Raw genomic sequence first — 72,089 nt, 5'->3', positions numbered from 1 at the left:
GGAGACCATCAACTGGTTCTGCTCCACAGGCCGACTGAAGCTCTGTGGAGCGCTAGCCATCAGTTTGGTGATGATGCGCTTGTTGAGGTTCAAGCTCTGAAAGTAAGAAATATTATTCCTCTGGTTGTCATGGTGATTGGAGGAGGTAAAGAAGGAAGCCGGGAATTTCTCAATGATCCCAATCAATTCTCTCTGGTTCGGACACACAGACATCCACAGCTCCATCTGAGTCTGCATCTGCTCTGGATTACACAGGATGGCTTCAGGATGGACAGCTAGAACGTGAGCGATGATGGAGCCCGAGGCACCCATGTCCTCCAGCAGAGCAGCTACTTCCTTAGTGTAGGCTGGAAACTGATGTAGCACCCAGCCCTTAAGTTTCCGAACCTTTTGGATGTCCACAGAAAGCTCATAAAAAGCCTCCACAGTCTGCTGGTTCTCTCTAGGACTGAGGGTCCCCCATGCCCTGACATTTAAACGCAGAGTTGTTGCATGATGGCATTGAAGGCACAGGGATGTTGCAATCACACGCAACATGAATGCACAGTCCTGCAGCTTCTCAGACCCTGTGTGAGGTGACATGAAAAATAAAATGTATAATAATCATTTATCAGCCATCTTTATCTCCATCCTAGCTGGTTTTCAATTCAAGCTAAATTAATTATTGCTCTGATATGGGAGATCTTACATTTTCCTCTGCAAAAATCTCCAAACTCTCATCAGAATTAAATTTAATGAAACTAACTAGAAACACACCGAAAACCAGTTTTAAACTGTATTTTTATTTGTCTATAAAAACAGTGTCACAACAAATGAAAATGTAAACAAAACAGACACATCTGGAGGAAAACTGCCATCCAGGGCCGATTTTGAGCCAATATTTGAAGGAACAAGATTGTGGTTACACCACAAAAGTTGACCTAAAGTTACCTCTCTATTTGTCTTGCTGAATATTGTTTACCTGAGGCCAGTACAACACACGACACCAAGCACTGCTGCAAATCTAAGCACATAATAAAGTAGTACTGCAATTCTGCTTTATTTTGCCCGATGTATGCCACGGATGTTCAAAAACCATATAAACCATTTAAAGGAGAAAAGTATAAGTACTTCAGCTCAGGATTACTAAACATGTTATCACGAGCTGATTATTTTCTGTTTTTGTTTTAGTAGAATACATTAAATAAACAATAATCATTCAATTATGACGTTGTGCAATTCAAACTGCCAAAACATGCCCGGATTTCCTTCACAGTCTGCTTTAACAGAATAATGAATAAAATTCACTTAATGCACCATTTATTGTTCACTATGAACTCAGCACACCATGCAGGCACCTGCCCCTACCGCCCACTAGCTGTTAAACCTGTAGCGATTAGATCTTCCGAGTAAACGTCTTCCAGCAATCAGCCATCAACTTTTTAATCGATCATCTCAGGTTTAAACTCGTGAAATAAATCCCATAAAACGACACAAAGGGTAATCTTTCTGTCAAAACTGTCAAAAAGAAAAGCAGGCGCTAGCTTGATGTTTAAATGCTGTTTGTGTAATAACATGGAAAGCACCATTTTGTTATGAATCCACTCCGCATACAACGGCCTAAAAAAGAAGAACAAATAGTCGAATACAACTTCCAATGACTCCGAAAGCTGAGTTAAAACATGCTACATATTTAGCTTCGAAGCTAACAGCTAGAAAACACACAAAATAGCTCCAAAACACCGCTGACAGTAGTCCAGCTGGAGCCCTATCTACGGGAAACAACATTTAGATCTGTCATAGATGTTTAAATGTGTATAAATCAAATTGTAATTGGATGTAAAGTAGAAATTTTAATAATTACCTTTAGATAAAGTCACCGGATGTGGCGTTTTGTTATGAAAAAATGCGCTACAGTTTACGACAGCGACGCAAGGCGGTGACAAGAGTTACTGCAAGGAGCTGCAAAGCAGAATTAAAAAAGTAACGAAGAATGAATAAAGTTTGAAGGAGAAATGTAATAGTTTTGTTAAATCCTATAAAAATACATTGGTTGAAACGATTTAAATACTGTTTTGAATGAGAAGCTAACTATGACACAAAAAGCCCAGACCACATTTTGTCTCATTCATTTATAAGTTGAAGCTGTAATAAAGCAGTTTATTATTTACATTGCATTTTAATTAATCAAATACTGTTCTCTAAAGTTCCCAGCTTAATTTTTGCTATTAAGACTTTATTTCCCACAGTTAAACTTTATTCCCATAATAAATGTATCTAATACAGGATAAATAAAAAAATCCATATTCCTTCCTGTTTCCTCAGCACCACTCCCCTTATCATAATGCTGCTTTATTTCCACCCATATGTCCAGTAATCAAATAATTTCGTGGAAGAACCGGTACCTCAAACAGCAGTTGGTGCAGCTCCAAACCCTGCAGCATAAGGGGCCCTGATGAGAGTAATCAGCGCCAGCCTGAATTGGACTGAACACATGGAGAGTCTTTCGCAGTTGGTGCTTAATCATGATGCTTGATCACCGGCTCTGCAAGCTGTTCCCTCAGCAGCACAGGGTCTGCTGCAGCTGACTGACTTTCGGGGTTCATTATAGTTTGTGTACTAGTAAACAGATTATTCCCCTCAAAGGAAAACAGGTTGGTGTTTGTATTTTAATATCCAGTATGTTGAAGAGGAAGGATCTGGACATTTTACTGTTATAATAGTTTGTCCCTTTCCGATAAATGCTGTACGCCGTAACAAAAGGAGACAGTTTTTCTTTTTTCTTTTCTTTGCCGTTTCGAGTTGCATGACTTTCATGGGAAATAATCTTTTGTTTTCTTTAGGGAAATCACAGCAGCACATCTCAAGAATCAACAATGTCATTCCACCGTCTTACATTTCCAGTCAACCTGTTACCTGTTTCAGTAGCCTGTAATGACAAATGTTTATCGAGGAATCTGAAATCTAAACACATTTTAAAAAAGAGCGAGCCAAAGTAAATATACTGTAACAACCATTTTGTGCTGACAGGAATATTTTTGTTCGTGTCAAGCTGCTTTGGCGAGTGAATGGTTGGAGTGTGACTTATCTAAACAAAAGTACATTTCCTCATACTTGCAGGGACTTTATCTATAAACAAAATCTTTTCCAACAACACTTTTGTTACAACATGGCAACCGGCTAATAAAACAGAAGCCAATTAATCTAGACCAAAGCAAAAGATTTTGCTCTGCTATTTGGTCTAGCCACGCTATCCTCAGCAGGTCTACCAGTGACTTGCTCTGTTTTATGTCTGGCCAATCACAGCACTCTACACACCAGAGCTGTGGTGGAGAAAAACTATAAAGATGGCATCCACAGGGACACTTAAAATACATTTGGCATCAGCTTCAACAATTTAGACTTGAGCCTTTCTTTTAATTTATTTGGGGTAAGGGTGTATTTGCTGTTTCTTTGACGATGTATGACGGACTGTCCCGTTGACTGAGAATGTCACGTTGTTCGTTGCTCCGATTGGTTCTATTGCTGTCGACTGACTTGAGGAGGCAGTTTGAAAGACAGCCAAACATTACGCTCCATGACTGGGTGCACACTCATAAATTAAAATACAGAATTGCACCTTTAGGGGTACAATGTTTTGTCACTGAGGTGGTACCCTCAAAAGTACCATTTCGTACCATCAACTCTGGGTCCAAATTTGTACCTTTTTACATGCCAAACCCATTAGCCTGGCCTGCCAGACTCCTCCTCAGTTTAATTCTGCACAGAGAAAGAGTCTGGTAACTCACAGGCAGAGAGGTACTTGAGGGGCGGGACTAGGCAGCTCAAAGTAACCAATCAGAAAAAAGATGGAAATCCCGACTGTACCGCACAACGCTGTAGTTTTCTAGCTGTAGTAAAACAAAATAGCGTCTGGCAACAGCGCAAACACCTTTTTTTTTTTTTAGAAGAAATGCTTTTAGTGCTTCTACTTGTGGTTTTAACGACATTTGAGTCGTTTAGAACAGAGGAAAGAGCCGCAGTGAACTCCGCCGCTGTTTTCGCTGTTTATGAGAAAGTGAGCATCGCCGTGTGTGACGTCCGCAGCGCTGTAGTTTTTTAGCTGTAGTCAAAAATGGAGTCTGGCAACAGCGCAAACATCTTTCTTTAGAAAAAAGGCTTTTAGTGCTTCTACTTGTTGTGTCCAAGTTATTTAGACCAGAGGAAAGAGCCGCAGCGAACGCCGCTTCAGTCGCCATGTTCGACAAACTCGGTGTTGTACAGTGGCGTGTCCAGATCTTTTAAAATGGGGTGGCCCAGGTGAGGCACAACTTTGTGCATGGGTGGCACCAATGGTTATGCTTTTTTGTTTTACCCCCAAGCCTTTTGTGGACAATGAAAAGCCTATTTAAAGGTAAATTAGTGTGTTGGTACCTGGGGTGGCCAATCAGATTCCAAGGGTGGCATGTGCTACCCCAGGCCACTCCCTGGACACGCCCCTGGCATTGTGGTGTGTGACGTACGATACTCAGCGCTGATTGGCTCGGTTAGAAATCTCACAGGGAGGAGTTATTTGAAGAGGAGAGTTACCAGACTCATTCTCTGTGCAGAATTAAACAGAGGACGAGTCTGGCAGGCCAGGCTACAAACCCATACCTTCGGTAACTAATTTGTATCTTTAATTTAAAGTACAAAAATGGAGGACATGCAGAGAGAATGTAAACATGGGACTTCCTACTTACAAGTCAACTGCACTGACCATTACACCACAATGGAACTGTGTGTGGATGGTAATTATTTCAGGGTTACAAATATATCAGAATGCAGATACAAATTCAAAAGCATTTTCTACAATTATTTACTTTTCAAATACAATGCCGACTTGTTAAACATATCAAGAGTCCTTGTCAGAGGCCATCAAATGCTGTTAGAATAACGTTTGTTATTCCAATTTGTATGCTTTCAAAACAAAATTGATCCACACTGTCTCTTTTCAGAAATAATGAGTTAGTTAACACATTTTTGAAATTTATTGTTAGTTTTTTAAATCCAACAAATTATTTTTCAACTATCTTTCAGTGCTTACAAAATGGTGAACAGTGAAACTGTGAAATCTATCTTGAGAAGTATGCAAATCGATGTATTTTGAGTGAAAGAGATCATAACCAGAAGAATTGGTACAGATGTGTACCTTTTACTACTAAGGAACATATATGTACCTTTCAGACAACAAAAAAGTACAGATAGATACTCAGATTACATATTGTCATGGTCTGGGGTGAGTCCTCCTCTCAGTGCTAAACCTTCGTCTGAGTTTCTCCTGCAGGTGGGCGTGTCAAGAAGTGGACCAGCTGCAGTCCGTCTGCTCATCAGTTGGCCAGGGACATATAAGCTGCTGGGAGACATCTTCATTTGCTGGATGATCAGCTCAACTGGGTATCTTTTACTCCAAGCCTGTTTCTGAGTAATCTGAATAGATATCATCCAGGTTGTACTTCTAGCCAGATTGCTAGTTCCTGTGCGTTTTTCCGAGCGTGCATGATTTTTGTAACCTGCCTCTTCTCCAGATTTCTACCACCACCTTTCACCCCATCCCGCAACCTACCGGACCAGTCCCACTGTCTCCCAGCCGGTCCCTGGCTGTCCACTCCTTGTTGACCACCCACCTTACCGGATTCTACTCTCCCCCCATCTCTAGATACTCCCCCCGGAGCCCCAGCTGAATTTTCCTGCTGCACTTTTAGTTCACATTTTATAATTAAACCTTTTTTTTTAAACCGTACTCAGACTATGTGAATGATTCTGCATGCCGTGGGTCAGACACCTTCCCCCAACATGACCCATATTCACCTCAGTGGACAGTCTGACCATGAACATGAAATATGTTGGCTTGACTTAGTCCAAGGTGGGGGTGGGGCTCAAATGCAATAAAGTACTCAACAGCTGTGCTTAATAGCAAAAAATAAAAATAAGTAAACATAACAATTTTGAGGAGCTGTCCACTGTAGTGACCATTATGCCTGAAAGAGTGAAGACCAAATTCACAAATTTCTTAACACTTTTGCAGCGGTCTCTGGTATAAAAGTCTATCTTGTGAGTTGATCCTGTGGGGGGAAAAAGCTATGGCACTCCAGTTTCAGGAACTAGAAGTGAGCCAGTGGAGATGTCAGCTGAAAATTTAGAGTCTTTTTTTCCGGATATTACATCTGATATCGCATCGGGACAGACCCAGTTGGACACATCATGGACTCCTGGAAACAGTGGAACTTGATCTGTCTTTCTCAGCTGTCGGTGGAGGACTCTGAAGACGTGTGGATATTTGTGGTGTTGGTGTCAGGTTTCCTGCTCATTGGCCTTGGAGGCTACCTGGCTTACCGGAAAATTAACAAGCTGTCGAGGAATATTGGTCTGATCCCGGAGCTCAGAGATGGTTTGCACCGCGCTGTGAAATCACAGACTCAAATAATTGTCGAGATGAATCGTAAGCTTGGGACTTTGGTGGAGATTCATTCTTTGGCACAAAAGATGGATACCATCAAGGAGAGAGTGGACGAATCAGCACGGATTGGGATAGATTAATGTCCATTATTGGGATTTTGAGAAGTTGAGGACCAACAAACTGTAAGACAGAGAGGAAATGATCTCTGTCTATCTCCAAAACAATTTCTAATCAGAATCTGGCATCCTTGAGCCTGCAAGGCTCCAACGAAAACTCCCCCCTCAGAAGATATGTGGAATGTGCCGTCGCTATGGCAACTCAACTGTGTCTCCTTTCCCAGCCTGGGCGGGACAGCGGGAAGGCCGCTGAAGCATCCAGGGTCACTGCAACCCTCCAACCCTCAATGCTCCTCCCCCTATCCACACTGAGGTGACATGCGCTGCTTCATCGTGGCTGCAGGAACTGAAGTGGGGATAGTCCCAACCCACCACCCCACCTAGTGGACACTTATGTTGTGTTGTCTGAAGTCTGTTGCATATCTCTGTCTGAGGTGGTTTTTTGCAGAGCAAAGCTGCCCTCCTGGTGGGAGGGTGACTCTGAAGTCCCTCTATTTTTTCCCTCCACCTGAACCAATCCTCATGTAAACCCTCTTATCTCTATTAGGGTAGCGCGACTCAGGGTTGCGAATGGCAGTCACCAATTCTTGTCATGTGTCTTGCCCATGTATGTCTGATCTCTGAATTGTGTGTATTGAAACTCTAATTTCCCTCTGGGATTAATAAAGTATCTTTGATTTGATTTGATTTGATTTGATTTGATTGATGGATTAACAGCAACGTGACCTTTTAAGCCAAATTACTGAAATAAATGAACTTTTGCACCATATTCCAATTTTTCAAGTGTCACCTGTATGTCTCCTTCCCAGGTCTTTACTAAAAGTTCCCCAAATATCTAGGTGTGTATCTGTATTTGCCTGAACTTTGTCCAACTTAGCAAAGTAAACTTAGCATAAAAAAGTCCCAAAATAAACCAGTATAACTGCACTTGGACACATGTGGGTATTTTCAGCCAAGGACTTGCCATCCACCACCTGCATGCTGTCGAAGGAAAATTAAATAAAAGATAAAGAGAATCTCAAACTCAAAGAAAATAAATGAGCAAGTATTGCTTTAAAGGATCACTTCTTTCTATTAAGATGTTGAGTAAAACAATATGAAATATATTACTGAATAAGAGGTGTTCCTTTATTTTTAAAACAGATGGAACACCACACGATCTGATCAGGTGATTCAGAGATGGATAAAGACAGTGGGAACTCTGTCCCACAGTTTATCTGATAAAGAAGCTTTGGCATGGGCTAATACATTTATTCTTAACTAGAAAAAGAAGGAATTCTCCCACAAAGTTGGGAGTGAAGTGGAGAAGTTCAAATATCTTCTTTGGTTCGTAGTTGACGAGTCTTGCTCTGGTCTATAGTGATGAAGAAGGAGATGAGATGACCATGTCCATTCTAACCCTCAACAATGAACTCCATATTTGTATCATGACAGATGAGCAAAATCCAAATGAGCTCCTTCCTTCGGGTGGTCGAGTTCAGCCTTAGACATATGGTGAGGAGCATCGTCATCTGAGGGAAACTCAGAATCGAATTGTTGCTCTTTTACATAAAATTCAGTAAGTCTGGGTTTAAGATCAGGTTTTCCAGGCACGTCCTACCAGAAAACAAGACTACAGGCAAGATTTGGAGCTTTTTAGAGCAAATAGTCTATCCTCTACTGCCTGGGGACCCGTTGGGATCTCCTGGGAGGAGCTGGAAAGTGGCATTGGGTTCCTTCTTGAAGCTGGTACACCCACAACCTGACCTGACCTTCACTACACGGCACATTTGTATTCAGTAAACGCTTTTTTCTAAAGAAGCTAACAACCCATGACACATTCTAGACTATTGTAGGCTAGAATGTCATACTTAAATATAGCGCTATGAAAGTGAAGACCTGAATCAACCCTCAGACAGAAAGATCTTCTGGATGCATGAGTTTGTGAACCAGTTTACACTGATAAGCTCATTTTATGAGTAATAAAATGGGTTAAACATGAACTAAAGCTGTTACTCAGTAAGAGCCTAACATGCCGCAAAACCAATCAACTAAAACGCTCTGAAAGCCAGGATTAAGACCTTTAGACGTTCTGTTTACATCCTAACAAACGTCACCTCAGAAGTCTTTGTTTTCTTTTATTCATGCTGGGGTTTTTTGCGCTTCCAGTGCAGTCTGGCTTCCTGGTAGAAAAGTACAAGGAAGTAATGACGCAAGACTTTTGAGCAGCACTGTAAATCTGTTCCATCACTCAGCCACACGTTTTCATTCGAAAGCTTCCTTTTGTAAATTATTTCCTACTTTTTTAAGAAAATGAAACGAATACGACTGAGGACCAACAAAAGAAATTAACTGAGCGCTGAAAGGTGAAGGACAGGTTACACCCAGCGTTACCTGATACCTCTAGATTTTGTTAAGATGATCCCACTCCCTAAATGAAAGCGTGACGGGAACATTAGCAGACGTGCAGCCAAGCTCTCATCCAAGAAATTCCTGCGAATGTTTACTTTCACAAACACAGAAAGCTCTCAGATGACCTGCAGTGACTGACCACGCCTGAGGAGGAGCTGCGAGCTGGTTCCTATTGGTTGACTCAGTCAAGAATTAACAAGGGATATCATATGAGCCGGCATTCCCTCTCATCAAGCTTGCATGACAAGTTGTATGTGAGTCTGCGTGAGATCGTTTTTCTTCAGCTTCTTTGAAAGAACGTGGAAGAAGACAGTTTCAGGGGTGGAAGAAGACTGATAGATAAACGGGGATACGCTGTTAAAGAGCTCACATCTCAGTGTGGTTCAGACGGGGCAGACAGCATGACTTGCATTAGGTGTTCGGAGTTACTACCTTCCCTCCTCCTCCTCCTCATCCTCAATCGGGTCTGTGGTCAGGAACCAGAGGTCGCATTAAGAGAAGAGGGGAAAAACTTTGTGATGGGGTATTGCTTCGGATCGGATTACATTGTTGTGTATAAATCCGTTCCTGAAGGGCAAAAGCTGCTTGTCAACTCCTCAAACAAGAACCTGCTCAACACCCTTCCTGAAGACCTGCGGAGTCGCTTCCACGTGAACGACGACCAGCTGCTTGGGCTTCAGATCAGTGGCCTCAAAGAGTTGGACTCTGGCGTTTACAGCAGGGAATGCTGGCAGAACCGATCAAAAGTCAACGAGAACACCGAGCAGCTTCTGGTGTGCAAGGAGGAGATTTTGTCTAAAGAGATAACTGTGAATGAAGATGGTGGAGCGGAAATCCAGTGCAACGGTCCTTCCAGTGGACAGGAGGGAACCTTTGTTCGCTGGTACCACGAAGAGTACCCACTATACAAGACGACTCTCCTTGTGGACACCAGTGTCTCAATCAAGCCTCTGATAAATGATCTGCAAGATTCTGCAGAGGTGAGAGAAAATGGGATGCTGCTTGTGCTTGACAAAAAGGCACTGGAGACTTTTCCACAGTTTTACTGTGTCGTGATCAAAGGTAAGACGTGCCTAAGTTTCCAAAACATGTACCCACCTGAAAACAGGGAAAGCACAAACAAATTTGTCTCTCAAGGGGACAGAGAGGTCCTACAATGCCCTGCTGATGGCGAAGGACAGCTATGGGACACACCAATGGGGGAAATCAAGAGAGAAAGCAATAAGGACGACCAGATGTACCTGTCAGCTAGTGACGAACCAGAAGACTTCTCGTTGATTATTCCTGCTGTTTCTGAGGAACACAGCGGAGAATACATGTGTGTGCGTGACTCAAGTGAGATCAAGTACTCGTTGTTTGTTTGCCCGAAAACCGAATCCCTGGAAAAATTTGCAGACAGAGGAAAGGAGGTCTCGCTGGAATGTAACGTTGAACAGAAGAACGTTAACAGTGTTCAGTGGCATCGCCTGGTCAAAGACCACTACGAGCTCATGGCCGAAGCAGATGACGAGAGTGTCATCATCTCAGGGGAGCTGAAAGGAAAAGTGTCCTTGTCCCGGTCTGGATTGCTGACCATCTCCAGCGTGACCGAAACTGATGCAGGAAAGTACATGTGTGTCGCTTTGTCCGAAAATGACTCAAACAGTGAATACATTTATGATGACAAAATTACGATCGAAGGTGATTCTACTGATTACGACCGCTTTGATTCGTCAGTCAAGTGCATCTTTAGACAGGAGACAGTTTTTCACATCAAGACAAAAGGTAGAATGTCCATTCCTTCTGCCTCTTCACCAGAGACGACATCTACTCCATCAGGAACCTCTGATGTTCGTTTGTATGCAGTGCTGGGAGGACTGGGGCTGGCTCTGGTGGTTGCAATAACTGCAGCAATCATAGTGAAGCGAAAAAAACAGACATCATCAACCATCATCTGATCGTAGGAGTTTCATAAATGTCAGAAAAGTTTTTTTTTACAACAATGGCAATTTTTTTACACAAAGTTTCTTGTAATTAAAAATATTAAAGCTTTATTAATATGACCTTGTTTTCCTGTGCTAAACGCAACACCTGAGAGAAGGTTGTGTGATTATCTGATGGTGCAGCAATGTGATTCATTAAATGATGACTCAAAAAACCGGTCTGACAGTTCACCTTTCTGCAGACTGCCGTTGTTATCAGAGGAGACTAGAGCCAGAATGTTCCTGAAGCTCAGGAGTGAAAGAATTCAAACCACAGTGATTCAGGCGCTAACAATCAATGCAGAGTTCATCTGAGTTTTAGGCCTAGTCCACACGTAGCCGGGTTTTTTTTAAAAACGAATATCCCACCTCCAAAAACTTGCATCCACACCACCGCGTTTAAAAAAAAACTCTGTCCACACGTACCCGGATAAATACGTTGTTAAGGACATGCCAGACCTGTAGGCGGCAGTACTTCCCCCGTTCTTAACCTCGTCCTTCGTCTGTGGTCTTCCGCAAGGAGCAGTAATTCCGCTTGCAAACACAAACAAGCAGAAAGCGCTTGGACAATTGATAAAACGAGCGCAGCTCTGAGGGCATCCATGCTGTCGGCTAGTGTAAACACAGGTCGCACACGTGATGTCAGCATTTTTTTGTCACGGAAAGTGACGTTGCGGACCTTAAAACTCCGGTTTTGTCCGTCCACACGCAGACACCCAAAACGGAGAAAACGCAGATCTTCACTTTGGCCGGCGTTTTTAAAAAACTCAGTTTTTGTGTGGATGACAGGCCAAAACGTAGAAAAATATCTACGTTTTGACAGATCCCCGGCTACGTGTGGACAGGGCCTTAGAGTTAACAGATCTCCATCCAAACTGAACAACATTTTCCACTTTTGGTTTCTGAGTTTTGTTTTTTTCCGATAACTCAGGTTTCCTCCTAAAGTCTCAAAGCATGAATGACAGGCTAATCGGAGACTAAGTTCATTTTAGGATTAAGTGCATCTGTCTGAAGGCCGGTTTTGTCTCGACTTTGTGAGGGCTCTTTGTTCTGGGTGGGACGTGTCTCTCCGGCAGCTGGGAAGAGCAGCAGCTCCGTGTGAAACAAAAGAAGTTAAGATGTTTGGACTTTAATCAAGCTGTAAACCTAAAGCTGACTCATTGTAACTCTTTAAAGTAACGGGTAGGGTTTCTGTTTCTGTTTATCTGTTGAACAAGCCCTTTTATCTTTAATATTTAACCATAGTTTTGTTGTTTGCAAAAACTGGAGCGAAATAAGTTTATTTAAAACACGCATTTGCAGGAAAGATCTATTTTTTCCACTTTGCATGTTTTATTTTGATCTGCTGATGCAACAGATAAAATGTGCTGAAACATTAAAACAAAACATGTTACATGATTAACTATCATTTATTGAGGGTTATTATTTATTTGTTTACTGTTATTTTCTTGTAAAGACATTTAAAGTAAAGATTGAATTCATTGATACTTAACTATGTATTGATTATATGTAAGATTGTGATTTACGTTTGTAACGATCTAATTACTCATGCATGTTATATGTTTTAGTTTTATTTCCTCAAAGCTTAAATATCTGAACTGTTTCCTAAATGATTACATGAAGGGTGCTAGTTTATTTTTGCATCTCTGTTCATGTACGTAATTAAAAGCAATATTTTGCTACATTTCATCTGCTTCAGTGTGTTAAAGTTGAGAACTGAACTGAACCTCTGCTCATGCTCAGGAAACTGAAACCATTTCCAGCACAAATCTTAATATTGAATATGCATGTTAGAAAAATTCCCAACCACCTCTCTGTTAAAATAACCTGGTCATGATTTAAGTTTAGGAAAGCGGGGGAACTAATCCTTGCCTGGTTCTTGTTCTCGGACCTTGATGATCCTCTTAATCAACACCATGTAGAGAGTTAACATGCAGCCCTGAGCTCCTCCACAGCGAGGCCACAGAAACACCTCCGCTCTCCCTCCGGGTCGGCTGTAACATTGGGTTCAAGTCTCCATTCACAACCCGACCTCACTCTACATCAGACATCAATAATGCATGAGTGCAGTCACAAGTCACAGAGGATAACTCTACAACGCACGTGCAGCCATGTTTTCTCATTTGTAACTATTTTTTGGCTAATGCTAATACATTTACTATAAACACATATACTATTTTCAACATCAATAACAAAATAAAATAAAGTTGATGCGCAGTACTTAGATTCTCCACTAGAGGGACACGTATCATCGGGGTTCTTAGGAAAGAACCAATCCTGTTAAAGAGGTAGAGCTCATTTGGCTACGTTCAAACTGCAGGACTTGGTGCAAAATCCTGATTGTTTTTATGTGGTTGTTCACAACACAGTGTGAACAGTCTAGAGCCCTGAAGTGACCTGCCGAAGACAGATGCGACAGCACACTCAAACTGTGGCGTTTACTGAACTAAAATGGATACTACACCTGTCACGTGTGATCTCCCACCTCCTCTGGAACAGAACTGCATTGTCTGTCATGTTTCATTGTTGCAATATGACTTCTTAAACTGGAGTCACTTTAAAATACATCAAATAAGTATCTGTCAATGTGCCCCAGGCAGCCGTGGCTACTATGTAGCTCATCATCACAGGAGTGTGAATGTGTGTGTGTGTGTGTGTGTGTGTGTGTGTGTGTGTGTGTGTGTGTGTGTGTGTGTGTGAATGGATGAATGACACACTGCAGTGTAAAGCGATTTGGAGTCCTCTGACTCTGACAGGACCTATACAAGTGCAGGTCGTTTATCATTCATTTATCATAATTAAAAACCACATAAAAGGAAGATAAATTAGTGCATAAAAATCACATTAAGTCTGCAGGTTCACATAAAAATAAAACTTCGATTTGATGAGACTTAATAGAAGGAAAGAGAAATATTCTATTGGTTAAACTTATTTCAATCACATGGAACCAATGTACACAATTAAATCAAGTAAATCCAAATAACCTTTTTTTCAGTGTATGAATGTGACCTGGGTCCCTTTTGTTGTTCATGTTCAGTCATAAAAACACTTGATGTTATCTGGAAGTATGTAGCTACATCTCACATCATAGGTTCATACGCAAATTGTCATTTTAATGTTAAAATAAGATAATTGGGTCTTTAATTTGATTTGGTGCTTGTATCATGTTTAATCATTATGTTAAAAAGAAACATTTTTTAACAGGAAATCTGTTTGGTGTGGTTTTAAAACATTGTTACAGTTTACACACATTATGTTCTTTTGGTAACCATTTATTAACATATTGCCTAAATTAATCCAGACATTATTTACCTCGTCTAAATAATTATTCTACGTGGTTTTCTAAAAGCTTTTCCATTTTGGGGGACATTTTCTGCTCTTTACCACTTCCAGATCGGCCCTCATTCTTCACCATTTACAGCAAACAGCTTTTTGTTTACTAGAATTCTTAGTAAACTGACCTTTAGTGGCTCAAACATAATACAACTCTTGAACATATGAGAACAACCTGATAAAGAGATAGTTTTTAGATGAACACTGATATATTTTACATCTATAAAATCCACTAAAACAGCTATAAACTTGGCATTTCTCTCCATCACTTTCAATCTGTCTGAACATTTTGATGATAAAGGGAAAATGTGGCAGGCTTAAAAGGAAAATAGCAGAAAGTCGTGTGTTAAAAGAAATTTTAACAAAGAAACAGAACCGTAAAACCTTGTATAATTTTATCCTGATGGTTAATTTTTTTTTTCAAGCAGCATCTTTGCTAAATGTTGTGTTAGCCTCAATGCTGGCTCAACACTTTAGTTTAGTTACCCTTTTATTTTTGCAATTGCATGATTTATGGGTCATTACAAAAAAATTAACTCAAAAAATTAATCAATGTTGGACTGAAAATGAACATTTAAAGCATCAAATGTGAAAAAAAGGTTAGAACATTCTGTGAAACACTTTAAAAACACTTAAAATTCCAATAATATATGAATAAAGCTGTATTATCAATAAATACATTAAAGTCTTTACCTTATATTTGAGGGCGACGGTGGCACAGGAGTCAAGTGCTTGCCCCGTAGTCGGAAGGCTGCAGGTTCGAGCCCCGCTCAGTCTGACGCTGTCGTCGTGTCCTTGGGCAAGACACTTAACCCACGTTGCCTGCTGGTGGTGGTCGGAGGGACCGGTGGCGCTAGTGCTCAGCAGCCTCGTCTCTGTCAGTGAACCCCAGCGCAGCTGTGGCTACATCATAGCTTATTCCCAGCGTGGTTGTGTTGTAAAGCACCTTGGGGGGTTCCAGGACTCTAGAAGGCGCTATATCAAATACATGCCATTTACCATTTACCATTTATAAAAGACAACAACCATTTCAATGGAGAAACACAATAATATAAAATAACATAGGTAAAACATGTAAACCCATAGTGCATTTATCTTCATGTTGGTGCATTTTTTTATTTCTATTTTTATGCTCTTAGTGCAAACGCGGAATAAATTTGCTGCCTTACTGTATGAAGACCACGTCTTTGTAGCTCCGATCCCTCCTACACACTTAACCTTTCCAAGCCCTGATAAATATTTCTGTTCCACAGTGGTGCCAATAGATCCAAGAAGAAATATGGTTTCTGTTGCAGCGCATTTGTTCAGCTGCTTTTCAAATGATAAATCTTATTCCATTAATGGACCAATGTCTGAAAAAAAAGTATATATATATTACTTTCATGGTTAAATGATATTTATGTATTTATGAATCCTTAGAATTATTTTTAATATTCATTTTTTTTTACGATGAAGCATTTTAACTTTAAGAAAAACATCTAATTTTAAAATAGTCACAAGAAAAATAAATGGGAATAAAAAAAATTCATAATTTGATTGCAGTCATACCATAAAAAATGTTTTTTTAATAACATTATCCCTTTCATATCCAACTTTGAAAGACCATAGCAAGCCACCAGGGGGTGCATTGGTTCTTAGAGGCTTCAGGATTTTGGGTGTTTTAAAGTGGCAGAATTGCATTTTGGCCTTGTCGCCAAAGTGATTAGCCATTAGCTTCTCATTTCATTCAGAACTGATCTCCATTTCTCCAAAAGAAGGTTGCTCAAACAGCAATCTAAACCAGGAAAGATGCTAATTTGTGATACTTTCCCAATCCAATCCAATGTATTTATAAAGCACCAATAAAAACAACAATGTGTACCAAAGTGCTGTACAATAAAAACATACATAAAAAGACAGAAATAACACAGTTTGCAGCAATCCTGCAAAAGTAAAAAACTAACCAACTCAATGAAGGCTAAATAAAACTTCTATAGGCAGAGCGTTCCATAACCTGGGCCCAATCACCGAAAAGGCTCTGTCTCCTCTGCCCTTACGTTGTTTCAGGGCACAACAAGCAATCCTCGATCAGCCAACCGCACGGGCACACGAAAAGTCAACAACTCAGACAAATCAAACAAAACAAACAAACTAAATCAGTCGAGCTGAGCTTAGCTGGAAGGATGAGTGGATTCGGGGATCTCTTATCAGCTCGTACACTCAGAAATTTCCAACAGTAACATACCGTTTTTCCAAATTTCGGTAGGATAATGTTAAATCTGATGTTTTTTCTGTTGATTTACGACAGCCGGAAAATTACGGCAAAAAAAAAAACGGTCTGGTCTAATGCAGTATTTCCTTTGAAGCACATTTTTGAAGTTCTCAACTTGAACAGTCAGCTACGTTGAAGAATAAGAAAAAGAAGACAATCACTGTTCATCCTCCAACTTGAAAGCTTCTAAAGGGAGTTTGCAACGGCAGCGGATGTCGAAACCAGCCTAAGTTTGCCAGCCAGCCCTCGTCTGATTTCAGAACTGATTAGCACTATTCACATGTTTTGCTTAAAGTTGCTTAATATGTATATAACACAACATGCCACCCAGCTCCTGGTGCAATCTACTGTCATCTCCCGCCTCGATTACTGCAATGCCCTTCTAACTGGTCTTCCAGGCTGTACTGTGAGACCTCTTCAAATGGTCCAGAACGCAGCGGCGCGTCTGGTCTTCAATCAGCCAAAAGAGCACACGTCACCCCTCTGTTCGTTGAGCTCCACTGGCTACCGCTAGCAGGATGCATCAAATTCAAATTGCTAACACTAGCATACAAAGTCCGAGATGGTCCGGCTCCCATCTACCTGAATCCTCTTGCAAAGGTTTACATCTCGGCTCGGCCGCTCCGGTCATCACAGGATCGTCGGCTAGCAGTGCCTACACCACGCTCAGGACAATCCAGACTCTTCTCATGCATCGTTCCACAAATGTGGAATGACCTTCCAAGCACTACCAGAACTGCGCCTTCCTTTTCAATTTTCAAGAAACTCCTGAGGACCCTGCTCTTCAGAGAGCATCTTCTAAACTAGCACCCTCCCTGCACCCGTCCCCCCTCTCTACTGTCCACTCCTTGTTCCCTCCTCTCCATTGTTGATGTCAAGTTGTTGTTATTGTTGTATTTAGCCTCAAGGGCAACATGCCGATTATCACTTGTAAGTCGCTTTGGACAAAAGCGTCTGCTAAATACGTAAACATAAATATTTTGGTGCAAGACCAGTTTGGCTTTTAACAACAAGTAACTACATTTTAAAATCAATTCTGTACCTGACCGGAAGCCAATGAAGGCCCGAAAGAACCGGCAAACTAGGGCCATACTTTTGGGTACCAGTTAAAAGACGTGCCAAGGCATTCTGCACCAGTTTCAGATGCCCACATACAGGGCGTCACGGTTTCCCCCATGGAACCATTAAAAGATTCAAGAGTCAAACAACACACTTTGGTTTGTTGCTCGATAAATTCAGCACGTCAACCTGATAACAAGAATAGAAGGTGAGGAGTTTCTCCTTATTTGACTGGCGGAGACACAGACGTGGAAGAGAAGCAGCTGTTTGGTGCTCTCAGGTGTAATTAAGGAAATGCTCATTCACTCAGAGAGGCCTCAGGAATCCTGGGAGACTGCAGAAGCATCTCCGTGCTTCGGAGAACAGCAAGTTCCAGCAGCGCAGACTTCCTGCAGCTTGCCACAGTCAGAGACTTTAAACGGATCGGCTTAATTGCTGCGGCATCCCTCAGACCATCTGCGAATGTGGGAGGGCACGCTGGAGAAGTGAACATGTCTTCCTTGGTGTTTGTGGTGAAGCGAAGCGAGCGACTAATCAACGGGATCAGCCAGAAAATTATGTTTAGATAAGTTTTTACTCAAAGTTGGACTTATTCACTTCTGCAGAACACGCTGAGGCGTGTGACCACACTGGCAATGTGGGGATTATCTAAAGTTTTCTATCTTACAAATGCACACAATGTAGCAATCTAAATCACAGCCGGTGAACGTTAGCGGGATTCAATCTCAGCTCCCTCCATTCGACCGCCTCCAACACGCTCTCCGATCGGGGGGCCTTGTTCAGGAGAATCGGCACGTCTGCTCGGTGCTCCCTGGTGGCTGCTGGGCTCAGCCTGCTGAGGCCCGATCTGCTGTAATTTGCCAGGTCCATTACTCCCACAAATGTGACGGCTGTGAGCTCCGCGAGTGTGAAACAGTTGGTGGGATAAAGAGATAGAAAGGGAGCGAGCGGGGCTCTGTCGCTCCCGTCTAACCAGAGTGTCTGAGAGTGTGGGATGGTTCCTGCTAATGGCATCAATTATGCACCAGAGAGCACCACTGATGGGATGGTTTCAGAGCAAAGGTGCCAGAGGAGAAAATGGGTGAGGAGGGAGGCCTCCGGGTCTGAAAACTGCCAACAAAAAGTGTGCGAGACAGGAATGAGATGAGTCACCTGGGGCTTCAGGTCTTTAATGGTGGTCTGTTTGTTACCCAGACGTGTGGAGACGTCTGACCAGATCACAACCTCAAGGATTTATGGAAGTTATTTACAAAGTGGTAATCCGAGGAAGAGTAGCAGCAATCAAATGTTCTTCATAAAGCCGACTTCACCAGGAAGCCGTGAAGGCTCTGCAGATTGGACTTGAAGGCTGTTTCTTGGGGATGCTCGCAGCCTGTCAGACGCTGAAACCTCAGCTCCTTTTATGTGGCGAGACTATCAGAGTGCAGAGGATGTATCTGTCAAATATAACAAGCAGAGCTTTCAGGAGGAGCCGGGTTTAACAGATTTGTTTCATAACTGTAACAGATTAACAGCTAAGTGAACAGACCACCCTTTAATGACGCCGTGCATCATCTGAGGAGTGAAAACGAAAATAAATCCTCTTTGTGACTCACAACAGAGCTGACAGGTGAGATCTGGAAGATTAAAGACAAAGAATTTAAATATCTCATCCACAAATCCTGCGCTTGACTCTTTGGTAACGGTGGTTTGTGGCAGCAAGTCTGTGGAAGACTAGAGCGAGGTGATGAGCGGCAGGTGTGCAGAGCGAGCCAGCTGACCACAGCAAGACACCAAAGACAGACAGGAAAGGGGGAGATGATTGAATTTTTCTTCATGAGCGTAACGATGCTTTCACACAAACAAAAGACGCTTCTGAAAAGAGCTCTAAGAACATAATGACTGACTGCAGAAAAAATAGCGTGCATCTGCAGGATTATTCCTCAACTACTTCCAGTGTTTTGGACATTTTGCCCTCTGGAGTAAAACAGGAAAATGATTGAATTGTATTGCTGTCTTTAGTAAGGTCTCCTCTAATTGGCTAGCCTGAAGCGCAGCAACACAGTTTGGCCAAGCAGGAGCTAAAGTACTGAAAAATAATATAAAATAACCTTGGAAAGTTTTAACTTTTGAATTTGCATTTTCCAAATATGTCATGAAGACATAATAAAATCACAAAAATTAAAGTGTAACCAGAAAAATACATGTTTATGTTAGAAAAAAGTATGAAAAATATTTTTATAATAATTTTAACACGATAAACACAATATTTAAAGAGCAAGTCACCCCCAAATCAACTTTGTTTTGCTGATAAACTATATAAATGTGTGTCTAATTGTGCTGCAGACATGTGTGGTCAATAATTTTGTACTTCAGTGCATTTTAGTTAAAATTTAAATATTCTGCCTAAAACTGTCAGTGTTGCACCGTCGTCGGGTAAAAACTCTGCACTGCATTGGAACTTAAATCTGCCACCGCTGTTGGCTAAGAGGTATGCTATGATGTAACCTGGTACATTATGATGTCACAATGCCGTTGTGAGCCTTTGTGTGTGTGTATTTGTTAGCGGCTCCACCCTCTCTGTCTGCTAGGCAACAGCATTTGTTGCATTTTTCAAACAGGAAGTGAGAGTTGATTAAGAATCTGGTAGGGGTGACTTGCTCTTTAATAAAGAACAACACTTATGGAGAATTATTCATTTTTAATATTTTTTGAAAATAAATTTTTTCTCATAACGAATGATACAACTTTTACTAGAAAGCTGAAAATTAGGCAAATTTCTTCCTGTTTATCCTCAGGGTGGAATAATATCAGCATCACCATCTGGAAGCTGCTTTGTGTTTCAAATCGTTGCTTAAAATTCCTGAAACATGGCTGCTGTTCCTGGGTAATTTAAAAACTACACAAAAAACAATTACTTGTGACAAAATATAGTTTTGTTAGCTACTCATGCATGGGAGTAATTATACAGAAAGTGGGCTGGAATAACCCCTCCCATAACCTCTATTCGTTTATTGAGCCATGCTGAGCTTCCCCTCTTTGCTTATCGGAGCATTTCTGTTTTTTATGTTTTCCTCGCTGCAGGATTCAAAACAAAACAACAAAGCTGATTTGTTCACTCAAGTGCAGGTACTGTTAGATTAAAGCTGAAATACTAAAAAAAAAAGAAAGGAAGAGGTGGAGCTCACTAGACAGTGAAACTGAAATGAGACCATCTAAATTCAAGAGATCTCTTGTTGAAAAACAACGGCACGGTGGTGTATTAATGCAAGCCAGCACATCCACACCTTTGATGCACAGATGGTGTGTGTAAACTTTCTTTTTTCGCCTCCTGCTCTAATCTCTGCGACTCACTCATCCGTCATGTTCCACATTCTTCCTGCCTCTCATCATCTTGTGTATCATCCAGAAAAAAGAATCTCTCACTCTTCCATCAGCGAGGCTCCTCGACTCGCACACCTGAGTTTAGCAGATTAAACCGTGCAAACGTGGAGAGCAGGGTGTGAACGCCGCGGCTGGATGAATGTTAGCTGCTTTCTATATAAAGACGACCTGCAGCAGATGTGATTTTGGAGTTTTTGCTGAGAGCAGCCATGGATCGGGCTTTCGGCTGAAATAAATGGTCTGGTAATCCTCATTTCTCCGGACTGTTCGCTGATCTCGAGAGCAGAAAGACAGCTGAGCTGAGTCAGAGGTCCTGAAAAGTTTGACTGAGTTCAAGCTTCATTTTAGCAAATATAGACGAGCTATTTAACTCTGAGTTAATTACAAATCAAAGCCTTGTAAGAGGCTTTTAAATTATTTGCTATAACACCAGTAATAAACATTATTGTCATGTTGTGAGGGTGGAGATGGCGGACCAAGTGTGGTGGAGGGTTCAGGAGGCAGAACAGCAGGCACGGATAAAGTAAAAATGGGTTTAATAACAACGGGAGCGACAGGACAAAACGGGACATGCACAAACATGACAGAATGATCCGACAAGGACAGGAGCAAAACAGGTGGTATAAATACACAAGGCTAATTAGGAAAACACGGGCAGGTTAACGAGGGACAGGTGAAAACAATACGTAGTAATCAGGGCAGGAGAGAGACAGTCAGGAGGGCAGGGGCAGATCGTGACAGTAAACCCCCCCCCCCCCCCCTAAGGGGCAGATACCAGACGCCCACAAGGCCACACAACACAGGAGACTGGGAGATTTCGGCCTGGAGTTTTTGGTTTTTTCGGCGCATCCTGGTACTGTCACGATCTGCCCCTGCCCTCCTGACTGTCTCTCTCCTGCCCTGATTACTACGTATTGTTTTCACCTGTCCCTCGTTAACCTGCCCGTGTTTTCCTAATTAGCCTTGTGTATTTATACCACCTGTTTTGCTCCTGTCCTTGTCGGATCATTCTGTTGTTTGTGCATGCTCGTTTTGTCCTGTCGCTCCCGTTCTACAATTAAACCATTTTTATTTTTTATCCGTGCCTGCTCTTCTGCCTCCTGAACCCGCCACCACACTTGGTCCGCCATCTCCACCCTCACATCATGACAATTATTAGAAAAACATCTCTGACCTCTTTTTGCATTGACTTTAGGAATATACAGACAAAGGTGACTAGTGCATGACAAAATCACCTGGTTTAAAATCTGTGTTACAGTTGAAGCAAGCAGCGTGCAGGCTCTCCATTCATTATGCACCCAACAATAAATTATATTATTGTTCCAGTATCATAGGAGAGAAATTTTGCAGCTTGATGGTCTCCTAGAGAGCAGTGCAGGAGAAAAGGGGTTTGGAAAATGACTGAGAATGCAGTTAATTAACTCACATTACTCAACAAGTAAGATGACGTGTTTTTAGAGTACCGTACATCAACTGCAGTGTGCATTTGCGCATGCATATGGCCACTGTTTAACAGGACGTGTATTTGTCAAAAAAGCTAAACGAGTCTTTGTTTTTTAGAGTGATACTTTAACAATTACCCTGTTATTATGTACAACCATGGAGAGACTCACCCTCTCCCACCTACGCTCTGTGGTGAGCCCAGAGATAGACCCACTGCCGTTTGCATACAATCCAAACAGGGGCTGTAGGACGCCATCATCTACCTGCAGCACCGGGCGCTGACTCACCTCAAGACACTCGATGAGAGTCATCTTTTTTGACTTCTCAAGTGCCTTCAACGCCATCCAGCCGTGCAGCAGAAGATGAGGGCTGCAGGAGAGGATGAACCTTTGATTGCATGGACCATCAGCTACCTCACCAACAGGCCACGGTACCAAAGGCTGTGTAACTGCATATCTGAGGTGGTTGTGTGCAGTACTAGAGCGCCACAGGGCGCTCTCACCCTTTCTATTCAACTTCTATGCCTTAGACTTCACCTACAATACCAGTAGCTGCCACCTCTAGTAGACGTTGGCTGTGTGTCTGGGGGGAATGACCTGGAGCACAGGTCAGTTATTGTGGATTTAATGGACTGGTGTGAGCATAACCCCCTAAATGGTGATTAACATCCAGAGAAACACTCCTCCTCATTCACCAGTAAACATCCAGGGTGCAGACATTAAGGTGGTGAGTAATAAAGCCATAAACTGGAAGGGCAGGTACAGTCCAGGACTAATAAAACATCTTAACTTTATGGAAAGCATTGAAAATGAACCCGGCTGTTATTGGATCCGCATAAAGAAAGTGAGAAAAATTCTAAAACAGGATAAAGAAGAGATGATGCAGAAAAGCTGTGACGTTCAGTTGTGAGGGAAACAGAAACAAGGCAAAAAACAAACAAGGAAACAGAATGGATTTTGAGCAAGAGACAAAAGCAAATTAACAATAAAACAAGATGATCTCAAAATAAAAAATACCTTGTGCACAATCATGAAATTCAATAAAGCAATGATACAATAAACTCCAAGACCCTGACACCTCAGTAACAGATTTCCTGCTCATTGAGCACAGATTCTCATATCTGTCTTCTTCATCCTCTGATGAGTTTCTGTGATTAAATCACAAAGAATGCACGAATAATCAGAACATTCTGCTTTCGTGTTTGAACGTGTGCGGATGGCCTAAAGGAGGATAAACATAAACAGAAACTCCTATTCTGCTTTCAACTAAAAAAAGTGACGGATCAAAAGTGGAGAAGCACAAACGACAGATTCTTTCCACACAACCTGTCATGGCGAGTGTTGGTTTTGGACCCACATGCAGATGAGTGAAGCTCTGAGGCAGCAAAATACTGAAATCATTTATTGCAGGGACTTGGGAGTGCAGAAACAACAGGGACAGACGCACGTTGACATGGGGAGACATAAGACAAGGACAACAGACAAACCAAGAAAGGACCAAAGACGCAGGACTGACAGGGCTTAAATACACAGCAGCAGGTGATGAGGTTAACAAGAGGCAGGTGCAACCAATAAACACAAAGGGAGACGAGAGGCAACCAAGGCTGGGAAGCAGAACGTGACACAACCAAGCAGCCCCGTTCAGAAGCCAATAGTAACTAATTACATTATCTACATAGAAATATACTTTAAAAAGTTCAAAATTATAATAAAAATTATGAGTCTTAACATCTGATTACAAAGCAGATTTTAGGGTAAAATTAGTAAAGTCTGTTGACATTAATCTGGAATAAAATCTGATATGATTGGAAAGATGAAACAAGCTGATAATTTCATGTTTGGTAAAAAATAATAAAAAAAATAAACATCTAAATGTCTGTTATTATCATGGTGTTTCATGCAATCAGGGCATTTCAATGACTTGATGTCTAATCAAACTCCTGATTGGGATAAACAAAAAATAAAAGTAAAAACAAACACTGAGATTTTTATTTCTAATTAAATTGTTTGACCTGTTTGAGTTAGAGGAAGTATTTTGCAGCCGAGGTGTTGAGGGGATCATTTTGGTGGCCTATGGATCGACTCCCTGCATTTTGCAGATGGTTGTCTGATCCCGTTGGCTTCATCAGAACGTGATCTCCGGCTTTCGCTGGCGCGGTTCGCAGCCGACTGTGAAGCAGCTGGGATGAGAATCCAAGTCCAAGACCACGGTCTTGAGTCGGAAAAGAATGCCTTCTCCAGGTCAGGAACATGGTCCTGCCTCAAGTGGAGGAGTTTAAGTATCTTTGGGTCTTGTTCATGAGTGAGGGAAAGACGGAGAGCGAGACTGATAGACGGATTGGTGCAGCGTCGGCAGTGATGCGGGCGTTGTACTGATCTGTCGTGGTGAAGAGAGAACTGAGACAAAGGCAAAGCTCTCGATTTACTGGTTGATCTACGTTCCATCCTTCGCCTTTGGTTACGAGTTTTGGGTAGTGACCAAAAGAATGAGATCGTGGAAATGAGTTTTCTCCACGGGGTGGCTGGGCTCTACCTTAGAGAAAGGGTGAGAAGCTTGGTCATCCAGAAGGGGCATGGAGTAGATCCGCTGCTCCTCCACATCGAGAGGAGCCAGTTGAGGTGGATCGGGCATCTGATTAGGATGCCTCCTGGACGCCTCCCTGCTGAGGTTTTCCAGGCACGTCCAACTGGGAGGAGAGCTAAAGGAAGATGTAGGACACGCTAGAGGGACTATGTCTCTCACCTGGCCAAGGAAAGCCTTGGCTGCCCCCGCGACTCAGCCCTGGGTAAGCGGACGATAATGGATGGATGATGGCTCGATCCCCAGTGAGTCGTGGAGGATGGCTGCTTATACTGAGCCAGGATTCTCTGGAGGTTTCTTCCTGTTAAAAGGGAGTTTTCCTCTCCACTGTCGCTGCATGCTTGCTTAGTATGAGGATTGCTGTAAAGTCACTGACACTAGTCAGTGACTTGATGCAATTTGCTGGGTTCCTTATATAGGAAACATTATTTCTGATTGGCTTAACGAACTGACCTGAATTGGAATGTTTACTATGTGAAGTGCCTTGAGACGACTCTTGTCATGATTTGGCGCTATATAAATAAACTTGAATTGAATTGAATTGAATTGGCTGGATAGAAATTGTTCATGTTCTCTTCTTTGTTTAATCACTTTGTGAAAATAAATATGTGTCTTGCAAAAAGTATCTGAGCCCCAAACAGACCTAAAAGAACCAAAACCGAAGATTAATCTGTTATGTATTTACTTATGAATAAATCAATGTTTTATAAAGACATGTAAATGTCCCCAGTGAGTTACCTAAAGCCAGGATTTTTCCTTTTTACTCGCCAACAAAGTGTTTAATCCTGATTTACAGCTTCAGTGACAGAACACACTGTTCTCAGTTGTAATTGATTACACCTCCTTATTTCCTCTGCTTTCACCATCCGAAGACGACTGTGGCTCTGTTATCGGTCCCCGTGCTGATTAGAATAACAGACACGGTGAGATAAACGCAGTAAGGAAAACAATTTGTTCAAAGAGCTTCACTTTGTTACCGAGAAACATGAAGAGATTCATGAATCAGTTAAAATACATAAAATACATAAAAACATAGCATAAATAATCAAGGATAAAAATTCCTACTAAAAACAATAGAATAAGAGAACAGTTAACAGCACTATCAAAAATAAAAATAATGCGACGAATGATAAAAACCATTTGAAATGGCACAAATAAAACTAAGAAAGCTACAAGATGGTGCCAGGTGTTGAAAGTGAGCTACTGGATCGTAAAAACTAAATTAAGAAGAATAAACCTGGTGCTGGATTTTCATCACGGAGGGAAGGCAATACTGACAAAGTGTGTTTTAAGGGCCGACTTGAACCTGCTGACAGAGGGAGCCAAACGCACATGGAGGGGCAGAGTGTTCCAGAGTTTTGGGGCTGCATGAGAGAAGGCACGCTCCCCCCGTGATTTGTACCGAACCTTCGGAACAACAAGCAGCAGATGATCTGCTGAACGAAGGGCACGAGTGGGAACATGTGGAGTCGGCAGGTCTGTCAGATACGATGGGCATGGGCAACACAAAGCCTTGCATACATGCTGTGGGACCGGGTACTTGATGGCAGCAAGTGACCAACTCCAAAAAGGGACATGGATTCAGATGGGGCTGCTGATGACAACGAAGTAGCTTTTAAGGACAGCAGTCAGAAATTTTAAGTTGAAACATATTACGTCATCACCGACAGACTTTATTCATGCTTATCCAAGCGCACAGAAGCCTACACACACGTGTGTGTGACCTCTTTGGGGTTTTGTTTGAGAGGGACTGCGATGATTGTGATGTGCATGTAAGAGCTGCTAAGCTGAGCTCAACATATCCAACAGATCTGGGTAGTTCCTGGTCAGATGAACTCTTTCAGTTCAAGCACTTTGTGCAGCGTGAGGCTTCACCTGTACACCTCTTGACAGATGTGGACTTAAGACAACATTTTCGAATGTTTGTGTTGCACTAAGATTGTTTTTTACCTTACCTGTGGGAGCGAGAGGTCATTTTCTGTTTTGAAACGGGTTAAAAATGAGCTGAAGACCTCAACGTCACAGACTCTGCACTTTCTCTCTTAGCCATTGAACACAAACTTGTTAGTGGCCTTGATTTTGAAGATACTGTACAGCAGTTTGCGCTGTCAAAGTCCAGAAATAAGCCAGCATAAGATGCCAAATGAAAGCAAACATGCACTTCCTCATTATTTGGGATTAAAATTGTGTGTTTTGCCAGGTTTTGTCGTATTTTTATCTTGTCTTCTAGAGAGAAACTGTGTCACAGACACTGCGCTGCACTTACTAGTCTAGCTGTTGGACATGAACTTGTTGGTGGCCTTGATTTTGAAGATACAGGGTTATACATCAGTGTGCACAGCCAAAATCCAGACATCTAAATGTTTATGTAGCACTAAAATGTTTAGCTGCTCATGTTGTTGTGCTATTTTAAAACACGATAAAATGAGCTTAGGATCAACATGTTTGCGAGTAGATAATAGTGATACTGCAATTTATTATTATTTTTCCTTGAGGTGCCAGCTTTATGAAAATGGTGTAAATTGTTGTGGAAGGATAACTGGCAGATTTAAAATCGTTTCTGTTGGACTAATAACTCGACTGCCTTGTTGAACTCTGACGAGACAGGGTCATCATGTCAGCATGATTTCTGCTTAAAATGAGCCGAGGACCATGATATTTCTTCATGTGTTGTCTGTGGTCTTCTGTGAAAGCTCTATCTATTCAGTACATTTCTACTGGGAATGAGTATTGTTAAAGAAATGATGGTTTGAAAGTGGTTGCTTATTTATTCATTTTGACCCAATGTAGTGGGTCAATTTTACCAGATTACACAGATGCTGATGTGTTTTGTTTTCATAGCATCATATGTGAGTGGACGTCGTTGATAGGGGACACAGCGGTGCATTTGTAGTTCTATGAGCATTTAAATAATTGTAAATCAAAACACACCTGATGACAGTTAGAATTTCAAGTATTGAGTATATTTACTGCATATTACAGTAAAATGTTCTGTATGTGACCATATTATGGTGATCCTTTGGTCATGATGATGGGGCCCTTGAATATTGTTGCCCAGGGTACAACAAAGTGTTAATCTGGCCCTGCATGTGGTCTGCCAGGCTACAATATACCCCCTTTATTGTCAAATTGCCACCTCTGCTATGCCTGTTTCAGAAAACCTCTGAAACAGGTTCAGCACTTTCCTCTTCCCATGTGTTCTACCCCGTTATTCCTATTAACTCCCGTTATTTTTTATTATTTTCAGATAATCACATAACTTTTATCAAGTCAGCCAATAAATTATTGATATAATTTTCTGACTAATCTTTTTTTTTATCGGGCAGAACATGTTGCATCTTCATCAAAGCACCAAAAAAATGGAACATCTTAAACGTTTAAGTGTAGTTTTGTCCCTAAAGAGGTTCTAAGATGTGTAGAATCAGTGATTAAAGAAAAACTGTTTGTTTTATACCTCTCTGCATTCTTTCTGTTGCAGGACTGGAAAGAAACAAATAAACCTGCTGATCCACCTTCAGTGGGTTTGCCGAACTTAATTTAGCTCTGCCAACCTCCACCCAGGCGGGTGAAATGGGTTTTCTTTCACCTGCTTATTGCACAAACATCAGATTGTCGTTTTAGAACGCTGAAATGAGATGAACCGTACAGAATCAGTGGCTTTCTTCTTCTTGCAAACTTAGTAAGACCTAGATTCCCTTGTGGCAAACTAGCTAACAAGATTGCATCTTTTAGCGGGAGCGCAGGGTACCAAAAGTGGAGCAGCAGTTCCGTAGTCTGCACAATGAGACACTGCTGCCATGTTAAAATTAGATGTAGAGGTGAATCACAGAAATGTGGAGAAGACAGAAAATAGATCGATGAAGCTTTGTTAGGGAAAATGAAAGACGCTCTCACTCTCAAATGCAGACGTAACTGAGTTTGTGCTCTTCACATCTGCAAGTTAGGAGCGAGTGTGGGCATAGCTAAATGGGGAGAGGCCCACAGAGGATTGCGCTCGGATAAAATTCAACTTTTTCTTCAAATCTAACCAAGATGCTGTGGGGGCGTTTGGCTGCTCAGAATCAGGGAGTTGATGCTGTAGGCAGGCGGAGGGAGGGATGAGTGCAAACAGGAGGAAAGGACGCTCCGCTTTGTATCACGCACTGGGTGTTCTTGGCAGCTTGTTGTCCTTTGTGACTGGTAATGTGCCTCAACCCCGGAGCACCAGAAAAAGCTTGCTCTTTACCTGCGTGGGTAGATTTCCATCTCCTCCTCTTGACATTTCTGAGTTAATTTTTGCCTTCTGTTGATTTTGTGTTTCTGCATGGGAAGGAGAAGAGAACATCAGATGTGTTAGGTGTTTGTTTTGTTGGAAGGTTACTTTACAGCTGAGATGATGAGAAACAGAAAAGATGCTGCATCGGCTTTGTCGTTCCACCAGTCTCTCCGTGAGACGCGGTAAAGACACCGTTTTGTCAGCGGGCCTCAGCGGGAGATAAATCTGAAAGACCCAAGCAGAATACACCCACATTTTCAGGAGTAATGGAGCTGTCACTGGCCACATCTGACCCCACGGTAACCCCCCGGGGGCAATGATACAGAGCCCATCTCTCTGCAGGAGGGGGGTCATCAGGGGAGACGGGGAGGGGAGGGGGCATCTGATGATAACGGTCATCTTCAGTGGAATGAGGAAAAATAGAGGTCATTGTGTCACTGTAACCCCGTGTGTGTGTGTGTGTGTGTGTGTGTGTGTGTGTGTGTGTGTGTGTGTGTGTGTGTGTGTGTGTGTGTGTGTGTGTGTGTGTGTGTGTGTGTGTGTGTGTGTGTGTGTGTGTGTGTGTGTGGAACCCCTGCAGAGAGAGGATGCTGCAGGGATGCTGGAATGATTGTTGCTGCTTGGCTGGAGGTTGATGGAGCCTGCCTCCGAGCGATGGGAGGAATATTGCGTCTCAGATTCCAGCAAACCAGTTCAATTCTGACATAAAAATAAAAAAAAAGCGCTCCCATATCGCAGTAAAAGTTTGAGTTACTTCATTTGCTCGGATGAAACGTACCTGAACCATCAAAGCGCATCTTGCATCCAATCTCCCGTCTCCCGTTTTGGGGGGAGTGGAGGAGGAGGAGGGGGCGAAACGCTTCCTCACCCATCCTTTCCTCTCCATCCGTGTCGCGTCTCCAGCTCCGAGTCCACTTTGGCTCGGGCACCGGCAGCAGCGCTTCTATCTTCCGCCTGACGTGCGCGCGCGCACACACACACACACTTTTGCGAACGCTACGAGCAGGACTAGACGGAGGGATGTTTTTGCCTCTGACGGAAAACGCTGATGGTAAGGAAGCGTTTCTTCCTCTTTTCTCACTTTCTCGGCTGTTGCGCCGCGGAGGCACAGCGTCGGAACGCAGACTCCCAGATGAAAGACGGAATTCTGAGGAAAATATTTCTTAACTAGAAAATATTTAGTTTTCACAACAGCAATTTAAATGTCACAATATTCCTAAAAATACTTTTTTTTGTACAAGACAAGTTTTTATGCGCTTTAAAATGCTTTTTAAGTCCCAAATGTGCTTCAGTTGTGCAAACAGAATTACTAAAACTATAAATGTGCACTTTTTCTGTTTGATTAAATGCAACAGTGAGAAACAGCTAGCAGCAGCCCCATAAGAGCATCTCCTACAAGACAGGATGAGCATTGAGCTTTTTCTTCATTTCTTCCTCGTGCTTGTGGAGTCAGGTGTTCATCTAGTCTCGGGAGCTCCTCTGCCAGGGATCACATGCAGGTTTGCTCCAGTGCTCTGTGGTGGTTATAGTGTATAAAAAAGAGAGAAAGTGAATTTATAAATGGAGAGTGGAATTAGAAGGACCAACTGTTGGCTTGCAGCCCCTCCCAGTGTTTCTACTGTTGCTCGCTCCTCTGTGTTTTCCAGGATTGATCACCAGCCTTTGCCAATAAACAGCCTCACTCTGAAGACGTGTGAACTCTCTGAGGCGCCTTAATAGAAAAATCATTGGTGCTGTCCCATCCCTCAATAGCTTGCATCCCAAATCCCTCAGTCCCACCCTCATCACTAACTCCTAACCTCATTTGTTGCTTTTATTTTCCACAGAGGCAATTACCTTCCTCGCTTCAACACTCCTGCTGCCGGCTGTGTTATCTCAGCAGCACCGGTGAACGTGCCCACTGAATTTACAACTCAGACCTGCTGGTGGAGCAGACTCCACACAGTGTAATCTTGACTTCATCCTGTCTCCGAGGCTCTCATCCCTTGTAAGAATGGCTGTTTTATGAGGGACACACACAAAAAAGCAGCACCATTTGACGCCTGCAGTCCCTGTCCAGCTGCTGACACAGAGTCTATTATTTCTGATGCAAGTCTTGACGCTGGAAGAGTTTTAAGACAGGGAGGTGGGAGGACTTGCAAATCAAATTGTTCAAATCTATTGAATGCATCCGTCTTGATTCTCCAGAGGGTGGTGGGGTGAGGAGCAGGGAGGCTCTGAGCCCTGATCCTGATGGGAGAGGAAAACAAGTCCTGTCACGGAGGAATTATGATGCTGTTGGTCAGCCAGCTGTGAGGTACAAGCAGCGTAACAGAACTAGTACACCGAGAGTCAGAACTGGTGGGAAGCTCGGTCAAAGCTTCTTTTTACATTCAAGCTTTAACTCACCTTAGACCAAACAGAGAAACTCAGAGAAACTTTTTTCTCTCTGAGGAGATTTATTCATTTTTTTTTTGCTGTATTCAAACAGAATGGCTCATGATGTCAGCTTGATTTCCTCCCCTCCCCTTCACCCATGGAGTAAATGTCTTTCGTTTGGCGCTGTTTGTGATTAATGGAACATCAAAAGCTCAGTGTGATACATTCCCGAGGATACGAGTCTGCCAGGGACACATAAACATCATTAATGAAGAAGAGGCAGATTGGCGACAGACAGAAAGACGATGAAGGAGCAAACAGGAAGGCAGCAGCAGTATGATCCATGCTCGCCAATGGTGTGGGTGATGGTGGGCTCAGCAACGCCACATCGAGAGCATAAAGGGGCGGTTTGCACCCAGGGGTCTCCACTGTCAGAATAAATGGCAGCACTTTATTTCCCCAACTCTATCTGGAAAATTCACATCTCCCTTTGCTCTTCCAAGCCCAGTGGCGGCAAACTCGGAAGCATACAAAAGAAACTTCTCCGCTCGTGAAGACAGCTATATTTATCTGAGTGCGTAGCTCTCTGCTGGGCTTAGAGGCTTAATTACCCAGAAGAGGGGGAAGCGAAGATGAAATGCAATTATGCAACAGTGTTCAGAGTATCCTGACCAGTTGTAGATAAGACCATTACTCATTTCAAAAAGAAAGTTCTGACCTTAGCTTCTTTTCTTGTTTTGATTATTTTTGCAGGAATTATAAAAATATGAGCTTTTCAGGAACCAATCCTCAATGTTTAAGCTGCTTGCGTCAAAAATACTAAGTCTCTTTGATTTTTTTTCCTCTCCTTGCAGATAAAATATTTCTTGGGATGTCTTTTTCTTTGCCTTTGAGAGAAAGTTTGATTTGATGGGTTCTCCTTAAACTTTAATTACCACTCAGCATAGCATTAGGCCTGGGAGTTTCAAGTATGTTTGTCAGTATTTCAACAGCCAGATGCTAAAAGACTGCTTCATATTTAATGCACCAACATGAGAGACGAGGCCAATTTTCCCAAATCTAACTCATTAAAAAACACATTTTTTACAGGAGGAGCCTGCTGCTGTTGAGGTGTACATTCTGCACCTGCCAGAATAATCTGCAAAGGAAATGTTAAACATGCACGTACTGCTGAAGTCCCCTTGAGCAATGTTTCTAACTGCTCCAATAAGAGCTGCTCAGTCGACAAGGCCTTTAAACCCCGCAGGCCTTAATGTGCAGAAGCAGCACATGCATGAACCTTTGGCGAAGGGGGTGGGGGGGGGGGGGGTGCTATCATAATGAAATCTCATTTAGTGTGTCTCTCCGTGTCTTCCTGGTGGCTCCAGCGTGAAGGATGTAGAGCCAGAGGTGGAGGCAGGATGGAGTGCTCCTGGAAGACGGTTCTGCTGCTGGTGTGTGCGTCTCTAGGGGTCCAGTACACAGCCATCCGAACCCTGAGGGACTCACTGTCTGGACCCTGTCGGGGAGCCTACCGCTGCCGCAGCAGACACCATGGAGGTAGGAAGCTAAGACTGTCCCAGATGCTGTTATAACTCCTACAGTCTGCCTGCATCGTTGGAGAAAGGTGTCTAAAGCAAAGCATTGTCATTTTTTTTAACTAGCAGTTTTGTTTAGATTTTCAAAAAGGGCATTCAGGAGAAACATCAGGATATTTCACTGCTCAAGCATGCAGAAGTAGGAAGGAAGGAAGCTGGTTGTTAAATAAGGGAAATCCCTGTAAGTGGATCAAATAGAAAAGTGAAATATGTTTGATTCGTTGGCCAATTTTACCCTCTTGTAGCACAGCTGTAACTTGCCAGTGTCGGGCTCCTGTGTACCCCCCCCCCCCCAAAAAAAAAAACTTCCTCTTTGCAATCAACTGTTCATCAGCACTAATTACACATCAGCTATTTGCTCTATATTTAGAGATCCGCCGCCTCATAAGTCTCCTCGGAAACCATCGGCAGACGAGCAGCCTACTCATGCATATTTACCCTCTAAATTATTTAAACTTTATTGGCTCAACTTTCTAGGATCATAAAAGGCTCCAGTTTGCATTTATGAGCTGAAGTTTTTCTTCTGAAATGAGCTAAATTAATTATATTTTGTCATAGATTTAAATGATATAAACCATCTATTCTGGGGTGTTTTATTTGGCTGTCACTTTTGTGAGAAAGTGATATTAATGACACACTATGCTGGGTTTTTCTCAAAGACTCCAGATGGGCGGCGTTGTGCGATGACAGCTGGATGCCCTTTGAGTTCCCTCAAAAGCACATTCTCCTGTTTGCCACCACGCGCAGCGGCTCCTCCTTCACCGGGCAGCTCCTCAACCATCATCCTGGGGTCTTCTACGTGTTTGAGCCTCTCTACCACGTCCAGCAAGCTTTCACCAACTCCAGCAGCTGGCTGCGCCGCTTAGACCGCCGGACCTTGCTAGGGGCTCACAGGGACCTTCTCCTGAACCTGTACACATGTGACCTCCACTTCATGGAGAACTACATCCGCCCTGAGACCCAGGACCACATCACGAGCTCCCTCTTCCGACGGAGCTCCAGCCACGCGCTGTGTTCACCTCCCGTGTGTTTGGAAGGAGCAGACACGGCAGCCTTCGAGCCGCCCGATGAAACCTGGTGTCCTAAAAAATGCGGGCCTCTGAACCTCACTCTTGCCTCTATGTCGTGTCTGTCACGAGGACACGTTGCCATAAAAACCGTGAGGATTCCTGAGGTGGGGGATCTGAGGATGCTGACAGAAGATCCACGTCTGGATCTGAAAATCATTCACTTGGTGAGGGATCCAAGAGCCATCCTCACGTCACGAATAATGGCGTTTTCGGACCAGTTTCGTGCTTGGAAAATATGGAACGCAACCGGGCGGCAGCCTCGGTATGTGGACTTGTCGCAGATCACGAGCACCTGTAATGACATGGCGGCATCAGTAGAAACAAGCCTGCAGAGGCCAGCGTGGCTGCAGGGACGCTACCTTCTGGTGCGATACGAGGACCTGGCTCATAACCCAGAGGCCAAGGCCACTGAGATCTACAGGTTTGTCGGGCTGGAGATGGAAGACAGAGTCAGGATGTGGATAGTGAAGAACACAAACAGCAACGTGTCGACTTCGTCTGAGTGGAATTACAAATTCTCCACCACCAGAGACTCCAAAGTCACAGCAGAGAGCTGGAGGCTTCGTCTCAGTTTTGACATCGTGAGAACGGTTCAGAGTCTTTGTAACGACACTCTGGCCCTGCTGGGATACCGACAGGTTCACTCTGCTGCCGAACTCAGAAACTTGTCACATAGTTTGGTGGAGCACAGAATATTTCAACCTGTCACGTGATTCTGGGGTTTAAAATGGTGGTTTTTATTTACTCAAGTGTTCAAGCTGAGTCTGCCAAGATGCTGATGAAATGAATGTAACTCAATTAATTTTGACTAAATGATTAATCAGCATCTGAGGGTTTTCTTAAGGTGTTTAAAGTGTCAAGTGTGTGTGTGTGTGTGTGCGTGTGTGTGCATGTGTGTGTGCGTGTGTGTGTGTGTGTGTGTGTGTGTGTGTGTGTGTGTGTGTGTGTGGTGCTGAGAACAAAGGAGTTGGTTCTGACACTCAAGGATGTGTGTAGAATCTGGTTTTAAAATATTTGAAAATGCCAAATATTTAATTATTTTGTTGCAAAGATTTTGCAAAAAAAATTGAAACATACGTTGTTTTTATTCTTTCAATTATTCCTTTGTCTTAATGATGCTTCTTAGTAATAAGCATTATAACACTGGAATGCATTAAGCAAATGAACATCCCAGCTCGGATGAGATGCTTCCCACAAAAAAGAGCCAAATCCCCTGAAATATTCTTCTGTCAGCATTCACTCTTGTCCTGAGTTGCATGGCTAATTTTTTTAACCCACAAAAACCCAGAAAAACAACACGTTGTCCATTTTTACATTTCTGCATCCTACAATAGTAGGAAGTAAAAGATCCATACGCAGCCACAGCAGCTTGGCTCCTCCTCTTAATTCTGGTCACATGTTCCTGTGGACTGAGATCCTCAACCAGAAGTAACCGGTGGTCTACTAGAATGATGGTGTTGGTTAGCCTAGTGAACTAGACCAAATTCTTGCTTTGCAAAGTTTGGTCTAGGCATGCTCCATTGGAACCTCAGCTTAGTCAGCAGCTCCTACCAGGACTCTGGCTAGCCAATCACAGCTCTCTAGAGGGGTTTCAAACACATAAAGAGCTGTGATTGGTCCATAATGGTGGGCCAATCATAGTGCTCTATCTGCTTAGTGAACAAATCACAGAGCTTTATCCGCTTTGTGGGCCAATCAAGGCACTCTATGCCTGGTGGGTGGGATGATGCAACAGAGTGAAACAAGAGTATGTCACATTCATTGTCCAGTGGAATGCAGAGATCATTTGAAAGACAACGGTAGAACCCGCCCCACAACTGAGAGCCGTCAGTGGAGCGTGGCCAGACTAAATAATACATTTATTTAGTCTGGCTTGCCAGGCTAGGTGTTGGTCGCTTCTGCACATATAGCATGCCCAGGCTACCTAAATCTAGTACTGGTTCCTGAATTAATGAATGAATGTGTTTTATTGAAGTCAAACTGCTGTGACTGAACCACAGCTGGTGGCCCTAGAGGCTTAAAACATAAGTAAATAAGTAAACATTGTTGAGCATTTTGGCACGTTGTGGGTGGTGTAGACCATATGTTTAGATGTGCAGCTCATTCCATGGATGCACAGTCTTCGCAAGCACCTTGTAGAATTTGTGAACAATCAGGGTTTTTTACCATTAAAGACCAAGTTCACTCATTTTTTTCAACCAATTTGCAGTGGTCTCTATACAAGAAAGCCTTGTGAGTCGATCACTGAGAGTAAAAACCTCTGGCCCTCCTGTTTCAGGAACTAGAAGTGAGCCAGAGAAGAAGTGAGCAGAAGACAACATGATTTGGAGTCATACTTCCTGATATTTGAAAATCTCGCCTCTGATTGGTTAACAGCAACGCGACTCAACCACTGACTTTGTTTGCTAACGGTTAGCTTCTACTAGCCGAGAGGTGTTCTGCTCCCTCCTGGATGCTGAATCAACAATGGCTTTTCTCATCGCGAGCCAAGATGGTTGAGTTCATCTTTGCTAATTATCAGTGTGACGTAGATCTGACTGGCTTTTCTAATTTGATCATTTCCCTGTCTATTTTCTAGAGGTGGCTAATGCTAGCCTGGCCTGCCAGACTCGTCCTCTGTTTAATTCTGCACAGAGAGAGTCTGGTAACTCACAGGCAGAGAGGCACATGAGGGGCGGGACTAGGCAGCTCAAAAGTAACCAATCAGAAAAAAGAAAAAAATCCAGACTGTACCGCACGACGCTGTCGTTTTCTAGTTGTAGTAAAAACAATGGCGTCTGGTTATGGCGCAAACTTTTTTTTTTCAGAAGAAATACTTTTAGCGCTTCTATTTGTGGTTTTAAAGACATTTGAGTCATTTAGAACAGAGGATAGAGCCGCAGCGAACTCCGCTTCAGTCGCCATGTTCGACAAAAAACTCAGCATTATGGTGTGTGACGTACGTTACTCAGCACTGATTGGCTCGGTTAGAATTCTCACGGGGTGGGGTTATTTGAATAGGAGAGTTCCCAGACCCTTTCTCTGTGCAGAATTAAACAGAGGAATCTGGCAGGCCAGGCTAGGCTAATGCAGGAAATAGGGGTAGGAGAATACTTCACATTCAACCTGCATCGCTGCCAGCCGTTTCCTGATCGGTAAAGCCCTTCGCTGCCAGCATTTCTCACCGTTTTTACTGTTTTTTTAAGAGTCACAGAGCGTTGCGTGCTAGGATAATGGAAACGCCAAAACAACCGACTCACCTCTTACATCAGGAAGAATCCGTGTGTTTTGAGCGTCATCCGTTCTTTCATAATCCGTTGAATTGTGATCAGCAGAAGCTTTTCCGGTTCACGCCTCACTTTTTTTTAATAGCAAAACGGCCCAAAACGATCTCCTAACACGTGGATTTTCTGCTTCCTGACCATGTGACCTGTGACGTATGCGGCTGGAGATCGGCTTTAGAGCTGAGATGTTTGTTCTCACGGTGCGGGGGCTCGTTCCGATGCCCACACAGAAAAAGAATGCAAATGACGACTTTAGTGGTCATTGGCAGTGAACGAGTTAAACTCAGGGTGACCGATCATGTTTAAAAAATTGTTTCTCTGTCAGCTTGTTCTTTCAGGTTGTTACGATAAAGAAATAATCAACCAAACAAATGCTCTTATTTTTGTGCTAAACTGCCATAGAAATCATAGGGAAAATGAAACTGATCAAAAATTCTTACCTAATAAACCCCTTTCACAGAGGAGGATCACATTGGAAGGGCTTTCTATATTTACATCATCATTACTGTAGCTAAAATATCTTCTCATTTGCTTTTAGGTTATAAAAGTTTAAACCTGCTAAAAGAAAGTTGCTTACATCTTCTTGTGGCATTGTTTGTGTTTCATGATAGTCGTACCTCAAAAAAAGTAAAAACGAGCACAGAAATAAACAACTAACCAGCCTGCCCTAATGATAGAATCAGTAGATTAGTACTCAGTGATCTCCCTTTAATCAGTCACAGTTTATTTAGGGTGATACCTATATTTCTATGTCGATGGGTGATACAGGTGAAACGGAAAAATTCCATTTATGTCAGTGATTCATCTTGGACTGAGAGACCATCTAAAGGCTTAGGAACCCTTCGCAAGCGTTTTGGATTAATAAACTGATTAGAGTGTGACATTTTGAATTTGGAATATTGAACCTTTTCACAATATCCTAATTGTCTGACATTTTGAGTTTGGGGTTTTGATAAGCTGTGAGCCACAATCATCACAATTATAGTTTCACTTTTACATTTAAAACCAGAAATTGTTGTTATTGATGATATGAAGCCTAAAACGACCTGCAGCCTTTGGACTTTTTGTCACGTTTCCCACCTGACCTCCATCTGGAAAATCAGCAGGTGAGCAAAAGTGCAAATGCAGCAGCAAATCCTTCCAGATTTTGCAGGTGTGCTTCTGCTTCTTACTGCCTGGAGGACTGGCTGCCTTTGTTATGTAACTGATTCTTCTGACATTTTCAGGTACCAGGATCACATCAGCCTTACATGCTATCATAATGCCTTAAAACACACACACATTTATCTCTCACCTCTTTTTGCATCACGTCCCACATTCTGTTCACGACGAAGAAAAAAGAAATCCACCGTTGTACGTCATCCATCACATTTACAGCTGTAAGAGAAAATCTTCTGCTGAAAGTATTTCTGCAAACAACAGCCTTCTAGACTGAATCCTTCACACATCTTCCTGTGCTCCAGTGTTTGTGTGTAAAGACTAAGATGAAAAACGAAAGCATGGTCAGATCCATGATTTAAAACTAAAAGACAAACGTTGCCAGGTGTAAGGCTTTTCCTGAATGTGTGCTGCCTTTAAAAACACGCACATGACATTTTTATTTAAAATCCGGTTTGTTTTTTAAAAAACATTTTAAAATGATTTCAGATCTGCTCATGCATTTACATATTGTGGTTTAGATGCTGCCTTTCACATATACCCCAACGCAGGTTTGGGTTGATTCAGTTTGCAGATCATACAAGATGTGCTGATTTCTCTCAGTCATACCGAGTACTTGATATCCTCTTTTATTTTATGCTTTATTCACTGTTTAAACATTTAAGTTATCTTTAGAAGAATAATCTTATATTATTGAACAGGAAATTTCTATGAAATGGACCTGAAACAAGTTAGATTTCCTATAAAATGTAATGTGTGAAAACATGGAAAAAAACATTTTTAATGATTATTTCTGATTATAATTTGTCACTCTGAGTTTTTCATGTAGGCTGAACATATTAATAGTCTCCTACACCTATCTCCTGCATTATTTTGTGATAGAAAACTGATGATGAAACTCCAAGATTTGTAAAGCCTGACAGATCTACTTCACACTGCCACTTAACGAGTGACTTTGCAGTTTTGGCTTGCTTTTAGCACCCCCTAGTGTCCATTAGTAAAACCAAAAGTAAAACTTATCTCCTCGCAGTGTGTTTGTCATTTTAATCCAACAGCTGAAGTGTTTCCTGGGCCTTCATAAGTTTCCACAGGAATGGTTCATCACGAAATCAAACAAATCAGCTGTGATCATGATCTAAAACATGCACAAGTTGCAAGTGGGATATTCTGGCCACAGAGGGCAGTCGGGGTCTGAGTGGCATTTCATTGCCCTGTAAAGGGTCATTTTAGTGCATACTGGCTCAAGAAAGTGATTTAAAAATATGAAAAGTTGCATAGTATGCCTTTAACATTCATGGACTCCCCCTTTTCAACTCACAACGGGGAAGGTTGATGTTTTTTCTAGCGTCCAGGAAACAGCAGAGAACAGCTTGGTTAGCAGGAGCTAACTATTATCACCACACAGCAGTACTTCTCCAGGCTTGTGTTATTTATGTTGACAAAACATTCACGTTGCAAGTGAGTGGCTGAGTAAAGATGCTGTTATCTAATCTGAGGCATGATGCCCAACTATCAGGAAGTAAGTGTCTAAAACCTGCCGTCTGAAGATCAGCTGTGATGTAGCTCTCTTCTAGTTCCTGTTTTTTGCCCCCTGAGTTCGACTTACAAGGCATTCATTCCCACCAGATCACCACTGCAAATGTATCTATTAAATAAGGATCCCACACCTTTAATGTTGATGCATTTCCAAATAAATTGTGGAAAATAAGCCACTACGGTCGCAAACACTGATGTGTGTCTACTAAAACTCTTGGTGGGTGGTTGCAACATAAGTAGGTGTGGAAAAAGTCTCATGATTGAATGTGCTATACACTTTTTGTCAACATAACAACTCTGTTCATACTTTTTTTACTTTTAAAAAAATAAATGACCAAAGTGCAGAAATTATTTGTGTGATTTTTATAAATTTAGTCCCGTGAAGAAATTATCTAGCTATTGAAGCTGAAATGCAGAATAATGCATGCTGGAGCCTCTTTTTATCCCACTGACGTGTCTCCTGCAACTCCTGTTATTGAGTCAAGGAAACACTGAGTGCTTAATTTGTCTTTGAACCTCACAGGAGTAATATCAGTATCAGTCAAGCCTGCGTCTGCTGTGCAGTGAAGTCCCAGATTAGACGGCTATGCGTTGTTTGTACTGATCTTTGTGTCTAAACAGAGAAAGGGTGTGCCGTCTCCAGGAACCGGTCTATTTTTTAAGTGTGCAGATAAACACAGTTGGTAGATCCTGAGGAAACTCATTGCACGGGCCATAGACGAGCCACTGACTGGCTGTGATGTTCCTGCTTTATGAATGTGAACATTGCATTTAAAAGGCGATTCTCACATTCCCATGGAGGCAGCAATTCTCGCCCGCTGCTCGTCGAGCTTTCTTGCTTATGATGCTGATGAAAGCCACAACAGAATGATGGAAAATGTGCATATTTCACCAGAAGAGTCACGCTGCTTTATAAGTACTGTTAAATCAGGTGAAATTGTCCCTTTAATAATGTATTTTTAGACCAGCAGTCCCTCTCATCTTTCCTGTGGCTTCCCCTTTAGATGCTGACACCAGGGATATCTCAGCACGAAGAATTGATCTACAGATTCAGCTGAGGAGAAACAGGATTTAAGATGCATTGAGAAAAGACCAGCCGCCTTTTTCTTTGAACTTAATCTGCAAGGCTACACAAACTGGCCATAAAGCAAAGCTTTATGACACCCGAGAAGATGTGCTTCATCGGTTTTTCCATCCCCACCCTGACACACAAAGCTGCGAGCAGCCTGAGTCAGCTGTCAGCTAATTACCCATCTCTTCCGCACCCAATGCAGACAGTGCCTTTCTTTCTCGTTAAGTGCACTGATAAAGCCAGGTCTTATCAATGCTGGAAACAAATATGAGGTAGATGCTGGGAATGAGAAATGCAAAAAAGCACCCCATTCATCAGTGATGCCTGCCCTCGCAGACGCGTCGGGCAGGAAAACAAGGTCGTTTCGTGTTTCAGAAACCCCAGATTTAAATGGTGTTCCTCTGACTTAGATACATCATCTTCATGTTTGTCAAACAAAAATGAATCTGAAAGTCATCATTTTCTAAATAGAACTAAGATGATTTAAATTCTAACTCTGAGGTAAACAATTAATGGGAACGACTGAATCAAGATGAGAGCGGTTGAAGGTAAAAAGGAAGAACTGAAAATGTGCACAAGGATGGAAAACGTTTCAGGAAAAAAACACAGATGTTTGTGGCTTTTGCTGAGAGTTCTTGATGTGATTTTCTACCCATCTCCCCCTGCAGACCTTCTTTCTGAAAGATTGCCAAGTGAGATAATGTGTGAAAGTAGCAGATAATCGTCCAAACATTTACAGCAAAGGGAGAGGTGAAGAGCTGTAGCTAAACGCTTGTCTGCTGACTTGCATGATGCGTTCTGCTTGTTTTGTTGTAAATGCATTGAGTAGATAACAATATCAGAGCAGATACAGTTTTCTAAGTGGCGTATTCTCTGGTTTCAACATGATGCAAACTGCCTTTTCCATCATGCATCACATTGTTGCATCATAGCAAGTGTTTTGGTTGTAAGGATGCAGATCAGACATCTTGAAATCTTTTGATTGAACCATTTTAACTATTGCAGCTTTATGACTGAGCTGTCTTTCATAATCGACTGCTCTTCCTACACGTGGAGTTCCTCAGGGATCTATTCTTAGTCCAATGCATTTTTTCCCCCATTTACAGTAAATGTAGAAATGTTCACGCACTGAGAGGTGCGTGCGGTGGTTGGTTAGAAAGCTGTCTCAACGCCACCCTGGTAAAGTTTTCCAGGCACGTCCAACTGGGAGGAGACCCAAAGGAAGACCCGCTGGAGGGACGATGTTTGTCGGCTGGCATTTTAGGATTGCCCCGGAGGAGTTAGCCCAAGTGGCTGGGGAGAGGGAAGTCTGGGCCTCTCTGCTTAGGCTGCTGCCCCCACGACCCAACTTGGGATAAGCAGATGATAATGGATGCATGGATTGAAAGATAATTTATTTTTGTTCCCAGACACAAAATTATCCTCTGATGAGTTTGCTGGACTTTTTTTTATCATTGCAAATTTTGTTTGGCTCTTCATTTTCAATAAAAAATACAAAAGAAGTTATACTTGTTATATTTGTTATCTTTAGTATAAATATATGCTTTTGAGGAATTCTCTGTGGAAAAAAGATGTTGAGCTCCTATTTCAGGGGATAGAAGTTCGTTGAAGGACTAATGGGCAGAAAACAGCAGGATTTGGAGTCTTACTCATTGATATTCATGATATGGAAATGGCTTTCCTCTGATTGGCTAACAGACATGCAACTCTTCTACTGCCATCGTTCGCTCTTCTTTCTTGGGATAAAACATTGATGTTTTATCAAATAACACAAACCTGATTGTGTTCAGCCATATTGTTAATTTTCTAATGGTTGGATCTACTACTTGCAATAACAGAATCGTCTTCAACAAAATAAACTCATGAACTGAAACCGTGGGGAAAGATTATACGCAAAACAGTTTTATTTATACTAAAATTACAGCAAACTGTGGACGCGTGTTCTGATTTCTTTTCCTAAAAAGTCAGTATGTTTTATTCAAAGCTCTTTGGTTTCTAAAACTGTGCGGTGACATGAGTTTTGAAAGAAAACCCCAATTATTTCTTCACTGCTTTTTTCCATTTCCTTAATTACTCAGTATTTCTACTGAAACTAAATTTTTCTACACTGAGTATTTCAAAACTTTTATTTGGTTTAATTGAAATTAGTTTATTTACGTGTTTATTCATTCAGTTTATCTATTTGAATAATTCATAACTGATTCAATATTGGTAGAATAAGAAACTGAAATCTCACATTTTTGATCAAATCTTCCACATCTGAGCGCCACAACCATGCCATCTCGGCTTAACCCACAAACAAATTAAGCGGCAGGGGTCAGTACAACTTGTACGCATTTGTGGGAGGGAAATAAAGTGCTGTGTGGTGCAAATGTTTCATTCTGTTGATGGCTTGTTAGCATGTGGGACTACACACTCACCCAACAGCTTGTTGGAAGAATGCAGGGCAACACAGACTCCCTTATGTGTGCAAAATTTTAAACTTGTTTTCAAATATGAATTTGTTTCCTTTCCCATCTTCTGTATTTCAGAGTGTGCAGCTCTTGCATCAGCGTGTGTTGGGAGGCTAAGATTTCAAAGCTGCTGGTTTGCAACCGTCTGTATGATCAGCATGTGAGCGGAGAGCAGAAAAAAAAGAGAACACCCCTGGAGCGGACTGATACGCATACATATATTTAAAAAAAATTCTGAGCTCTCGGGGCATTTATTTAGTAGAGATATGCTGAAATTCTAACCTGCTGGGACAAGGACTTTCAACCTCATATCAGGCGCTCACACGGCCCCTTTGAGCTGCTCAGTGCCCCATCGGAGCAGTATTCCACTCTTCTGGTGCAGCATAAAAAAATTGCTAACCATACGATAAACTAAAAAGTCTGTATAAACACGAGGGGCTAGAGCAGAGTGAGGAAGTCAAGCTGAGAGCTTTAATGTCAGAGCGTGAGAAGGCCTTCACTGCTGCATTCTCATTTACTCTGAAATGCAGCAAGAAGTAAAAAAAGGGTTACCTGCTGGAATCAAAGGAATTTTATCTGGAAGGCTGAAATATTTTATTGTCTTTCTTTATTTATAACCTGTTAATGTTCACACCAAGATTTGTTTCTATTTTATTATAAGTGAGAATTTAAAAAACTACAATGTTAAAAGTTGGCATGGTACTTTAATGCTTTAATTATGATTATTTATAAAAAAAAATAACCTGTTAACAAAATGTATGCATTTAACCATTTGGGCCTGAGGGGCCCCAAATTGATGAGCATTGAAGTTTGGTAGCAAAATATATGCCCTAAATATCATCAAGCTGCACCGCTAATAAAACATCAGAAGCTTGGCTACAAGACCACACAAACCTTTTGATATGCTCCAAACACAGATAAGATTACAATCAAATGAGTGATCAGAAAATCCTTTTATGTGTGTGTTTTTGCCTTCATTTCTGTCTGTAAAGCTGCTAAAAATCTAATTTTACACACATTCTATCCATCCATTTAAAAGCTCAGGCCCTACCAACTCTAAATGCGAATCTCCCAACACTACACATACAATTCACAAAGATAGAAGCCAGAGAGCAGCAAAAGAAGAAACGGTTTTCACCAGCAGACCTCCAAAAAGTTTCTTGCCTTTGATGTTTCACCTTGAAAAGTTTGTTCTATCCAGGTTTTCTTATCGTTTGATATTAGCCCTACGTCTTTAGTCACACTGAAAACAGTTCATACATAAAACAAAGCCATTTTGACTGAAAAAAAAAAACAGGCAGAACTCAAACACCAAGAGCTTTTCTCTTTCCTCGTTTTTGTATGTCAGTGTTATGATGAGTCTCATTGGCTGACTGAGCTGTCAATCTAATTTAGGTGAGTAATACTTTGTTCTGCTGGCCCTAACGATCCAAACGTGGTGTCAATTAGTCACGGAGGTAGAAGGCTACTTAGTGTGGCTTCTGGAATAGCTCCAGCCTATGCCAGCAACAGTTTCAAAGCAAATTAATTGTGCTGTTTTCTATGGAAATACAATTTTAAAGCATTTTTAAAAGTGAAAGATCTTGAGCTTACAAATAAAATGTCTATGTCTATTGTTTGAGTCGCTGCCTCATTATTTTTTAATAAAAAAACTGATTTTAATGGAAATTTTCTTGACTGATTAAAATGTGATTAAGCATGATTAATCAATTACAAAACCACCAATTAGTTAGATTATTTTTAAACCGAGTCCCACCCCTACTTAAAAGCAGTTTTTTTAATTTAAATTTTAATTCAGTAATATACTAAAGTTTGTTCTACCAAGTGGTAGCGGTACCAAATGTCAGAAAAATACAGATAAATATAGAATCTATGTTTAATTTCAGATTAAAATCGATGAGGAGTGAATGTGATGGGTCACAGTTTCTCACAGTGAACACGGTTCTGGGCACAAACCTCCTCTTGACCTTCCAGTGTTCCTGCGGTATCAGTGCCAGTCGAATCAGCTCTAACACATTAATCCCACCCCGCTCTATCCCAACGCCCCTCTGTAATCACCAACCTTAACCATTAGCTGATCATAATGAGATGTGGGAGTAAAAAGGAGGAGGTGAGATGCCCTTGGAGTGGTTCCTCCAGTTGCAGGTGCGTCACCCGAGTTCAATTATCCCGTGGCTGATTCCTTATAAGCTTTATTGAGGAGCACAGCTAGAAAGTCTGCGAATTACGAGCTGTCTCGATGTCAAACTGAAATACAACTGCCCGCTTTGAACAACATCAAAGCATGGGTAACCTGTGTGCTCTTCATGTACCTGTGTGTTCAGAACAAGGTGAGTGTTAGAAGCTTGGCGACGACTTGTGAGATAGGGGGCAATTTTCACCTTTCTAAGAGCTCCACTAATTGCTTTCCATATAGGAAAGCATTCATGGAAGGACAGGCTGTTGGGAGCTGAACACAAAACACATTGACGATCCCGTTAAAATTACCTGTGAAAAGTGCTGCCGATGACCGCTGAAACACCACCAGGAGATGATTATTTCAATTTTCTATCAAAGTGACTGTACTCTGGCACTTAAAAACAGCTTTCCACTGATGACACTATCTCAGCCCCATAGAAAACAAGGGCAACGGCAGCCTGTAATTTTCACACTCCAAGCATATGCAGTCCATCAGATCTGAGTGCTGTATATGAAAATATGGAGGGAAATAAACTCAGCACTCGCAGCCTTAAAGTTGAGCTGCTTGTTCCCGGCTGATGTGGCCATAAAATCCCAGAAGTACTCGCACAAACTGTTTGCATCCTTCACTCTTCTTACCAGGAGCAAAATGTGTCATTTATTATGTGATTATGGGACATTTAAGACAAAATAAACCACTTTGCAGCTCAGTGTCTTTAATACAGGAGCCACACGGTCTCTGAGCAGACATCTGCCTCAGCCACACCCATCATTCATATTCTTATTAGCTCTCTTTTGCAAACGGACTCACAAACATGCAAAAGCCTCGCACTTCCTGACTCTTTATGGATCACACTCTCTTTGTATTTGCAGCATCTGGTTTTTTTTCATGCATCTTTTCTCGATGAACGTTGCATTTTTATGAAAGCTCTCCCCAGTGTTTGTTCCCAGCGTGAGCCCGCTCTCACATTATTTATTGCGCTTACCACTGATTTTAATAATGGGGCTTTTATAGCAAACATCAAACAAGCGGCTAGCGTAGCTGCATCTTGGTTAGAGCTCCTCAAGTTAAAATGCATGCAGAGCCTAGTCAGCTTCGTCAGCACAAACACTGCAGGTTACAAAACACAAGTGACTCTCACCAGCGAGTATTTCTTAATAAGCTTTTCTTCAGGAATATATTTTAAAAAGCCAGCGGATGCATTATAACCTGTCAGCAGGCTCATGAGTTTGCATCTTTATGATAATTAAACACTCAATTAATCCCGTACATTTATTTATTTTTTTTTTTTGCTCTATTGAGAAGAAAACACATCACATCAGGCCATACGGTGATCACTTAACTGCTCTGGTGCCACAGAAGGGTAATTAGGTGTACAACAATCTGAGGTAATAGGCATTAAAAATGTATTGTTTAAGAAAAGTGTCTCTGCTGGTGCTATTTTGAGCACTTTTCAGTGATGCACAATGAAGAAGCAGCAGGAGCCCTGGCATGAGACACATAGCTCATCTAGGGGGAGGAAATGAGAAATAGCAGCATCGAGCACGAGGCAAGTAACAGCAGGCCTCCTCGAGTGGGTAAATAACCAAATATTCGCTCTGTCCGTCTGCTGTGCTGCTTCTGTGCTTGATTGTAATAAAGTTGGAAGGAAGTTAAAGAAACTGTGCTGCAGAATATTAAGAATTAACACAATGATATAAATTGCATTTACAATCAACCCCCCTAGTGGCTGATTCCAGTACAAGCTTTAAGCCCCGCCTTTTTCTTATTAATAGTTAAATAAACAAAAATGCATCCTATATAATTTTTTCCTATGGGTTGATATTTGTTGATTCATTTGATTCTTTCCCTGCTTGTGAGTTCAGACATTTATTTTTTCTAACATGTTTAGCTGTAATTTCATATCTAAAAAGAAAATACAGCGGAACGTTAGTATGGAAGCGTGCTGATGTCGGTGCGAGAAAAAATATGGGAGCAGCGTCTCGAATGAATGAGAACGTTTCTTGTTATAATGTGATGTTATCTCTTTTTATTGAAAACTCTCGTTACAACAACGTACAGCTTCTTTCTTTTGCCCCACACCGATGCTGAAATGCTTCCGTACATTTAAATGGGAGGTTGCTGCTTTTTAAATTTTCAAAAGTTAAAGAAGGTGGAGATGCGTGACCTGCCTTGTCTCTGGGGTATTAGTGAAACCAGCCACTGGATGTTGATGAAACTTTGAGAAGTTACTTTTCACACATAAAAGTAATGTCACGATTTGGGGATGTTTGGACCCAAAATGCAGTACCCAGGATGACACGAGGCAGGAGATGAAGTAAAGTAAATAATCCTTTATTTGCAGGATGAAAACAAAATAAATCCAAAGGCAGGGAGCCAAAAATCCAGAATAAGAAGAACAAAAGCTCACCGAGAGCACACAAACTGGGACGAGACACGACGCTCACACAGAGCACCAGAAAACGCTGCCACACAAACCGAATGGACTGACACCAAACAGAGACAAGACAGGGCTTAATTACATAGGGAGAACAATTAAGGAAACAGGAAACAGGTGTGTGGAGTGAGGGCTGGAGGGAAGGCAGGTGACACCAATTATCCAAATGGGGGAAACAGAACCAATGGGGGGCAGATAACCTCAAACCCTAGCCTAGTGAACTAGACCAAATTCTTGCTTTGCAAAGAATGGCCTAGGCATGCTCCATTGGAACCTCTGAAGCTCCTACCAGGACTCTGGCTAGCCAATCACAGCTCTCTAGAGGGGTTTCAAACACATAAAGAGCTGTGATTGGTCCATAATGGTGGGCCAATCATAGTGCTCTATCTGCTTAGTGAACAAATCACAGAGCTTTATCCACTTTGTGGGCCAATCAGGGCCCTCTATATGCCTGGTGGGTGGGATGATGCAACAGAGTGAAACAAGAGGATGTCACATTCATTGTCCAGTGGAATGTGGAGATCATTTGAAAGACAACGGTAGAACCCGCCCCACAACCGAGAGCCGTCAATGGAGCATGGCCAGACTAAATAATACATTTATTTAGTCTGGCTTGCCAGGCTACTCAAACCCAAAACTAAACCTAAAACTGAGGGAAGGACTCACATAAACACATACACACAAACACTGAGCAGGGGAATGGCACAGGACCTGGGAGGAATTGACTTTACAACATAAGACACCTAACTGGAACGCAGACAAAGGACACATGAGGGCGCTAAGAGACACAAAAGGGAATCCAGAGAGGGATGAAGGACACCAGGAGGCACATGAAGAAAGGGGCAGATGCAGACCATGACAAGTAAAACTTGTTTATTTTTGAAGTCATACCAATTCATGATGGCCACCGTAGCGTACTGGTCTTTAAAACGTGAAACTATTGCTATAATTAATTTATTAACAAATTATTTTATTAAAACAGATTATCTTGTGTATGAAAGAAAATATTTATTATGCTTACCATCTAATAATGTTGTAACATCCGGAAGGGGTCATTTTTCACCTACATATTGACCGACATGCCACCGGTCATCTGCGGACATAATTCCATCCACTAAAGTGGATTTTACATTCCATCTTCCAACAAGCCAGAAGATTCTGCAGTCCTTGTTGACATTTCAGGGGGGACAAGATGTCAGCCTATGTTCCCAAACAAAGCCTTCTTTTGATAAGACTGCAGGATGGCACACTCTCATGAAAGATGAACTTTTATAACTCACAAGTTAAATAATCATTAAATAAACATATGGGTGAATGAACAAATGTTATATGAATAATGATATTAATGTTTGAATAATCTGTGCCTAATTCAATAAAGTTCAAATGAATTTTAATGTTACAATGAAACATTTTGATGTTATGATCAGTAATGTTCGGTTTAGCACACCAGTCATTATCTACACTCATACACAGTGCTCATAAGACATAAATTAAAGTTAACATCACTGCACATAGATATTTTCTTATCCACAAATCAGAGCATCTTTTGTATCTGGAAAAGGTGTGTATTCTGAGGTTTGTTTTTTAACACCTCTTAACCTCTTTTGTCCTGATTGGCCACGCAATCATAATATGGCGGTTGTTAAAACAGAATCGCTTGCTGAGTGATTCAGTCAGTTTTGAGCATAACTCCGGACTGGCCACCGGGGAAAAACTCTCTAACCGCCGCATCTCTTGACAAGCTGTCAAAACCTGCGACACGCTACAGCTGACACAGAAGCTTGCTCCTTCAGAGCAAAGCTGACACAACCACGACTCCTTCAGAGTCCATCCTTCCGTAGACGTAAACAACTACCTGTTGTGATCCGGGAGACGTCTCTGGACCGACCTCGTCGTACTGCAGTCTTTTCTACGAACTTCAGTACCTTGGGGTTACCCGACCACCCGACATCTCTGATCCACAAGAAAGTCTCCTCAGGGGTACGTAGAACACAGCAAGATTGCGTCTGATGGCGTTTTGATAAGAACCAACTTCATAGTTTAATGCAAACCAAAATCTTTTCACACCCAGAACATAGTTTCTTCTAGATACAAGGTTCTGATAAACACACACCATTACATCATCATACATCACATCCCATCCACTTATATTCATCCATCACATTCGTCTTGTTTAACTTGTCTTGTTTTTAATTTATTTAGAAAATAAATTTCTTACTTTTTATAAATCTGACTTTGATTTAATACGAAGTGTGTTTGATCACTGAAAAAGCAAAAAATCCTAATTCTTCTGATTAAACATTCAAAGACCAATCAGAGTGATACTCTATATTTTTATAGAATATCACATCTTATTGATCATAAGTAAAGATAATATATTAAGCTTAAAAGCAACATATTTACCCTTCTAGAATGTTTAATATTGCTTGTCAAGACATTAGAGGACCGGTGTTGTTGCTGCTCAAACTGATGTGGCTCAAATAATGAGGTGGAAAGCAGAAAACTAACAGCTGGTTAATAATTTATGTGATTTTACCCAAACATTTCTAAAAGTACATTTCCTTTTCCTTCAATCCTTTTCCTCTTCTGGCAAATTCCACTAACTCCGAAGATTTCCTATAGTCATTATTTTTAGTTTAATAATAAAGCGAGTGTAGATTAAGATGCATAGATCTATTTAAGACGGTTTAAAATCCCAATAATAAGATTTCTAAAAAGGAAAACAGAGTGAGAGAAATGATTTATTTCAAAGTTGCTGAGAACAAAGCTCTGCTCCTGTCTTCTTGCCTCCACGGGGAACTCTCAGCAGAATACGAGCCTCTCTGCTGGCAGCTTCTCTGAAGGATGTTGCCCTGGGCTGAAAATCTCCTCCGGAAGGTTTTAGGAGAGCCTAGTCCAGAGCGGTTTCAAGTGAGCAGCGCTCAGATGTTTTATAAGTGGGCGTCTCTCCCTCCCTCCTCCGCTACTTGACATTTCTGTCCTTCTTTCACTACTAGATCCACTTCGTAAAAAGTCTGTGGGATTTTTCATCTCCTTCCTTCTCCTTATTAAGGAATTCAAACAAGAAGAACCTGAAGCATAGAAGAAAGTGTGGGTTGAAGCATCCTACTACAAGGGAAGTGTGAACACAATCCATCTGGTGCTGATCGCATGACAGAAGGTGTGGGTTTTATTTGGTCTCGTCTCAGCTCACTCATTCCAGCTGAGAGTTTGGGGGCAACTGTCTCTTTTTCTCTGCTTGGCTTTTTTTTTATCGCACAGCTTCAATCGAATCACCGTCCCTTTTCAAATAATTCAACCAGAAATCTAGCCGAGCTGAGGGGCCAAGCACCGCAGCTCGTTCCTTTTACTTCAACAAGAACTGATTTCATGTTTATAAAACTAGAATAAGAGTAAAATGATGCAGAATCTACAGCTAACAAAGTGATTCTGCTGCAAAGATCAACTTAACTGAAAAAAATATATGTTTTATTATAATTTCTGATGATTCAGTTACTGTGAGTTTTTCATGCAGGCTGAACATGACAATAGTCTCCTACACCTATCTCCTGCATTAGCGTCTGATAGAAAATAGACGGTGAAACTCTAGGATTGAAAAGCCTGACAGATCTATGTAACTTAACGTTCATGGACTCACCCTTCTTGACTCGCAACGTGGAAGGTTGTTGTTGGTTTAGCATCCAGCAGAAAATTTCTCAATTAGCAGAAGCTAACCCTTTGCATTATCAACTCCACCACACAGCAGAACTCCTCTATAGGTTTGTGTTATTTGTGGAGATAAAACAGCAGCGTTGCAGAGCAAACATAGTCAGTGGCATTGCTGTTAGTCAACCAGAGGAGAGATGTCCAAATGTCAGGAAGCAAGACTCCAAAATCCTTCAGCTCAACTCTGATCTGGCTTCTTCTAGTTCCTGAAACAGGTGAAGAAGAAGAAGAAGAAGAAGAAGAAGAAGAAGAAGAAGAAGAAGAAGAAGAAGAAGAAGAAGAAGAAGAAGAAGAAGAAGAAGAAGAAGAAGAAGAAGAAGAAGAAGAAGAAGAAGAAGAAGAAGGAGAAGAAGAAGAAGAAGAAGAAGAAGAAGAAGAAGATCTCAGGCTCACGGGGAGAGAGGTCCAGAGTCTGGGGGCCACAGCAGCAAATGATCTGTCACCTTTGGTCTTTAGCCTGGTGCTGCACAACCAGTAGGCTTTGGTCACTGGACCTCAGGGACCTGCTGGGGGTGTAGGGACTAAGAAGATCACCAATGTAAGATGGTGCTTGTCCATGTAAGGCCCTATAGACCAGAACCAGGATCTTGAAATGAACCCTGAAGTTGACTGGCAGCCAGTGAAGCTGGAGGAGAAGCGGGGTGATGTGGGTGTGTTTGGAGGACTTGGTCAGAAGCTGAGCACATGCAGTCTGAACCACCTGTAGACGGTTCAGGGAGGTTCTGCTCAGACACGTGAAAAGAGAGTTACAGTAGTCTAAGCATGAGGAGATGAAGGTGTGGAGAACTGTCTCAAGTTCAGAGCGGGACAGAATGGGACTCAGCTTGGCAATGTTCCTGAGATGGAAGAAGGAAGAGCGAACAAGAGACCTGACATGAGAATCCAGGGTGAGAGCTGGGTCAAAGGTCACACCAAGATTCCTGACAGAAGGTTTTGTGTGAGAAGCAAAGTGCACCGAAGCTTTTCCCCCAGAGTATGACTTAACTCATTCACTGCCAGCCGTTTCCTGATCACTAACGGCCTTCGCTGTCAGCGTCACAGAACGTTGCGCGCTAGCATGATGTCAATGCCAAAACAACCAAAAACTAAGAGGAGACTCACCTCTTACATCAGGAAGAAGCCGCGTATTTCGAGCGTTATCCGTTCTTTCATAATCCGTTGTCGAATTGTGATCAGCAGACGCTTCTCCGGTTCGCGCCTCACTTTTTTTACAGGAACGGCCCAAAACGATCTCCAAACACATGGATGGTCTGCTTCCTGATCATGTGATCTGTGACATATGCGGATGAAGATCGGCTTCAGGGCTGAGATGTTTGTTCTCTCAGCGCGGGGGCTCGTTCCGATGCTCAAACAGTAAAAAAATGCAAATGACGACTTTAGTCGTCATTGGCAGTGAATGAGTTAAAGGGCATTCATTCCTACTAGAGACCACTGCAAATGTATTCAAAATATGAGTAAAGTTGACCTTTAGGAGTAACAGATAGTCATCAGAGACAGGTTTTTATTATATTGAGCTCTGAGAAGCTTGTAGGAACTTTTCCTCTTTGTCATGGATTTTGTTCATAATCTTTATGGCATGGGTGGAGAACCTTGGTCATTGAGGGCCAGTATCCAGCATGTTTTAGTTGTTTCCCTGCTCCAAACCTCCAGATTCAGTGGTCGAATCACCTGTGCAGCAGCTCATCCGGCTCTGCAGAAGCCTGTTAATCACCTGCTGTTTAAAATCAGGTGAATAGCAGCAGGATAATAGCTAAAGCATATACAATTCCCCACTCGTCCTTTACGGGCAGAAATTCTAGAGGCAGCTAAGGGTTTGAGGAGATAAGGATCAGGTCTCTACTTTATGCAGATGATGCAGTCCTGTTGGCTTCAATAGACAGTGATCTTCAACTTTCACTGGAGTAGTTCGCAGCCGAGTGTGAAGCGTCTGGCATGAGAATCAGCTCCTCTTAATCTGAGTCAAAAAAGGGTAGAATGCCTTCTCCAGGTCAGGGGTGAGGTCGTGCCTCAGGGATCTTGTTCACGAGTGAGGGAAAGATGAATCGGGAGATCGGTAGGCGGTCTGGTGCTGCGTCTGCAGTGATGTGGGCGTTGTACCGGTCTGTCGTGGTGAAGAGAGAGCTGAGCAGGAAGGCGAAGCTCTCGATTTACTGGTCGGTTGCTCTATGTTCCAACAGTCACCGATGGTCATGAGCTTTGGGTAGTGACTGAAAGAATGGCATAACAGATACAGTAATACCATATCTAAAGGAGTTTTCTCTACAGGGTGTCTGGGCTCTCCCTTAGAGATAGGGCGAGAAGCTCGGTCATCAGGGAGGGGCTCGGAGTAGACCCGCTGCTTCTCCACATCGAGAGCAGTCAGTTGTGGTGGCTCGGACATTTAGCTAGGATTCCTCCTGGACGCCTCCCTGGTGAGGTTTTCCAGGCAAGTCCACCCGGGAGTGGAAATACTACAGAAATTTGGAGACATGCTTTGGCTTTTTATTTAAACTCAGCATTATCGTAAATATGAATTTTCTTTAAATTTGCCTTTTTTGTTTTTCTCAGGAAATTATTCTTATTTTTTTTCATTGCTGACAAACTTCATTTAAATATCCAAAATATCTATGATAAAAAATCATCATAACATCCTTGCTGCTGTGTTTCTTTGCCTAGGATTCACTTTTGTTTACGTTTGAACAACAGTGAGCTGTTCAGGGCCACTGTACCTTGGTCTGCTTGTGTACGTGAATCGCCGTTCTTCCTCCTCTCCTCAATCTTCCTGTCCTTCTGTTCCGCTAGATCCCTTCTTTTGTTTCCAGTCACACAACCTCGGTCCCATCAGAGCCTCGAGGATGACACGTCTGCTGATGCTAACAAATGACGGGCGTCCCCGCTGACAGGAAGTCCATCTATCTGTGTCAGAGTAATTGAATTTCATAAATATAATCAGAGGGGTCTGTTATGAAGGGACCTGTAGTCTGGCTGTGTGCTGCTCCACACACAGCCGGTTCTTTCTGCAGCTAGATGAACATCATAAACCTCCAAACATTATTTTGGTTTCTGAGGAGCGATGACTGAACCTGCTAGACTGCTCTTCCAGAAATCCACCACAAACAGGAATTTTCCCATGATTAATTGAACTACAGAGAGAAAACTGCTGGTTAAGTTTTAGGAGCGGTGCCTTGAAACTCTTCGAGACAATTTGGCATCACTCGGGTGATTGAGTGTACAACAGGAGGCCTGCCGCTATCGATCACAACAAAGCAAAACAGAAACCCCTGAAGACTCAAATCTATAGATCCAGCTCAATATCACAGTTTTCTCTCTGAATGGTGTGCGCAAATTCATTGATAACTGCATGTTCTGCTGAAACATACGCCTCACAAGAACCATAAGCTCAATAAAAAACATCTAATTAGCCATTAAATCGGCCGAACGTTGACCTGAGAAACATCCCAGAGGGGTAGTTAATCCTCACTGATGCAGTTTGAAGAGTTATCGATCCACAGGCCCATTAAGTTAAACCAGATGCTGAACAACGCAGCAGGAGAGTCGCTGCGTTCAAATTGCAAACTTGCTGCACAGAATTTATATAAGCGCTCAATGTGTGGATGTATCCAACAGGGAATGGCCTTCTGTTGCCTTCAGGAGTTCTCACATGCAACGAGCTAATTAGCAGAAATGAAGAAGCCAGAGTTTCCTCGATGCAGGCGCTCTCTCAGCAGATTATCTCACTCCCAAAACTGAAGCGGAGCAGCGGATCAGGATTCCCCTGATGCCGCTGTAAGGAGGTTCTGTAAGAAGCGACGTTACACCAAATGACTCCACTCGGAGACTAAATGGAAACTTGTTATGATCCGCGGCTATCTGATGAATCCAAGCCACCGCGGCTTCAATTACCGGCCCAAAGAAAAACAATCCCTCACACACACAAGTGGCTTCTTGGTGGTTTCGTTTTTAAACAATGTTGTGCTACAAAGATCAAAGCAGCAAACAAGATAGATGACCGCGTGCCTCCCCCTGGCAAGCTCTCAGACAGACAACCGTGATTGCCTGCACAAATGAGAAACCTGACTGAAAAAGGCCCGAAACGGCTACTGGCTGATATTTTTACACTCGCATGTGAGCGTCCTGATAGATTTCATTTTCAAAACAATTGATAGTTTGTCGCATCTGCTCTGCTGCGAGACGAGCAGCGAAGAGGCCGCCAGCATATGGCAGATTTAATTAAAGTGAAGCATCTCGTGCACCTCTCACAGACACGTTCAACCTGCTAGCTGGCCCCTGCAGACCTCCTGTGTTTCTTTTCAAGATTCAAGCGCGTTTTATTCTGTTGGACTCACTTTACAGAATTAATTAGGGTGCCTGCAGCCCACCTGAGGATAAGCAGCGCTCGCTGCAGAACCACAAAGGCGGAGCTGCACCAGAGTCGACCCTGCCCATTCCATCAGAGTCAGTCCAAAAGACTTGATAGCATTCTGAAACCAACCAAAGAGGGTGTTATAGCTAATATTATCTAAAATGTAAGATTGAGGACGGAGTTGAGAGGTTAATTGAACAGTTTTGGTAAAGGTTCCATATAATTAAAAATCTAACTTTTGGAACGTTTTACCGTGTTATTTTGTCATTTCCTCATAAGAAACACGCCAAAGCCATTTTTGGCCTCATTCACGCATTTTCCTCCCATCTCAGCTTCAATTTGGTCTCCTCCCCCTGAAGCGGGTCTGGTCTTGGGTCTCAAATCTGGATATTCTGTGAATTTTCTGACAAATTATTTCTGAAATGACTTCTACTGAGACACCGCCGGAGAAACCATACATCCCATCTATAAAGACACTCTGGATGGCATCATTATATCTGACGCCTCATGTGTGGTATCAGATGTAGGGGTGAAGTGGTTATGCAGTCACTTTGGCACGCAGGTTTGCGCCGGTTCACCTCGCAATGGTGGCATTACCTTTTCTCTTCCATTCTAGCTACACTTGCCAGTATTATGTTTACAACCGTTTATTGGTATACCGTTTAAAATATAATGACTAATGTGTTTGTCGGCCGGTAATGGGCGACGGTGGCACAGGAGATAAGAGCTCGCCACGTAATCGGAAGGTTGCAGGTTCGAGCCCCGCTCAGTCTGTCGCTGTCGTTGTGTCCTTGGGCAAGACACTTAACCCACGTTGCCTGCTGCTGGTGGTGGTTGGAGGGACCGGTGGCACCAGTGCTCGGCAGCCTCGCCTCTGTCAGTGCGCCCCAGGGCAGCTGTGGCTACATCGTAGCTCATCCCCACCAGTGTATGAATTTGTGTGTGAATGGGTGAATGACTGATTGTGTTGTAATGCACCTTGGGGGGTTCCAGGACCCTAGAAGGGGCTATATCAAATACAGGCCATTTTTTTTATTTGTTTATTTAGCCAGTGTGAGTCCATTTGTGAGCAGAGTTTGAACTAAAATGCTGTTTAGGAACGACCAAATTCAAAGAACTTTTAGAGACATTTTGCAGAAAATAAACATTACAACTAAAATATAAACAAATTAAATGTTTCAGCTGGCTAAATAGATTGTTGCTGATCCCACAAAGAGTCGAACCAGCATCAGCAGAAGGGAAAGCAAAACTTGATTGCCACTGGATTACCAGAGTCCATACAACAACAAGCCTTAAATGCTGTTGTATGTCGCTTTTGTTGGAGTGGTTGTGGGCAGATTTTTGCTGAAAGAAACCTTTTTGTTTCGGGATATATTCAGGCTTTGTCATGTAGCAAGTTATATTTCTCTTGTTTAATTGGAGCATAGAAGATAGCATTAACAACGGTAAACTAGTAACAGCCGTAATTCATGTGGGTCAGGTTAGTTTGCGATAAAGTTAAAAAACAAAAACAGAAGTCAGTGGGCTAGGCTGAGTTTGCGTGAATGGGCGGGGCTGACTCTGGTGCAGCTCCGCCTTTGTAGTTCTGCAGCGAGCACCCTCTCCCTGAGGACAGATTTGACTTACTCCTCCAGCTCAAAGCTGCCAATTTCAAAAGCAAAAATAATGAAATTAGGAATTTTATGAAAGTCAGCTGTGTGATGTGTTTTTCCATGATCTGAGGAAAAGTGTTTTAAAATTAGATTTGTCTGTTTTGAGTTTCAGTCACTGACATTCAACTGAGGGGCTTTTTTTATCAGATCCTTCAGATCAATGGTTGTTTTCTGATGTTTTTTCTTTTCAATTTTGGAAAGGAGAGTTCTTTTTTAATAGATCCGAACGCTAGACTGACATTTATTGGAACGTTTAATTGGCTTATCAAGACAGATCACATTTTTCAGGAGGCTTTTTGGAAAAAGCTCCCTGCCTGTGAGAGTCAACAAACCGGGGTTTATCTCAAAAGGAGAGGAAGCGGGAAAGAACAGATTAGAAATGAAACAATGCCGGCTCTTTTGTAGGATTCTGTCAAATAAATATATAAAGAAATGAACCACAAGCCTGCTGAGAAGTTAGGTCTCCCTCTGGGTGTTAAAATAAAAATATATATTTTTTTAAATTAACAGAAATTTGCAATAATTTGTATGAATATATGTCTGTTTTTAAATGATTTCTTCCAGAAGAAGGGATACTTTCATCATTATGATCAACAGGTTTTCTTGTTTTTGCTTCAGTCACAGCCTTTTAGGATGAGTGCTCACGGGTGGAGGACTTATAGATGTTGTTTGTTTGTTTTTGTGGTTTTCTCAGTTTTTCTTTTATTCTTGTAATTCTTTCATCTGTTCTCTGATTTATTTTCTGTTTTTACACTCTGCAGTCAGTCACTCGTTATTTTTCACCAGTATCTAAATGGCTTTTTTATCTTTGTCAGGTTTTATTAATTGTCTTTGGTTTTCTTCATACATTTAGTTACGTCTTGTTTTATTTTTCAGTCTGTTTCAGTTTTTTTAATGATAAAATCCCCGATCCATCCTTTTGCCGACCTGCTGTCTCTTGTTTAGTATCAGCTCTCTATCTGCAACGGTGCTGTTCCATCTTCTGGTTCAGACTTGTAATCTGACCTAACGTTTCCCTGAACTTATTATAGTGCTTTAAAGGTGTTGAACACTCATTTAAGCAATACATTAGCAGTGGTTTCCAGTAAGAATAAATGCCTTGTGAGTCGTACTTGGGGACAGCCCACACGCACCTGCAGAGAGTTCAGCGGGGAGGAGAAAGTAGCTTCAGAAAGCAGGATTTAGAGTCTATATTTCCTGATCTTTGGACATCTCGCCTCTGATTGGCTAACAGCAATGCAACTCTACCGCTAACTTGCAACTTTGATGTTTTATCTCCACAAACAAAACAAGCCTGGAGGAGCCGCAAACGAAACGTAGCGGGAAACCAGGTAACAACACTGTTCTGTGTTTTAAAAAAGAACTACAGCACGGAATTAGAAATACGACACAGCAAGAACACACCTAAGAAGCCTGGAGGAGTTCTGCTGTGTGGAGGAGTTGCTAATGCAAATGGTTAGCTTCTGCTACTCGGGACAATCTCTGCTTTTGCAGGACACTAAACCAACAACAGCCGTTCCCGTTGCGAGTCAAGATGGGTGAGTCTGTGAATGTTAAGTGACAGCGTGACATAGATCTCTTTTATACGTTCATGCTATGTTTATCTTTGTTATCTTTTTTTTTTTGTTCTTTTCTTACACAGTTTTAGCAAAAAATAAATTGCTACCTGACATGTAGAGATAAGGAGACGTGGGCACAAAGCCATTAGCAGAGACGATGGAGTATTCACATCACACATGGGACAGTGTCATCAGCAGGGAGGACACAGGCAGTAGAGGGCGATATCGTGCTCTGCTGCCCGCAGATAAAAGGAAGTGACGCCACCAACATCGGTGATCTCTGATAACGGCTAGAGATACTAACCGAAACGTGACAGGTAAAAAACTGTTTTTTAACTAAAACTGTGTAAGAAAAGAACAATAAATGGGTGACATAGATCCGTCAGGCTTTACAAATCCCAGAGTTTCATCGTCTATTTTCTATCAGAAACTAATGCAGAAGATGGGTGTAGGAGACTATTTATGTTCGGCCTGCATGAAAAATTCAGAGTAACTGTTTATAATAAGAAATAACCATTTAAAAAAGGGGTTGCAATGTTCCACACCTTTAAAAGTAGTGGATTACTGTCAGCATTCCGTCCATCCATCCATCCATCCATCATCCATCCATCCATCCATCAGTCCATCCATCCATCCATCCATCCATCCATCCATCATCCATCCATCCATCATCCGTCCGTCCATCCATCCATCCATCCATCCATCCATCCATCATCCGTCCGTCCATCCATCCATCATCTATCCATCCATCCATCCATCATCCATCCATCCATCATCCATCCATCATCCATCCATCCGTCCATCCATCCATCCATCCGTCCATCCATCCATGCATCCATCCATCCATCCATCCATCCATCCATCCATTATCTTCACCTCTCCAACATTTGGTGGTATGGGAGAACACAGACAACTCTCTCTCTCTCCAGCAGTAAATATTCTTAATAAACAGAGAAAAGTTTTAGAAATTCATCTTTAGACCCAATCCGTCTCCATCTGACAGCAGACAACTGTTTTCAAAGCTAATTCTGAGTTTTAGAGTTTTAAAATCAGCTCACCCTAATGAAACCAAAGACAGCAGCATTGATCGGGAGGCTGACACGGTGCTCCGTCTCTATTGACTGGTCCTACTGTCAGGAAAAAAAAACACAAAAGCTGTTAAAAGTGGAAACTCAAAGCAAAACTGGACGACCCAGACGTCAACATCACACTCGCTGCAGCTCTTTCACAAAGTCATTTCAAGATTATTTATTCATTCATTGAATAGGCTTGATGTTTAACACAAAGAAGAGAAGGAAAATTTTGACTTTCTCAACAACAACAAAAACAACAAAAAAAAGAATAAATTCATAAACATCAAAGCCGACAGTCAGTCAGGCTCTGGTTGGCTCCTGTAATAATGTGTTATAATAAACCATGAAAAATGTTTGGTCTATTGGCGCTGAAAGATGAAAACAAAGTGTGTCAGCCATGCAGCACATAAAATCTTTTCCATTACGTTGATAAACACCAAAACTCACTTGAAATTGACCAAACAGGAGGGTTGTGGGGTGCCGCCACGCCGTGAAATCTTCTGTAAAATTCTTCATCTGGTGAATAGATGGGAAAAGAAAGCATGGAGAATGAGGTGGCGCGGATTCCCGTAATGTCGTGAAATCAGGTAGGCAGCAAGAAAAGTAGTCAGACGAGTCTCCAATCAAAATCCTCGGACTGGCCTGCATAGGGATGTCTAGGAAGTTCCAGACCTGCGTTTTATTTTCAGAATCTTAATGTGTTGTTGGAAATTTGAAACGTGTTTATGGATATGAGGATAAAAACTTATTTTTATAACGTTTTTCATATCAAATAAAAAGATGGTTGAGTTGCAACGACAAAGAAGTGACGGGGTGTTTTGATAATTTTGAAGAGTGTAAAAAAGGCTATTAACTATGTTATTTACTGTTATAAATATTTATTATAATATCTGTCATGGAAGGAAATACATTCTTCAACCAGAAGCTTTTTCATATCAATAGATAAAACAGTCTTTATTTTTTTACTTTTACACACAAACACATTAAAATGGCCAGAATGTCTCTTTAATTAATGAAATCTTTAATAATTAGTTTTTGTAAATCGATGAATATAAATACTTAGATCAAGACGCTGACGCTCAGCAGATTCATCACATTCTGTTATCAAACTCAGCCAAAAATCCTGTTAAAATGACGATTTTTCATGTTTGGAGTCAAACTGTAAAAAGTTTGTTTCATAGGTCATCAATGCTTTGTAATAAAAATACAGAAAAGCTAATTATGTTGACGTTTTTTCTTTAATCCAGTCACGTCGGAGCTCCCAGTCCAATGTCAGCTCGGGGTAATAATGGGTAGCATGTTTGTTTGCAACCCCTAATCACACAGAAGCTGGCGACTTTGCTGAAGGGGGTGTCCTGCTGTTTCTGTCTAATTAGGGTCACTCAGCTACTGCAGCCCCCCTGCTGGCTCCTTAAGGTATTGCAGCTTCTGCAATCCCAGCTGAGTGCGTGTTCCTTTCACAGTAGACACAGCAGACAGGGGTGGCTATTTTCTCCCTCTACATCTAAGGTTGCCATGCTACTACTGGATGCACATAATGGCTGGGCACATATAAGACACTCAAATGACGTTTTCCATCATCTCTGCTCTGATATGTTGCTAAGCTACCACACCGTGATGCACCTCTTTTCTCAGACTAGAGAGCTCTTCATATTCACAATTTGAGGAGTTTCACAATGCAGCTAATGGGACCTCAGATCACTCAAAAGATGGATGCCATTCACAAGCAGGAGGCATTCATGTTACAGGAACTGAGGCTTGCTTGAAGGGTAAAAGGGATGCTTGGTGCTAGTTCTTAGTCTGCAGGCATTAGTGGCCTTGGATCGAAGGTTGATTTAGGTCACATGTTTGGGAATATAAACTCCAAAATCCTCACAAAAAATGGAAACAAATAAATAGGCTAGTTTTTGTTTTCACGACAACAAACGTGGATAGTGTTGGTTTTTTTCTAGTTTTCTCACTCCAATCTCATGAATATATATTTTTTTAAAACCTTTACGATCCGTTTTGCAGGAAGTAATGATAAATAAGGGGAAAAGCTTATTCTCGATTTAAGTTTAAACACAACCTTCCTTCTGACTAACTAAGCCTCAACCTTTGGTAAAGGTGTGGTTTGCTTAAAAGGCAGTGTTAACCCTCTCAGGCTCAAACTAAGTTTTGATAAAAGGACAAACAACTAAGTCATTCAGCGGTACTTCTGAGTTTAGAAACGCTCATGAAATACGTATGTGGAGTAACCAGGTAGGCAGGTTTGAATGTTGAAAATCTGCAACGCCTGCCTCCAGAGGGTTAACGATTATTTCTGATTATATCAGCCACTCTGAGTTTTTCATGCAGGCTGAACATGAAAATAGTCTCCTACACCTATCTCCTGCATTCGTTTCTGATAGAAAATAGACGGCGAAACTCTAGGATTAGAAAATCCTGACAGATCTATGTCACACTGTCACTTAACATTCACCGACTCACTCATCTTGACTCGCGACAGGGAAGGCTGTTTGTTGTTCTAGCGTCTGCAGCAGCGTTCTTATCAGCTAATAGAAGCTAACCGTTAGCTTTAGCAGCTCTACCACACAACTCCTCCAGGCTTGTGCTATTTGTGGAGATAAAACGCCCATGTTGCAAAGCAAACAGAGCCAATGATAGAATGCTGTTAGCCAATCAGAGGTGAGATGTCCAAATACCAGGAAATGTGACTCTGACCCCTTCTTTCCGCCAGAGCCGTCAGCAGCACGTTACTGCAGCAGCACGTCATAGCTGCTGATAGGAACCGCTGTGGTCAACAGAACCGTTTCCACCGGAGACGTCAGCAGCGCGAGTCGGCCGCGTCTCAGGAGCAGCATGTCGCGGCCCTTACGCACCGGTTCTATTTTCAACGCGCGATGCCTCTGAAACGGGTCAAGTTCGACATTTTTGGGGAAGGAAAGACAGGAAATCGGACGCGGAAATGGAGCGAAGCTCCCGAGATTTTCAGAACAAAGAAACGTACTGCCTTCCGGTTGCTTTACTTTTAAAAAAAGTTACTAACTGTGCGGCCCTGTGAGAAGTTATCACCTAGCTAGCGGTCTCCTTTGTTTTTCAGGTCCGTATTGGCGATTATAAAACAGACAGAACATAAAACACAAACCTTTTGGAGCCATGTTATAGTTTTCTCCTGCTTGTTGTTGTGTTTACTGATGAAGCCACTCATGTGACTTTGTGCTCTGTCGGTGACAGCTGCTCCCCTGCTGCTTCGCATCTTGTGGGAAGGGCCAAGCAGCAGCTTACGCGAGCAAGACGTGCTGCTGACGGCTCCGGTGGAAGGAATGGGCAATGTGGCTCACTTCTAGTTCCTGAGACTGGTGCACTGGCTTTTCCCCCCCAGAATAAAGCAAAGCACCAAAGAAAATATCTTCATGGTTAACAAAAAAATCTCCTATGTTCTCTCCTTAGCTCTTCCATCTTTTAAAAACATGCTTTCTTTTAAAAATTCACATTACCACCAGCTATCTCACCCACTGTCATTTTTAGCACGATTTGTGTCTTTTTGTTAAGACGCATGTGTTTCTACCACAACAAAAACTAAATGATAATTAAATATTTTAATCTAAAAGTCTGCAGCATCTGCTTACCCAGAGTGTTTGGAGGATGTGATTGGTTTTGATTGCTCGCTCTCTCAGTGAGCAAAAGCTAAAAACAACACCAGCGAGTTAAACAATAGAAAGGCGGAACAGCTGCTTTTCTCACAGACATGAATCACCTGGCTCAGCGTTTGAACTGCTGTAATGAAAAAGAGATGATGAGTGCTTTTATTTCTGATCCAGTCTCGTCTGATCCACAACCAGCTGTAGATAATTGGTCACGCTAACTAAATTAACCCCAAAATGAATATGTATATATGTGTGTGCCTCTTGCGGTTAGCTTCACTATTAAATTTAAAGTGCATGCGACTGCCCTTTACAGCTGGGTTTGTTTGCCTGGTCCACACTTCCTACCAAATGTTTGAGTCTTTCTTACGACCATCTGCCAAAGTCCTGACTCACTATTTGCCGTCAAACTTTAGAAGGTTTTCAGACTTGCCTCTGTTTGAGTTTCATTTCCTCTACAGAACTGTTGTCTTCAACTTTAGTTGTGTTTAACCCCTGAGGTCGAATCTATCCATCTAATCAGTGCTGACTCTCGCCTTTGACCTTTTGACCTCATTATATCTAGTTGAAACCTGCAATCATTAGGTAGTAAGTAAATAAACTTGTGTTTTCAAGAACAACTGTGCATGCAATGAGACAACAAATACATAATGGAATATTTGCTTTTATATTCTGAACTCAAATAAATTAATTAGATTTCCTGGATGACAAGAAAACTGACTGACGGATGGTAGAAGAAGAAACTCCACCAAAGCTGCAGAAGAAAGCAGATTTGCAAATCATATAAGAAAAGCACAATGGAAAGGTCAAAGGTTAAAGTTGTCCTCTGGGCATTGTGCAAATGAATCTGTCTTTGTCAGGCTGCAGCAGCTCATCCAGTCCTGTTCTGTTTCCTAGAGCCTCACAGCTTAAGAAGATCTTTAGATATTTTTTATTTTTTTGCTGTAAATCGTTGCTCACGCTGTGCCGGAGGTGATGAGGGAGGAACTCCCACTGAAGTCATCTTCCCAGCGTTTGTTTCGGAACTGAGACGTAGACGATGTATTTAAACCATTAGAGCAGAGCAGGGGCGCTAACTGAGAGCTCCTCTTCTGCTTCACACTTTTGTTTCAATAATTAATGGTTGAAAAGTTACTGGGTGCTTTCTCAGCTCATGGGGACCAAACTAAACATTTTAGGATTGCTAAAACACATGTGCACCATGCATATCGTGTCCTTTTGATGGTGTGGAAATGATTTTAGGCTTGCTAAAGTAAAACGACTGGCAGAAACGTTATCACCTGGCTTGCATGCTTGCATTTTTGGCACACCAACACACAGCGCTGCCCGCTCTGCAGCCTCAGTGAGGAGAGTTCTGCTTTAACCTTGAACTACCTGGGAAATCCTCCCTGCTGCGTCTCATCTGTTGTCTCTTTCAGCACAAACACTCCTTTCAGCTAAAGCGGCACACCGATCGGTGTCCCTCCACACAGACAATCCCCCTGAGACATTAACCATGGTCGCCTGCTGGTGACTCAATCTGGCTGACCCAGGGAGCTTTTAGAGAGAAACTCGCTGTGTGAACTCCATCTGCTGGCACCAAGCCTCCTTACTTCCTCTGTCCCACCCAGGCTGCCTCCTACTGCGTCACGTCTTACAGATGTCTTTCAAACACAAGTCTTTTAAGAGAAACGGACTGTTTTATTCTGTTTTGCTGTGCCTTTTTTTTTCAAAGTCTGGAGATCTCGGGGGAGTGACAGCCCCAGCTCTGCTTGCTGTGTAAAACTTTTCATAACAGGTTGTTTCTTTTTATGTAAAACAGATCAAATCTAAAGACGAGCTCTCCTTAACTCCCATTCTCTTCTCTATGTTACTTTATAGTAACATATACTATACTAGCGCTTTGGGCTTCCTGACAGGGTTGCGGAAGGCGCTTTATAAATAAAGCTTTGATTGATTGATTGATTGATTGATTGATTGATTGATTGATTGATTGGTTGATTTATGTCAAGAAAATCATCCGTGCTCTCCTGGCTGGTTTATGCAAGTCCCTGACATCATCATCATCTCACACACACACACACACACACACACACACACACACACACACACACACACACACACACACACACACACACACACACACACACACACACTCCTCAAGCGGCTATCACTCAAAAACATTAAAACACACACTTTCTACAAACATTTCAGCTGATTAATACAATTAAAATATACAAAACTGCAGATTTTAAGCGTTCTTTATTCTTCCAGCTGGACTTTTTGCGATCAGTTTTGTCTCTCAGGTAAAAACCAGAATCTCAGTTGGGAGCTGTAATCATGTAGTGCTGGTGCGATCTAATTTTCTAAAATTGTGTGCACTGATTACAAGAATACTTCATGTTGCAATCTGCATGATCATTTGCATAATCTGGAATTGCAGCTGTGAGTGGAAAGTGATCCTCCCGTGTAGCTCAAATGACTCGTCTCATTAAGAAATTTCTGGATTCGAAGACCTGCTCATGTTTAAGGTGGAATTAAATTAGCATTTAGGAGAAAGGGACTCAGATGTTAACAACTGCACTGCGCTATATGGGTATTATTTAAAAGTGTGAAACACTGAAAAACCCTTTTCAATTATTTTTTTTCTGAATATAATCAGGCACTCTTGAGTTTTTCATGCAGGCTGAACATGAAAATAGTCTCCTACACCTTTCTCCTGCATTAGCTTCTGATAGAAAACAGATGGTGAAACTCTAGGATTAACATCCATGGACTCACAACGGGGAAGGCTGTTGTTGGGTCAGCTTCCAGGAAACAGCAGAGAATATCTGCAGTAAGTCGCTTTGGATAAAAGCGTCTGCTAAGTGAATAAACATAAACATAAACATATCTCAGCTATTAGAAGCTAACTGTTAGCATTAGCATCTTCACCACACACCAGAACTCCTTCAGGCTTGTGTTATTTGTGGAGATAAAACATCAACGTTGCAGAGCAAACCGAATCAGTGGCAGAATCACGTTGCTGTTAGCCAAGATGTCCAAATATTAGGAGATAAGACCCCAGAACCTGTCGTCTGAGACTTAACTCTTCTCTGGCTCAATGCTAATTCTTTAAAAAGGCTCACCAGAACTTTTTTCCCCAAAATATGGGTCACAAGGTTTTCATTCCTACTAGGACCACTGCACATGCATTTATTAAATGAGTGAACCACATCTTTAACTTTTTAAACAACATATCTTGATTTAATTTGAAACTCTTGCAGCAAAATTAACTCATGGCAAAATGAATTCAGAGGAACCATGGGACTGATTTTTGTCTCAATAAGTCCTTGTAACAATATCTCGAGAAAAGGAGAAATTGTGCACTCCTCGTTCGAACACAGATGCCCCGCTTGTGAGGATACTACTGAGCTCACCCTTGCTCAGAGCTTTATTCCTCACAAGCATGTTAATTGGTTGATTTGCATAAATGGAGAAATGAGTTTTTAGTAATGCGAGAACAGCGCACACAGATATCATTGTTGGCTTCAAGATATCGCCTCCCTCTGTCAGTGAAATATATCGTTCAATCAGTCTGTGAACGTGAGCTTCAGCTCTGGCGTATCATTTAATTGTCCTACGATTCCTCCTGTTGAATTCAAGATTAATTAAATGAAGAGAATTAATTCAGTACAGCTGATATTCAATCCATGTTAATGAAAAAGACCACCTTAGATAAAGCTGGTGCTCTGATGTCACACCTGCCCACCCACTTAGAGAGCCCAACGTCTCACATACTTTCACTTGATTGGAGACTTAAATAATGGGACTCTTACTATATTAAGGTGGGTTTGTTTGTCCTGCATCGTTGACCAGGATCATCACATTTACAGTAATACAAATAGCTCCCTCTGCTGGACTTAGTAGGTGTTGCAAATGAAAAAGATAAATTAAAAGTTGCCCTAACCACTTACTGTTTGGCTTAAATAAACTATGTGAGTTTTGCACAGAAAAGTAACAGGTTATCAACTAAATTATGTCACATAAGCTGTCATTTGTTTTGCTAAGTGTTTTTCTCCCCAGAAGAAACTGCACTTGAGCTCTACTGAGCTGCAATAGCCTTCTGGAGGAAGCCATCGGCTGGCAAACTGCTGCCAACCACTAGACATTCTCCCTCTCCTGATACCTCTAGTTTCTTTAACATAGAATGTGCTACTACTAGTTTAACTGTTGAATTCATTACAGATTCACACAGATAAAGACAGCACAGTTTATTTTGTTAAGAAGTCACAAGTCACCAAATGCAAGTTTCAAATCAAGTCCCAAGTCTGAAACTTTATACTTCGAGTCATTTTGGGTCGTTTTTTTTAAACAAAATTGCTCATGCATCTTGTCATTCTTTTATCACACCTTCATTTTTTCCCTCCTGCTGGCGAGACTGCGGCCAATTTCATTTATGTCTTGTGATCGTCAGCATATTGCCACCGATTCAGCAACGAGTGACATTAAAGATTGGGGCCAAAAGGAAACCAAGAACATTAAAAAAGTTTTGTTTTGTCAAAGTACGCCATAATTTCATCTATTCATTCCGCATGTGACACAGTTCCGGTAAAATAATTAGTGGAAACGGTCTTATATGTGTTTGTAAAGTCACCTGATCATTGTACTTAGCGTTATGAAGGGTTCTCTTAGTTAATTGGGTCGTTTTTATATTATTATTTATTTTATTTTTTCATTTGACACAGCGTGATATAAAACAAACATGACACATCTTTTAAATGGATGGCCCTGGCAATTTATTTTTTCATTCTTTACCAAATAGAAAATAAAATGGGCATCTGGCCACGACGCCTCCCGGATCCCAGCCGGGTTGGTCTTTCAGGCATGTCCTGATGGTGGGAGGATTCCCTGCTGGGTTGCTGCACCCAGTATCTGGCTCAGAGTTTTTACAATAACAAAATAATGAGCTTTTTTTTGCAGATATGAATACATACAGAGAAAACTCAGCTTGTTATGTCTGTGTAAACTTATTAATGTCCTACAGTAAGAACACAGAAAGCAGTTTTAGTTCAACTTAGCTTCGGGGGAAGGAGAGTTTGGTTCCTTCCTGCTGTTGCAGCTGTGGCCTTATCTATCTGACCGCTGAGACAAGGTTCACTGATGTCTATGAATGTTTTAATTAAATTTCTATCCTGCTCTAATAAAAACATTTGCTAACAATTTATATAATGAAAATAAAATTCAACAGTCCATCCTTCCATTCATCCATCATCTTCCGCTTATCCAGGGTTGGATAATCACCCTGCAAATGTCTGAAGGTACTGAAACAAGGCTCCTTTTGCTTGGGATTGTTGTTGGTTGAGCTAGAGGCAATAAGATAAAATTCATCTGCAGCACACAGCCAGGACACCAAGGCATCAATCAATCAGATGTATTTATATAGTACCTACTACCCCCTTATCCGAGGCCAAAGGTGCTGAGCAGCACATAAAAACAAGGATAAAACAACTTAGTACTCAGGCATGGCCAGCTTGGCCAGCTCCCATGACCTTTGTGGCATGTGAGGTGCTGGAATGATATGCATTGTTTGCATTTCCTCTTCCATCATCTGGTATTCTGCGTAACTCGAACATTTATCAGATACTTCACTCCCAGCAGGGGTGAAGAGGCAGTTACTACTGTCCCATCGTCTGATCAACCCCAATGAAAACTAGCTTATCGCTAAAGCCGGGCGTACACTGTGCGACGTTTTCACTCGTAGCACTCAGCTTCAGCTCAAACTGTACGACTTCCTCGCAGAGCAGATCTCACGAGTCATGTGCTCACACTGTACGACCCAGTTCTCGGATGCGACCTGACTGCTCACACTGTACGTCTGGTAGCAACACGTTGGACCTAAAAATATGCTAAAAATAGCAGTTTTACTCAACACGTCAGACTTTGTTGTCTTGTTTTGCCTGTTGTCCTGCTGCAGGAGGACACACAGGGATTAATGGGGGTTGGATGAGGAAAACGAAATAAATAAAGTAAATCTGTGTTTTGTGATCAGTTTAATTTGACATGAACACGACAAACATGCATTCTTGACAATCTTTGTAAGTAAAAAAACATGTAGAAATTAAAATGAACAATGTGTGTTATTAGGGAAATAGCGCGCGAGCGGCGTTGATGCAGGATTGCGCATGCGCCGTGAGCGGTTCTGATGCTCGCAGCTCTGATGCTCGCAGCTCTGCTTCAACAGTGCGATACCCTCACGAGGGACGAGCAAAATATTAAACACGCCAGAAGTCCGTGCGAGCTCACGATTGCTGATCGGTAGCTGGTCACGTGGTGTCAATCGCCTCTCGTAACCCCCTGTACACTACACGACGCTCAGCGCAAAACTCGCCCCGATCTCGTGGATTCTCGCACGACTGGAAAATCGGCTCAAACAAGTGAAAAAGTCGCACAGTGTACGCCCGGCTTAACTCCAGCAAATGTAAATACTAAATATGTTCATTAATATGATTTGTTCCTTTCAAATAAATGCATAAATCAACAAATGCAATGTGCTTTTGTCTAAAAGTGATTTGCGACCCAAAACCCTAAAAGTTGCTCCTCTTCTTCTTTGTTGTTTCATGGTGGTTAGCAAGCAATGTCGAAGTGCTAAAGGTTGCTCTGAGATGTGACAGCAGTCAGCCTCATCTTTAAGATGATCAGTAACAACAGACCTGCTGTTCTTGACCGTTTCTTGCAGTAGATGTTCCCACTCAGCAATCAGCTGCACTGCAGATACTATAAAACCAGCTCCTGCAGTTCATTGTCAGAAGGTTCTGAACTTTGTGTTTCGAGCAGTCTGTCAGCAGCAGACTGAGGTAATTCTCTTCAGGTCTATGATGGTCTTCCAACAAAGTGGCTCTGATTCTGGATCATTCAGTGTTACTGTTAGGTGGAGTTTTTTTTTTTTTTTTTACTTCTTTGCGTTTTATTGTTGTTTTAATGTATTTTCTGAATGTATTTTCTGTCAAGTGACCTTGGGTGTTCTGAAAGGCACTTTTAAATAAAATGTATTATTATTATTAATAAATGTTGGTTCTTATTGTCTTGAATGTGTTTTCAACCTAAGGATTTCTTTTAGGTAGTGATGGGAAAAATGAAGCACAATGAAACAATGTGTTACTAAATGGCTCGCTACTCGAGGCCTCGCCTAAGTGCTTCAAGACACTGCCCTCTGCTGGATGATTTAGTGTATTACGATAGCCTCCTTTAGACAAGTCTGTCATTTCACAGTACTACAAAGTATGTAGATACAACGAAATTAGGTGTATTGTTCTCCTTTTGAGCAAAAGGGAAATATAATTATCGTTAAATATTTAGCTGAATGGAAACCTTAAATGTAAAAACAGAACAATAATAATAAAAGGGATAAAATAAACAATAATAAAACCACACTACTCGCCCAGATATTATAGTTTTACGTGAAAAGCTTTTGTGAGTCAAGGCAATAAAGTCAAGTTCAATAAAAGTTTCCAAAAAGTTACTGGTTTTACTCATTCTTATTCAAAAACAAAAGTTTCTCCAAGGTTTTTGGGTTGAGCCTGTTCCTTTTTTTTTTTTTTTTTGCACAGTATTTCCCCAGCCTTTGAAAAAATTCTTTCACATGGCACAGATGATGCTGGGGAGCACAGGAACGTTTTTGCCAACTCATAAAGGCGTGGATAAAAACTTTTTGTCCTGCTCCAGTGGAACAACGGATCCTCATTTCGTGGAATGTTGTGCTCTCCAAGATGGCGGTCAACTTCAATAGCGGCATCTGCCACCACACTTGAGCTGCTTCGGCTGCTGCTGATGGTTTGGTCCAGCAGATGCCATAGGTCACCTATTAACAGAAGAGCTGGTTAATTTACAGTGATCACTTCATATTTAGAGCACATTGATGA

General features: G+C 41.9%; 2 protein-coding genes and 1 long non-coding RNA gene across 3 annotated transcripts in view; 1 reads left to right on the top strand and 2 right to left on the bottom strand.

Annotated features, from left to right (window-relative positions):
- mterf2 (mitochondrial transcription termination factor 2) overlaps positions 1–1,936 on the bottom strand; it is a 3,972-nt gene extending 2,036 nt beyond the window's left edge. The window contains exons 1-2 of the mRNA XM_015964930.3: positions 1,844–1,936; positions 1–566 (exon numbers count right to left, since the gene is read on the bottom strand). The exon at positions 1–566 is cut by the window's left edge and continues 2,036 nt beyond it. Of these exons, the coding sequence (XP_015820416.3) occupies positions 1–537 (537 nt within the window). The 5' untranslated portion in view covers positions 538–566; positions 1,844–1,936. The remainder of the gene's footprint in view (positions 567–1,843) is intronic.
- Positions 1,937–30,067: 28,131 nt separating this feature from the next.
- Positions 30,068–40,459, top strand: si:ch73-62b13.1 (Carbohydrate sulfotransferase 1-like). The gene is made up of 3 exons (XM_015964929.3): positions 30,068–30,200; positions 32,875–33,046; positions 33,744–40,459. The coding sequence occupies exons 1-3, from the start codon at positions 30,198–30,200 to the stop codon at positions 34,865–34,867; spliced, it is 1,299 nt and encodes a 432-aa protein (XP_015820415.1). The 5' UTR covers positions 30,068–30,197; the 3' UTR covers positions 34,868–40,459.
- A 28,814-nt stretch (positions 40,460–69,273) lies between these two features.
- LOC139069772 (uncharacterized) overlaps positions 69,274–72,089 on the bottom strand; it is an 8,240-nt gene continuing 5,424 nt past the window's right edge. Inside the window, exon 3 of the long non-coding RNA XR_011520475.1 lies at positions 69,274–72,028. This is a non-coding gene — a long non-coding RNA (uncharacterized lncRNA). The remainder of the gene's footprint in view (positions 72,029–72,089) is intronic.

Source organism: Nothobranchius furzeri, chromosome 4 (assembly GCF_043380555.1).
Source record: "Nothobranchius furzeri strain GRZ-AD chromosome 4, NfurGRZ-RIMD1, whole genome shotgun sequence".
Taxonomy (NCBI): domain Eukaryota; kingdom Metazoa; phylum Chordata; class Actinopteri; order Cyprinodontiformes; family Nothobranchiidae; genus Nothobranchius; species Nothobranchius furzeri.
This window is presented reverse-complemented; position numbering and strand designations above follow the sequence as displayed.

Coding starts and splice junctions, on each gene's coding strand:
- si:ch73-62b13.1 (XM_015964929.3), top strand. Junction 33,047..33,743: donor CCGCAGCAGACACCATGGAG/GTAGGAAGCTAA, acceptor TTTTTCTCAAAG/ACTCCAGATGGGCGGCGTTG.